Source organism: Ctenocephalides felis, unplaced genomic scaffold (assembly GCF_003426905.1).
Source record: "Ctenocephalides felis isolate EL2017-DRISC unplaced genomic scaffold, ASM342690v1 CF-g0.4_SCAFFOLD_03571, whole genome shotgun sequence".
Taxonomy (NCBI): domain Eukaryota; kingdom Metazoa; phylum Arthropoda; class Insecta; order Siphonaptera; family Pulicidae; genus Ctenocephalides; species Ctenocephalides felis.
In genome coordinates, this window is record NW_020539725.1 from 10006192 (window position 1) to 10075387 (window position 69196).

The window sequence follows — 69196 nt, forward strand, 5'->3', positions numbered from 1 at the left end:
TTCCTTAAACTGTAGTAATATGACTGATAATAAGATCTTTATTTATTTCTATTTCATCAGTCACACAAGTAATTTCAAGCTCAAACACTCTTAGAAGTAGTTATTTTGCTGATTTGGTTTTGACACTGACTCAGCATTTAAAAATAATATTTCTGAAACAGCTTTGCGTCCCTCCCTGGAACGGTATGGCGCCCTTCTGCGGAGCCGCGCCCCACAGGTTGGAAATCGCTGGTCTAGTTATTTTATTTACCCAGGTAAATGTTATTCAGGTTGTTTTTGTTTGCTTAGTGTGTTTTAACTCTATTGTAGGGCTTATATTCATAGTCCACTGAATTAAGATAAGTACTTCAGCCTAACCGTTTAGGTAAAAAATGAACATAAAAATAGCTACAAGAGTCTTGTAGCATGTAACATTTGATTATTAAAACTTAACTCGTATGTATGTATGTATGTATGACAGTTTAAGAAACATGATTGAATTTGTACGAGATACATCTGATTACGTTTTCTAACAATGATTGACATAGATAATAAGAAACACAATTAAAACCATCTATTTCAATGAATATTTTTATTCAAAATATTTACACTTACTATTTACAATATAATCCATGTCACAGATCTGTTAATGCAGATGTTCTTTCCTATAGTAGGTGGAGTGAATTGCGCTCCAATGTACAAAAAATGCAACAATGCACAAGCACAAAGCCGTTCACTTCATACAGGGCAATAAAAAACATTTACCCATAAATATTAGGTATAATTTTCAGTACAAGTTTAAGCGTCAATAAGAAAGCACATAAGAAAGTACCCACGTAACTCGTGAAACCAGTTAAATAAATAAAATAAATAATAATAAATTTAAAGCAAAATAAGTTAAGTTATATAAATCCAAGTTATAAGTAAATAAATTAGTGAAACAAATAAGTCAACAAGAGTTTCATTATAAACCCGATTTTATATTTATGGGAAATGTCCCAGTAGGTTTACTGAAGCTGATTTAGTGCTTTGCAAATATATAATTTTTACCCCCAAAAATTCCACTTTTACCCCGGTTCCCCGACCACTAAACTAGAGGCTCTTTTTACTCAACACTGATTTTACCATTTTTCACTTTGACATTGACTTCATTATCTTCTTATATATAAAAATGGATCGCAAAATGTGTTGGTAAGCGCATAACTCAACAACGCCTGGACCAATTTGGCCAATTCTTTTTTTAAAATGTTCGTTGAAGTCCAAGGATGGTTGTTACGGCGAGAAAAAAAACGAATAATTGCCGGGAAAACCCTGAAAACAGCCCTTTTCTACTTTAATCGAGTTGGCAACGCAATTTGTAAAAAAAAACAATGATCTATGTCATGACATTTTGTGTAGTTTTTGATAATCTAATTTTGAATATATTTATATAAACATAGAAATATCTTTCTATTAATCAAGCTATATTGGCAGCCAAAAACATTGATGTAAATTAATTCAATTTCAAAATTTAAGAACAAATTACAGGCGAATCAGTTGATTCGGCAACTAACCAAGACGATCCACCGGAGTTTTCAAACTCGCTGGATTTTCTAGGATTGTCACCTCACAATCTTCAATTAAAGGTTGGATCGGCAATTATAATGTTGCGAAATATCGACCAACTATATTCAAAGGATAGTATAAAGCAGAAGATGTTCTCGCACCATGCATCCCAATGCGTTTCCAGTGCGTTTATGGTATTATTAGGAGTTTGTAGTATTAATTTAGAAAACCCATGTTTCTCACATGGAAAATTGTATGTTGTTTGTTCCCGTATTGGAAAACCATCAGATTTGTTTGTCTATGCGCCAGGTAATCAAACAAAAAACATCGTTTATCACAATGCACTACAATGAAAATTGAACTGATTATTGAATTATGATTTACATTATTAAAATTACTTACTTTTAAATGCTTATAGTGTTTTATTTAATTAATTTTAATTCGCACCGAATTATTACCAGGGTGACGGTTCTGCTCAGGATAATTTTTTGCAAAGAATAGAAAAAAGGTAGGCACAAAACACCGCCACATTACAATTTTTTTGACAGGACTAAGTCTGTCGGGCCGGCTAGTACATTATAATTATACAGATCTATCAAACTCAATCTATAAACTCAAAAATAAGAGCTGTTGCGAAAAAATGGAACATATATATTTGTAATATAGATGCAAAAAAAAAAATTTAAGGAAAAAACAAAAGTGTCATTTTTGTAATGCAGTGTTATTTTTAATAATTGCTTCTAAATATTAGAAAGTTTGTGCAATTTTTCTTGATGCAAAATTGCCATATACACCAAATTTAAATTTAAAGCTGAACAAACAAAGTATGTCAAGTAACATGCAATCCAAATCAATTATTTATATTTGATTGACACACCTGGGCCTGGACTAAAAAAGCTTATAAAACCACTAAGTCTTGTCTGGGTATGTAGAGTATGGTATCACAGTTTTACATTTTATGTTTCGAATATCTTTCTTCGTGATTACTGATGCCCTTAATGGTAAATGTCCTTCATTTGCTGCATTTCTAATATTGTTCACAATTATGTCATCTGAAACTCCTGCTATAACTTGATCTATAACAAATTGGTAGAGTTATTAATAAAACAAAAATGTATTTAATTTTATAATCCTACAAGTCAATAAAAATTTACCCTTGATATGTTCTTTCAGGCTCTTGTCTAATGAAATAAATTTTATTTGTTGAGTGTGTCCCAAATGTGTCTTCCAAAATTCAACATGAACTGTTCCATTGTGATTAATTGTACAACTAATCCTTGATGGGCAAGCATATCCGGTTTTGTTGCTCGTTTTAGTAAACAAGCGTACAGTGGGTTTCTGATCATATGTATATGACCTGTGGCAATCGAAATAAATTGTCTTGTTATCAGTTTTTGATTTGTATCCTGAATTGGCTTTTACATAATGCGATAACTCCTTCTGCTCCATGTCCGCTTTCCACAATTCAAAATCTACAAAGAAGTCAAAAATGTAGATAATTAGGTAATTAGGTAATTAGGTTATAAATTATGAGAGAGTAGACTTCAAACCTTGAATGTTTTGAAACACAAACTGTTCATAATCAATTGTAGTCTTGTGATAGAATTCAATATGATTATATAAACCTGTGTACCTAGAAAAAACTGAAGAGCAGGGAGCGAGTGGACATCTTATTCTTGTTTTTTTTGATGGTGAGCCTACAAAAATGATTTATATGTAACAACAATGAATAATATGAATGTACATTTATAAAAACACTACATACCTTTAAAATTTTCCTTAGAACTGATTGGGGAACTGGGAATGGGAGGCGTGTGAATTTGAACTTTGGTGGAGGAAGTGCAAGGATGCGGCGATAAACTTACGTGGGAATGTTTGTGAAGACGATCTGACATGGAAGGAGCAGAGGAAGGAGATGAGCAAGCAGAAAGCGGATATCTTAGTTTCTCTTTTGTTGATTGTGTACCTACAAAAATGATTTATATGTAACACAATAATAAATAAAATGAATGTACATATATAAAAGCACTACATACCTATAACATTTTCCTTAGAACTGATTGGGGAACTGGGAATCGGAGGCCTGTAAATTTGAACTTTAGTAGAGGAAGTGCAAGTGGTGTGGGGGCGTTTGTGAAGAGGATCTGATGTGGGTATAGAATTGAACTTTGTGAGAGAACTTGAGGGTGAAAGTAAATTGTTAGGTGATGGCAAACATGAAGTAGTATATGAGCTGGGTAAAGAAGGATACTTTATGTTTATTTTAGTGGAGTCTTCGGTGAGATAATGGTGAGATAACGGAGAAGATTGTGCAGGTGAAGAGGTAGGGATATTATTATGAACTTGGCTCACATGACGAGTTAATAAATATTTAAATTTAAAAGTTTTAAGGCAGAAAGTACACGCATTGGGATAAACAGCAGTTGGCTCCTTGTCATGCTTTTGTCTGATGTGGCGATACAAGGATGCACGAGCAGTGAATGGAATCTGACACTCGGTACAGAAATAGTGGCTGTCCATGATGCTACGTTAAATTTAAGTAATAAATTTAAATATAAAATAAAAGGAATGAAGGTAATAAAACGTATCGTAATAAATGGAAAGAAAATTAGAAGCTAAAAAGAAAAGATATAAAAATGAGCTTATAAATGATATTAATTGTAAACTAAATATAAACTTACATAAGCAAAATCTAAAAATAAGCTTATAAAATAGAATGTAACCTAAAGCAGAAAATATAATAAAACGCTTACTTGAAACGAAACCGACGCGACCCGATACTCGGCACAAAAATGACAGAGAGACGCGCATGCGCTAAATATTCCACGAAATAAGTTACTGCTTAAATTTTGACAGGTTATGCTCCATCCCGGAGACAACTTCAGAGCGTAGGTGCCTTTTAAACGTCAAAATCCATCTGTCATGTTAGTAGAATTTAGTCGCTCCTCTCAAATAAATGTTCTCTCTTTTATCCTTATATTTATACTCTTTTTTTATCTATGCTTTTATTTATCTTATTTTATCTCAAAATAAATATACTCTTTTTTATACTCTTTTTTTATCTATGTATTCTCTTATGTCTGATGTCAGATGTCAATAACATGAGGTTAGTCAATAGTGCTAGACAATATTAAGGTGCGTCCACACCTAACGAACGAACATGTCGAACAAGAAAATACAAAGAAGAACGAACAGGAACACGAACGAACGCGAATAATTCCAAACAAACGCCTCATGTACCGTGAAACATCAGATTTATTATTTAAAGTGGCGGGAAAGAGCAAAATTATTTAAAGTCATCAAATTTAATAACAGCAATATCTTATAATAAACACAACATAAACTAATGCAGGACTGCACATTTTAACATCAAAAAAGAAAAATGTTTGTCTACATTCGTGGTAGCGTCCACACTGCACATACGAGTTCAAACATGAACGAACAATTCCCTTTGATGTACCGACAAGTTGCGGAACATTGCTCACCATGTTTGTTTATGTTCGTTCGTGATCGTTGTGGCGTCCACACTATGCTGTTGCCGTTCGTTCTGGTACGTTCATTTATGTTTGTTTGTGTTCGTTCGTAGATCTCCGAAACCGCTAGACTTGCCTTAATGGAAATTTAATCAGTTGTTCATCTTGTCAATACAAGTAAAATGTTATTTGAATCATTAAATCGGACACCCCGTTCTCTTAAAAACTGAATTACCGTTTGTGGCACTTTTTGTTCCGTATCTTCGAAACGGCTAGATCTGCCTTTGCCAAAAACTAATCAGCACTCAGTCTCCTTATCAATAGGAATAAAATGTTCGAATCGAATAATTGAAATCGATTAAACCGTGTTCCTGAAATCGTAGACAAAAATTTGTATCCGCACACACACACACATACATACATTTTTTCTAAGGTATGCCAAAATGTTCAGAAACCTCTGAAACGTAAAGATATATAAGAAATTTCATTTGCTATTACTAGAACTATAGGATAACTATGGAAAGTTAAGATATTTCGAGTACCTAAAATAACTATATTGCATAGATGAAAGAAGAGTATAAAAAAATTTAAATACTATTAAAAACTTCATTGCCTAAATTGTTACCCAGATAGGCTCATTCAAAATAAAAAAAATTAGAAATATTTATTAAGAGAATATACAATAATTGAAAAAATCTCTTAATCCAGATCTTTGAGAACCTTTTACTGTTTTTCTAACTTTCCGTGGGGCAAGTTATAGTAATTAGGTAAAAATCATAAATGAAATTTTTTGCATATCTTCACGTTTCAGTGGTTTCTGAAAATTTTGGCATTTCTTAGAAAAAATGGATATGTGTATGTGTGTTTGCATGTGTGTATGTGTGTGCATGAATGTTTGCAGGAACACAAATCAACCGATTTGAATGATTCAAAAAATTTTCTATAGCTGAGAATATACTATAGCTGAGAATAAGAATATAGTTCTAGTAAAACTTATGATTGAACATTAATTTTCATTTATTATTAATAAGTTTAAGCAAAATGACTTTAAAAATTTATTTTAATAAAAATCCAAAGTTTTAATCAATCGTCTCAAAATCAGTTTGCAGGTGGTGGCATGGATAAGAATGTACATATATAGAGGGCAGTTGCATAGTTCAATTCGATGAATGATTTGAAAATCTTATTTCTAATATGTATGTAAAACAAACTAATTTTCAGAATGCTTACTCCAAGTATAAATTATGTTAATTGTGCGATTATATTAAAAAATAACTGCAATCGAGCCTTTGATATGTGATTTCTAATCGCACTTATTCAAATATCAATAGGTACGAGATATAACCTAAATGTACCTAGCTCTTGTGTAATATAAATTATTAAAAAATGTGATAATTAGAAGTTAACTATAATGTCGTGTTTTAAAAAACCCTATTATTCACTAACCTATTATTATTACTTATTCTTAAATTTATAAGATTATGGGACCACCTTTCCCAGTAACACCATGTCACGGGTCAATCTTCGTATGAATTGGTAGTTTGGAACTGTTCAAAAGCAATGCATTTGCTATCCATCAGACGTTTCATGCATAAAACCTAACCTAAAAAGGGCAAACGTAGAATGACAATTTTATCATAAGTTCATCTTTCTGATGTCTCAGTAAAAACACATACGTGAAGTTAGGTTTTATGTGTAAAGCATTTGATCGCACAGCAAATACAGAGCTTTTTGAGAGTTTGTTACTAAAAATTCATACAATTATAAACCAGTAATGTTCATATTTCTACTCAGCATAAACATGGACCCATGTGTCAGTATCATAAACCTTTTAGTACATGTGTTATAAAGTCTATGGTTAATAATCTGAAATTGTTTAAATAAAACAATGATATTATTAAATTTTACATTACATATATTTTCATACATATAATGGGGCTATAATATACAATCAGTATATTTCCATATGAAAAGAGTATTATAATATCTTTTTTTTAATTTAAATAAATACTTTCATTATTGTTATAGATTTAGAGAAAGAGAAAGAGAAAGATCGAAGGACTATAATAGTTCATTATACTATTTATAATTCTATATATATCCAAATATATAATATTGTCAAAAACGATAAAGTAATGAAAAAGATATATCATATAATATATTTATATATATTTCAAAATTATATTAGTTTTAATTTATTTATTTTTATTATTTATCTATCCGTTCGTTTTTTATAGTAAATATCATTTCGGTTCTCTCAACCACAAACGGCAAATTTCGAATTAATAAAATATATATAGGTATATTCGAGATAAGTTTACACTTTGTCTTTATTTTGTGAAAGTTCAAACAAATATAAAATCATATTTTTAATAACATACAATTTTATATAAAAAAATAAATTTTTAATCATTTTTGAAAGTCAGTAATTACCACTGACAAATAGAACCTGAGGTTGACTCATCTGGGATTTTGATGAAGCTTTGCATCGTGACAAAATTGATAGTAAAACCGAACAGTTTAAAATATTATAGACCTACGAAAAGTGGTTTAACTATAAAAGTTAATTAACGTTTTAAAAATAGAGCGCGCTCAATAATAAGTTTTAATATTTTTGCAATTTAAACTATAAATGACGGAATTTGAACCCAATCATTTTTAACTTCATTTTAACCGATTGTGATAACTCAAACGTTCGATTCGTATTGATAAGAAGATGCTGGTTAGTTTTTGGCAAAGGCAGGTCTAGCTTCATCGGACACACGAAGCAAAAAGTGCCAAAAATGATTCATTTGAGATAATGGAGCGTTTGATTTAAATAATTAAAAAAAACATTTTACTTGTATTAACAAAATGAACAATTGGTGAAAAGGTAGGTCCAGCATCTCCGGAGATCCAATAAAAAAAGTGAAAAAAAGCCATTTGGCGGTCCAAACTGAACATTAGATATATGCACATCGTATTATCAAACATTTTATAAAGATTATAATAATAAATACAAATTTTGTGTACATTTATATGGGTTCCGTACCAATGTTTACACGTTAGACGACTACGCGCGCTCACGCGCTTTGATATTTCGATTTCTAATCAACTATGCAGTGCGATTGCTTGAAAAAAAAAGGTCAAAATTTTCAAAATAAATCCAAATACAAAAAAAATCAAAATATAAAAGAAAACAAAATTTTCAAAAAAGTCAATTTTCTTCAAAAATTACAAAATTTCTCAAAAATCTCATTTTTTCAAAGTTTTGCAAAGTTTTTTTTAATAATTTAGTTTTTGGTACGAGAAGTTCCAGCAATTTGCCTTAAGGCAATATGCCATGCACCACTAGTTAATTCTCTCATCTATGAATCAGAGCGCAAAAATTAGCCTATTTTTAAGACTAATCAATTTTTATAATTAAACCACTTCTCATAGGCCTATAATATTTTACACTTTTCGGTTTGACTATCAACTCTATCGCTATGCGAAGTTTTATCAAAATCCCAGAAGAGTAAATCTCAGGTTCTTCTTGTTAGTCTTTTGAAGAAGACTGATTTCAGATAAATATATAGTATTGTTAAACAATTTTTTTTATGTTTCACAAAATAAATTGATTACGGATTGCTTATGAATAAATAAAATAAATAAATATAAGATATTGATAGTAATTTAAAGATTTTAAAATGTTATTTCTTAGGCCAAAAATGATTTTTAAATATGACAAAATTATAAATTTACATATATATTATTTGAACAACCATATTGATCTGCATTAATAATTTAAATTTAATATTAATTTATTTATCTTATCATAGATGACATATAAACAGCAATGGAAAATTATATATTTCACATAATTACCTAAATCTACGTAGCAGATTTTATTTAAAAATATCCGTTTAAATATTATGCAGTAATAAGGAGATTCGTAAAAATAATCTATATGATACATCATACACTAACAATATATTAATTTGGCAACGACATTATCTTTATTCATTAATTACCCTTTTTATTAAGTTTTTATTATAATTTCACTCAATCGAGTTTTTGCAATTTGTCGCACCTGAACAGAGAGATAATAAATATTACACAGGTAATAGTTTCAAAAAATATTATTACACATTATTCTATGACTTGTAATCACTTAACATTGAAATAATTTAATATTAATTACCTAAAAGTGTCGAACAAAGATATACAAATCTGTGATACAATCAACAAGATATGTTTTGAAAACATTTAACAATAATATATTCAATATTTACATAGAACAAAACATGCAATCGAACTGTAGGCCATCTGACAAATATGACAGTCTACATTCAAAAAATATCCTTAAAAATTAAGAAATGCTTATCGTTTGTTCTATATAAACACAAATTAAAACTAACAAAATATTTTTTATAATAAATTGGAAATTTACCCTAAATCAACGCACAATATAACAAGATGCAACGCAAACGCTTGGGAAACATTGTCTTTTCATTGAAATATTTTCACATTTTATCTGAATTGTCAAATTACTCACTAACGAAATTACTCAATTTTAAAATTAACTATCTAAAAATATTTAAAAAGTATTTGATTGTTTTCGATATAAGTCAACATTAAAACAGGTATTCCATACATCCAGTTTTTTGTCACATGAAATTCTGAGTATTAGGATATACTATATATTTGCTTATTTTTAGAAATAGGCATCACCACTCTTTTTCAGTTTCGATCAAAAATTTTGGAAAATTTTAAATCAATTTGCTTAAAAGTTTCAGGTCGGATACTTTCTGATTTAATACTGCACAATATTATTGTATATAATAAAGTTGTCACTAATCAAGGCGATGTTTTACAATATTTTCTAAAAAATTATAATTCTATGATACAGATTAGTATTCCAAGTTATACATTACTCTGACAAGTAAGTAAGAGCGGATTTTACTCTTAGATGGTTCCAATTGAATTATCAGGTTTGCTGATCTAGTCCAAATGTAAAATACCTATTATTGATAGATAGTAGGTAATTTCGATGTCCAAAAGAATTTTTTGATTCATTGAATAGTTCTTGGTAGGCATTTGTTGAAACTTGGAAAGTTAAAAGGTGACAAAGCCTTAAAAAAACGACAGTGTCAAAATTGGTTTGGCAAATTTTCCTCTGGTGATTTTTCACTCAAAGATGTAAAAACGCTCTGATCATCTAGTTGAATTTGATTACAAGTAAAGTAAAAGTAAACAAAGAAATTGTCTACTTTTACTCTTACCGCCCAACGAAACGATCAATTCTGATGTCTACATTGAACAACTAGCAAAATTAGTATATTTCTTTATTGGCATCACATATATTTTTTCACTAGGCAAAAATGATTGGAGATGGTTGGGATATTTTGCCATATTCACCATATAGTCCTGACCTTGCACCTTCTACAAAACTTTTTGAATGGTGAACAATTCAATTGGTGTCAAATTGTATTTGATGCAGTTTTTTTGCTAATAAAAAAATAAGAAGTTTTGTGAAAGTTAGATAATAATACCGCTTTGAAGCTAACAAAACGTCATTAATCAAAATTACAAAACAAAATTATTTAGTTCTATAAACAAAACTGCCATTGATTTATAACAACAATCCGCACTTATTTAGTTGTCAACCTAATATTTATAAATAAATATAATTATCATAGAGCTTTGCTATATTGGAAATTGTAAATATGATAGTAGACATACTTAGTATTTTATTTCAAACGTCAAAATAATGATATAAAATAAAAAAAATCTATTTCACCAAGGTTAGTGACAAACTTTCTCATCTTTTTTATGATTGTATACAATGACTAGAATCTAAAATAATATATTCGTGGATATTTTTTATTTTATAGTTTGACAAAGAGTGGTTTTGTTTTAGGTTTCATCAACGTCTAGTGCATTTCAAAAAAATACGTTTATATTATATTATTCACAACAATTTTCATTATTATTAATAATTATTATTATTTGTAACATTGTATAAAGTTTACGATTTGCCACAAAATTCATTTTGATACATTTCGATATCTGGAAAACGAACATGTTATCGAAAACTAACTAACCTTATTTTAATAATTATACACATTTCAAATATATTTTTATCTACGATAGTAAAAAGCACGTAAAAATTCAAATTCAATTAATTATTATGTCTACACATTAAGAATTAAATTTATTTAAAAAAAACGAAAAAATGAATTTACTACTCCATTTTTGTGCATAACCCAACACCTCTCCCTTAAGCGCGCGCTGTTTTTCGAACAATATCGAATATAAAGAAAATCCAATTGCACAACATTATAATAATGCACATATAATTATATATATTACATTTTAAGATTGTCATTTTTATTATAATATAATATTATTTAAAACAGAAGGGCTGCGTATATGAAATCAGTGTTCGTATTTTTAATAGACAATTTCCCTTGAGACAAATGATTAATATCTAGGGTTGCTTATTGTACAAAAATTTAACGATTTAAAATCGAAAAGACTCAAGATTAGCAATTGTTGATTGTTTTTTGGAAAACCGGCCTAAAATATGGTATTAATCTATGATTAGTGGTTTAGTCTGTAAATAATCATATTTTTTAGTAAACCGAATCAAAAATTATATAATAATAATAACGATATTAATTTAATTTCAATATAAAAAAAATCATTTTATTTGTAATATGAACTTAAGCTGTATTCTCTATCAAATTTACCAAATGGTAGAAATAGTTAAATAAACATTTTTATGGAATAACATATTGGCAATATCATTTATTATTAAGGTTAGGGTGGTCCTTAATATGGATATTTTTGAATTTCTTTGCTCCCAGGGGCTCAAATGCTTCAAAATTGATAAAAAACTATTCTCTGAAAGTTTTAGCTCTCAATATTAACTTTAACATAGTCCGCACTCCAACCAAAATTTCTTATCCAAATAACATAGATAAAATTTCATTTGTTCTTTAGAATTTTATAACTTAGCGACAAATGAATCACAATTTTGAGAATAACATTGTATTGTATTTGGTTATTTTGATCAAAATAAAAAAATGACAACAAAAATTTGATATATTTTATAAAATAAGTATTTACTTAGGAAAAAAAACCAAGAAACTTTAGTTGGAGTGCGGAGTATCTTAAAGTTAATATTAGGAGCTATAACTTTCAGATAATTTTTTTTATCAATTTTTTTATCCCTTGGCATAAAGGAAATTCGCAAACATCCATATTAAGGACCACCCTGATCTATATATATATATATATATATATATTTATATATATATATATATATATATATATACATATATATATATATCAATATGTATTAAAAGTCAATCAATTATTTAAACTTAACAGTTATATACCTAAAATTTTAACTAATTCAAAATTGAAAGAATTTGAATAAAATCTATAAGAATTAAATTGACAAGATAAAAATATATGGAAGAAGATTCCAAAAATAACATACAGACAATCAAAATGATTAAGAAAAAAGTTATATAATTTAAATACCAATGATATTGCACTTGTTATCCATAGAAATGCTTTAAAATATATTCAAATTAAAAGAAATGTTTATTACGATCAATATCCCAAAATCTATCAAAGTAATATCTGAATGTTCCTTCTGTTTAGACTACAAGTGTTGGCTACCAGTAAAACATTTTAGATCTAATATTTTACATCTATATAAATAGTTTTGATAAATTGTCTACTTTCAAAATTTCGTTCTAAAAAAACAACAGCTTTTAATTTTAACAAATTAAATAACTAGATTTCTATGCACTTATAATAGAGGTACGTATAGTATAAATTCTGAAATCGTCTTACTAAAAATCTTAACTTATCGCTGATATACAAAATGTAGAATGCAAAATATTGAGCTATGCGGAATATTCAATTAACATTAATAATCTACATTTAGGCCAATAATATTTGCAAAACGCACAAAATTAAAAGATGAAAAAAAATTGAGCTAATTTTAGCATGGTAATAAAATGGCTTAATAGCTTCAATCGATTTAGTTGAAGAAAAACAAATGGTTTTGTTATTGGCAAACAAGGAAATACGTTTAGTTTCACCTCAAGAGTTCATAAAATGACCATTGGCTTTGCTTCTTTTTTCGACTTCAAACTCTACCTTTATTCAGATAGAAAACAATTTCAGTAGTTGCCCATCGTTAATTGATCATAACACTGCGTGACAAAAATGGCACTTTTGTTTTTTTCCTCGAACTTTTTTCAAAATCTACTTAGAATTGTACGCTGATTCCAAATATACCTTTCGTTTTCTGTAACAGCTCCAGTTTTAGAGTTTTAGGGAACTACCTCTATTAGTAATTTCGGCTATGAAAATAAGAGTTCGAGGAATAATCAAGAGTTTTTGGCAACCGATATGGCTTGGACTCTAAGACAATGTATACAGAATCCACATAGTTACATTTGTGGTGAGTATGCTTTTGACAAATACCAAAAATCTATACCAAACTGATTAAAGACAGCGTATTTCAACATCTTCATGCCTCAGAATCACTAAGACGACTGTGTCTTCTGCGTGATAAATATCAATGAAATAAATTCCGGCAATTGAAGCAAATAGCACAACCTCAATGGTTTTTGGGTCCACTTACAATTAGCTACACGATCCCTATCCATGCTAATGATGATCAGTCTAGATTATAGATGTTGATGTTTTAGACTCTAAAACATCAACATCTTTTGCCAACCATGTAATGGATTGCGAGAATAACTTTAAAAGAGAAGACAGGCAGAGTTAAAAAGTATATCAATGGAATAAAATCAGGCAATAGATGCAAATAGTCCCACCTCACAACTTCAATGGTTTTTGGGTCCACTTACAATTAGCCACATGATTCCTATCCATGCTAATGATGATTAATCTAGAAAACCAGAGAGCCTCTCGTTTTGATCGTAACAAATTTTCTTAGAAACAAAAAGATTAGTAACTTTATTGAACTTGTCGAATGCATGCTGTCTAAATTAGAAGATCTAGGCTGGAACATGAACATCAAAATACATTAAAAATCTTGGCAATGCTAGCAAAGAACAGGGCGAGAGAATTCATCAAAACATCAAGACTATGGAGGAGTGATATCAAGAGAGAATTCGAGGTAAAACATTGGTATATCTCAAAAACTAGAGCAGTTGTCAAAGTTCTGTTACTTTTTCAGAATCAGCGTTCTCGAATTTCCTAAAACCCCTAACATATCAGGAAAAAAATTTACTGTCACGCAGTGACAATTATATTTGGTGATTCCATACGCAAAATGTATCACCTTAAGTATAAAAATATTAAGTATTTTTACTCTACCAAATTTTATATTCAATTTACCAAAAATAGAAAGTACGTGAGATAATAAACTTATCAAGTCAAAATATATTAAATGCACTAATTTTCATTTTGGAAATGTTAACTGAATCTCCGCCTTTTTTACATTCCATTTTTGTTATCACATAGAGATAATTCAATATTGTAATATGATTATTTTGTAGTTATTTCATTATCAACTAATTTATTATATTCATATCTATATTTATATAATATATTAATTAAAGATTTTTTTCACAAAATCACAACACAGAGTACGGGCGCCGCTTCCCAAAGGTAGAGCCGCGCCTCCGCGGAGTAAAGTTTAATCTCAAACTTTCGTAAAGTTCGGTGCGAAGTAGTGCAACACTACACTAGTAATAATATCTTTATATATTATTATTTATTTATTTATATATAAGATAACATCGTCTTATCAATTTCTGGACATATTATTGTTAATGGATTCCATTTGATTGACGGGCTGTACCACAACCCGTAAGAAACGTCAAAATATAGACAATGAAATAATTAACAAATTTTTAATAAACCCTGTGAACCTTTTGCGTTCGTTTTTGGTAAATAATCAATAATAAATCCAAGTTTCAATTATCTGCAAAATCAGTTTTGAGAAAGCAACAATTTTGCCTGCGTCGAAGAAACGTATTGCTTTTGATATGAAAATATTGCTATTTGGTAAAATGATGTTCTGATTAAATACTTTAACAATATTTTATCTTTATATGTTAAATGTTCTGCTAACATTTAAATATTATATCAAACATTTATAAGCTCGTTCCGATTCATGGAAGATTTTAAACCTAGATGGACTGTTTAGAGATATTCAAAATTATTCATATAGATTGAATTTTTTATCACAAAATAGAAATTTATGCCTAAATGCAGGATAAATCGTCATCGTTGTAAATCTTAATATAATCTAAAGTGAGTATTTGACATCAATTTACAACCAAATTATAAACGACATGTACTGAATTCGAAAAAAAATCTGTCATTATTTTATTATTTGAAAAAAAAAAATAAAAGTTTGATGACATTTTTATTGGGAGATATATGAAATATTTTAAATGCGAGGTGCTTATTGTAACAGGAGTAAGTAATAACAGGTGTTTTTCAATAGAATCTTGAACGGTATTGAGATATTTTTTACTTTGATTGAACAGGTAAATTGTCCTACATAACATTGTTATAGCAACCGTCCTGCAAGCCGATGCAATTAACAAAAGTGTGCAACTGCGTCATTTTTTAACTATTGAACTATCATAAAATCTTGTTTAGAGCTATTATTACTAACTTCAAAAATTACATATCTCACTTTGTTTCAAATTTATCAATGTTCAATAATGTGTAATAATTTTTGTGATTGCTAAATTGTTTAACAAGTAATCTTGACTTTGTAAAAAAAAACAAAACTTTGGGGCTAGTTGTAACATGCAAGAATGGCAATGCCTGATATGTAGTGAAGCTTTGTTAAAAAGATTAGGAGAAATTTTTAGTTTGTACGATGTGACTATATCTTTTATTTGTATTATTTGTAGTTTACGTTGATTTATGATAAGAATTTTTGGCACATGAGACACTATATAATTCATTTACGTCGATTTATGAGAAGAAATATATTAATTTTTTAAAAAATAAGCAAAGAATAAATTTTCAAAGGTATTTATACCGTTTTTGCCGTTACTTAGCCCCTAACACGGCGTAAATTGTAACACCGCAATTTTTCTAGAAATTGACTAATTGTAAAATAATAAAATTATTTTTACTTGATTAGATAGAGGAGTTGTTAGAGCACCTACCCAACTTTATTTGGTAGAAATAAGATCTCAAGATATATTAATTAAAAAAAAATCTGTTACAACAAGCTCCAAGCCCTCCTACTCTATTTATAGTAGTTTTAATTAAAATTATTCGAAGTATTCTATCTGCAAGTTTTATTAATTGTTCAATTTCAAGTTCTATTTTAATGTGATCAAATTAGTGATCTATACTATTCGATTCAAAAGTCCCGCGTATTTTATAGATTTAAGAAATATTTATTAGTAAGTTTGAATTAAATTTTATTGATGAATTTGGAGTGTTTACCTCTCAATAATATTTAAACCTTAAGTAAGCATTTAACCCAACATTTATTCTATGTTTTTATTTTAGATAAAAGACAAAATTGCATGCTTTTGTAACAAATGTGTTTTTAATAAAATTTCACTAAAATTTAGAGTGTTAAGAGTTTTATGCAATACACCTTTAATAAAAGTATAAAACGCAATAACATAAACGAGTTATTTTTTCATCACTTGATATTTTTTTTAATATCAAGATTCGTAAAGATTTACAACGATGAATATATTTTCATGCACTTAGTGATTATTTTTCCTAAATCTTTAAAAACCATGACTGGATCGAAAAAGTTATTTAACAACCCAAACTCTAAATAAATAACCCAAAACAAAATTTCTGTTAATTTTAAAATATCAATGATAATTCATTATTAATATTTAATACATTAATTGTCTAATCGTAATACTGCAATGTTGATTTTGACGAAACGGTGCTTTAGCAACCGCTTTATATTATATTAGTATTCATAAATATAACTTTACATTTAGGTATATAAATTATGATCATAACGAACATCTGTGATTATTTCATATTTAAATATTTTATACATCATGTGATTTTCGCAATGAGTTTATCGTTTTAGGCCAAAGAAACTTGAAGTTTCTTCCTTAGTCGTTGCGGCGACAAAAAACGCTTAGGTTTGTGCTTTTAAAAAATATTAAGAGAATTTTTGTACGTGCCCTTTTCTTAAACCTTATTCAACTACTACATATTAAAATGATATTTAATTTCTATTAATATATATACTTTATTTATTATTATAGAGTTGTCGAGATCTAAGATTTCGAATATTCATTTTTACTGTTAATAAATTAAATAATAAAATTGAGATTTAATCTCCCGGCAGCGCGTTCTTCTAAAGCAGAATTTTTCACAACCTGGTAATTTATATATTAATATAGTTCACTTTTAAAAAAGATCACATATTCGCCACAGCAAATTTGCGAATATGCGATGGCGCACATTTTCTATAGTCAATGTTCGATTTTTCACTTTTATAAAATGAAATTGCCACTCGCACAATTTCAACTTTGAAAATTTTAAATGCACATTGACATGGAGTAATATTAACTTCTAGGTTAACATGTATTATAAAATTGAGTTTTGAACATGTTCAATATTATCCTTCATAAATATATATGTGTAAATAGAATTGAATCCATCATGGAAAAATTATTTTGAGTTCATATAATTTTGAGACTGCAAGTTCCACAGTAAATGTTAAATATAATTAGGACCACTATTTCATATTTGGTTTTAATAGAGACACGATGGAAAATGAAAAAACTTTTAAACCCAACGTACACAACACATAGTTTCGTAATAAAAGCTAAAAATAAAAATATTAGAACTATTTAAAAATGGATACACAATTGACAAAATAATAATTGTTCTAGATTAAACAACTTCAAAAATAATCAATTATTTGTTGTTTAAGTATACTTTATGCATATAAGGCTATAAATCTTTTTGTATCGGCTATAGATTTGCAATAGCGTTTACATCAATCTGGCACATTTGAATATATTTGACATTTTCAGTTTTTTTAGTGTTATTGCGAACCAGTATTTTCTACTTAAAATCGGTTTTGGAATTTTATAATTTTATCATGAAAGAAAAGCGGTTTTTAAAAACCGATAAAACCAAGTAGAAACATATTGAAAAATTAAAGGAATTAAATATTTTCTCAAAATATTTTCTATCATCAATTTAATTCTATTTATCCCGACCGCGATAATTTATCTTGCTATCTTATAGATATTTTATTTCAGTGCTAAATTTTTTGGCAATTAGGACATAGGTAGAACCGGCGCTGGCGACCTGGGCACCAGGGTCGAATTCTTGTTACCTGAGCGATTCGTATCTGACGCCTCCACCGGCCGGTGTGATTTCATGTGTGCACTGCGGCTTTTTACTTTTATGAAAACTCTGAAATTAAATAAATTTATATTAAAAAATGCACACATATGTGCATGTATAAATCTACATATTTATACAGGGTAGAGCGGGGCCAACAGGTCCGCGGTGGTAGACCTTTACTATCATTATTTTAAAATCAAGTAGACATTTTTAACGATAATAGAGTAGAGGGAAAAAGATGAGTAACCAGCCAACACCTTAATTTTTACGAGGTCGTTATCGAGAAGTAAACCCCCATCGTTGGTATTTGTTTTACTATGATCTCTTTTATTTAGTTTACGATACTTGAATATAATTTCTAGGTATATGTTAACTGTTTCATTATATGTATTGTGATTTTTAAGATAATTTATCAGTTTTTTAAATAACCTCTATAAAAGTTTTCACGTATTTGAGAAAAAGAAACAACTAAACTTTCATCTTCGGTAAGCTGTAAATAATAAAAAAATAGTAAACAAAAAAGTAAATTAAATTAAATAAGTAATTTTATAAGAGATAAATTAAAATTATACTTATTCCAATTTTGCTGATGCATATTTTACAAAGTATCCGATCAAGGTAAATGCAGTGTGATCTTTGTGAAAAATATGTTCATGAAATAAATTTATATTTTGCATTGGTTAAGTACCAAATGTAGATATTATTTCGTAAAATCACTTTAGAATTAAAATTGAGGTATTGGATCTGTTTGCCCCCCGCCTGTTGCTTTAAGCGTCTATGGGGTAAAAAGGGACAAACAAAAAATTAAAAAAAAAACGTAGTGAAAAAACATATTTCTGTATTAGAAATTACATGAGAATTTTGCTAAAAATAGTTGGATAGTTGTTTGTTTTAGACGTGTTGTGTGTTGTGATGTATTTTAATTGGTTATAATATCTTATAATTGAGTATAATAGATGTAAGTCAAATTGGACTTTTGAGCCATGACCTACCATACCCTCAATATTATTAATTTCAGATGTATTGAGGAAATAATTATCTGGATTATCAAAGTAAGACACCACTGTTTATATCGTTAAAGATTTATTAATTTAGCATTGTGGAAAATTAAATAAATTTAATATTCTGGTAAAATGTTCTAGATAAACTACAAGACCGGCGTCTAAACCGTTATACCCGTGATTTCCAATCTGTGAGGCGCGAGGCTATTTAGCTGTTTCTAAAATATTATTTTCCGAAATTAATCAAAAATTTGGAAATAATATAAAAAAATGAACAAATAAATAATTATTTTACATTTATATTTTTACATAAAAACTAGTAGAAGCGTATTGAAAAATTATAGAAATATAATATTTTTTCCTCATAATATTTTCGCAAAGGGCATACAGCTGTTTCTAGAATATTATATTCAAAAATTAAAAATATATAATTATTTTTTATTTATATTTTTACATAATGTTGCAAATTAATTTGTAGTTTGATAATTATTTATAATATAAGTTGAGTATTAAATAAATTGAGAAATGAGCAAAATAATTTTATAAGCACCGGAGGTCGCGGTATGAAAAGGTTGAAAACCACTGCATTACACAGTGGACCACTAATTGATGTGAATTATGATTCGTAGTACGATAATGTTAGAAATTCAATTTATCCACTAATTAATTGATTTTTTGTGAGTCTGATTGACTGGCTATCGTAATGATTTTTTTCAAATAAATTAAGTGAATTCACAAAATCTTTTAAATTTAATAAATGTGTAGTTCTTAATTTCAATATGTAATAATATTCAAATCTCTAATACAGATCTTCAAGATGCACTACTTTATGATACATTATGTTGAACGTGTGCAATATAAGAGGTTATTCAGCGTATTTTTTTAAATTTATAAAGCAAACTACTAAGACTTCATTTTTTTAAATGTATTCTAATCTCCTTGCTGTCAGGATATTTTCGGCAAAATGATTCTAATATATTTTGTTCTTATAATTGTTAAGATAAATTTGAGACTATCAACAATTGTTAATTTTTGTTTATAAGATATTGGCAACGGTCACAAATCCTAGATAAATAATTTGTAAATGAACATTACATAAATGATTATAACGTAACAATAAGTCAACAAATTCCACGAAGATTTCTGGAAAATTTATATTGCATAATTCATTATTCTTAAACCTATCATTTTTATAATAAAAGCAAAATTTTGATATAGGTTTTATAGTAATGATTAAACTAACTATTTTTAATGAATATAATTTGTATAGCAAGTAAAACCATAAATATGAACAATAAAATCAAATCAACTAATTGCACTAATTGTAAGATATAACGCAGGTTAGTTCGACTCAAAATTTACAAGACCTTTGTAAATGCATTAATAACAAATATAGAAAATATTCATTCAGTATTAAAACAAATAAAACGTTTGACATCGTTTCTAAGATGCTTTTCTGTGTCGTGTATTTTTACGGATTGTTCCATATTAAGTTTTAAATACAACAGTTTTGGACATTTTAGTGAACACACATTTGGAAAGGAAAACACGTTCAGACGACACGAAGTCTTGCAACAACAATTTTACCTGCTTTTAACGTTTTTATTGGTCATTGTTTTGATTTTTGTTTTTTGAATGTTTTCGAATATTTTGGACATCCCTTGAGATAAATCAAAATCCACAGAAAAGGCTGGTGAAACAAAATAAGGTAAATAGAAAATTAAATAAATCGTTTAACAGAATATAATATTAACAAAAAAAAATTAAGAATATGAGATATTCAAAATAATTTGATCAAACTCGACTACAAATCAAAAGAAATATTGAAAACTTATTAAAATATTTTATCATAAACATCAAAGACTTCCTATAATTAATTATATGGGTGTCCTAGAACTCAACGTCAAGCCAAAATTGTGTGATAGTAATGATCGTAACTGTCATCAAAAAAAAATTGAAAAAAAACTCCATGTTTCCAAGTTACTAGCTTTTAATTGCTAGAACTAGAGCTTTGGAAAAACTGTGAACATTTATCGGTTATTGTGGTTAATTTTCACTAATTTTGTTTATTTAAGCTTTAAGTAAATAAGTAACCCAGTAAACACTGGGTAGTAATCAGAAATCCACCAGCGTGTCTTCCACGCTGTGACATTCATGTGGAATTTATGTGGATTTCAGAATACTACCGCCGCTCTGTGTTTACTGAAAAGTAAATAATATTTTTAGGAACACAGCCAAAAATATGGACATAATTGCTTCTGGTTTTCAAGATTTGCATGGACGTTTACCATTTCACAACCCTGATTAAATCCGCAAACTTGTACTGAAACTTGCCAAAATACTTCAGTATATTTTTCTTAAAGAAGAGTCCTTCAAAGTAGACCAGTTTTGAAGATTTTGAATTCACAGTTAAAAATAAGTCTTAATTCCTGAAAACCTAGAGCAATTGTGTCAATATTTTTGACTGTGATCCTAAAAATTATATTTACGGTTATGCATCTAAAGCGTAAACAAAATTAGTAAAAATTAATCACAATAATCTAAAATATTCATAGTTTTACCGAGGTTGTACTTAAAAGCTCGTAACTTTCAAACTTCATAGAATGAATTTGTTTTCTAATTTTTTTCACAAAGTTACGATCAATACTATCACCTCGTTTCGTCTTGAAGTTGAGTCCTGGGAGGTCCTGTATATGTACTTTGGTATTATCTTGGTAAAATGTTTTGAATTTTCATTCAAATAATATTTATTAATAAAATTATATCTGCCTTTGATCAGTTACGTCTACTCCAATATTTTAATCGTTATAAAACTAAAAAATAATTAAATAATTATAACACAACTAAAGCACAAAAGAAAACTTTGAAAAAAATATGTAATTATTCATCCTATATATGTTTCTATATATAAAAGAACGAGGAGAATCATTTAATCGTATCTTTGAATACCTAATTTAATCTACTTTTATATATCATAATTACTTATACGTACTTTCCACAGATCCTGCAAGGGTACTCATCCGCGGTCTGATCGTGGGCGGTTAATTGCTGCTGCAGCAATGAAGTTCCTGTCAATGTTGTAGTACACACATTTGCAGTATGACTAACATTATTGCTTGCTGTTTGCTGAGACACTGCCGAATTACCTCCTGCGCCACTACAGTGGATTCTGGTGTGGCCATGAAGGGCTGCTCGGGAACTGAAGCTCTGGGGATAGAATTGATAAAAATAAGAAGTCATGGTCAATATATTTAGTTTTATAAACTTTGTAAAGATGAAGCATTTTAAGAGTTTACAAATTATGTAATATGTAACAATAAAAGTTGAGCTAAGGGGCTGAAAGTAAGTCCAATATTTTTGATATCCAAAGCATACATTTGAAAAGTTTAAGTAATATTGTAGTTGCATCTTGGTACGTCTCCAATTTTACAAAATACAATGAAACACGTTACGCAGATGAAGTAATTAAAAACAGTAGTAGTTCTCATATTAACTACATGAAAACTCCGAAAAAGTGGAATTGTTTTGTATGTTTTATTACTTACTGCAGAGCAATCAGGCATTTCGCAATGGTGAGGTCTGGAGTCAACTACAGCTGGTACTCCGCTGGCAGTGACCGTTGAATGGGCTGTAACCATGGTATCTTCTTGCACAGGAACCCGCTGAGTGGGAAAGAAGGATTTGTAGTCACCAGCTACTTTCTTCCATATGTAGTAAAATGCAACGCATTGACTGACAGTTTTATTTCCAATCTGAAAGAATAATTTATTTGAGAAATAAATTAAATTGTTTTATGACTTACTACAATGATCACAGTTCTAGTAAAACTTCAGATAATATTACTTCTAAAGGTTGTTTATATTTAACAATTTACCAACCTCTCTGGAAATTGCTCCAAAGTCTTTCCGCCACCGCATCACTCCTGCTTGGAAAGCATCAACTTCGTCCCTCGTCCAGGTTGTAGGTTCGCTTGCCGCAGCAATAGACCTTCCTGCTCCACTTCGTATGAGTGCCGCTTTAGCTACCGTTGTACTGCCGCCGCGTCTCATCAATTCAAGTAAAGCTTCTTCCTCACCTAAAGAGCCGCTGCTCCAAGTTGATGAAGGAGCGGAGCAAAAACGTATGTAACGGTCAACTGTAACAAAAAAGTACATATAAAATTTAGGAAAATATTTCAACTGCAAAAAATCTAATTGCATATTAAATTAAATGTATTTATTTATTATGTGAGTATAAATTCATTACCTTGTTCATCAGAATCGTTGGTTATGCCAGGATCCCATAGCAAATGCTCCCTAATTGGATCATCCATTTCTCTAAGAGAGGAACATTCAGGTATTGATGCTTGGTATGCTGTACCTATATTAATCATTGGTTCAGAACTCTCTCCTAATTCAGCACTATTTTGTTGAATGTTTATTCCAAGTTGCCTAAACAGACCGGTGCCAGACCTGTCTGGATCAAGCATAGGTGCAGGCGTAAACTGTAGAGGTCCGCTAAGACCAGCTTTGAGTCTGAAATAATAATAATATTTTGTTTTATTACTCTTAATTACCTCAAATGTTTATGTGAATCAGGTGACCAAATATTTTTAATAGAATTATTTAATGTACAAACCTAGAACAATATAATTTTCGGTAGCAAGGCGCTATCTCTCCTGTTTCAGTATCTGCGTCCCCAGACCACATTTCTAAAGAACGTGGTCGTTTTCGGGAACGGGTTACAGATTCACACATGTAGCTATTTGAATCATCAGTTTTTGACCCACTTTCCACGTAGGAATATCTGAAGTAATTCAACTTTTTTATTGAAAAGTAAAGAAAAATTTATTTGTATATTTATTTATTTGTGAGACCCAGCAAAATGCTTAATTAACACTGAAAAGTAAAATTAACATTTTTGTTTTTACAAAAGCTTGGTACAAATAAATCGATTTTTACTGGTAAAGCAACCCTTAAGATATTTTATCAACTTCGTTTGTCAAGAACTATGCTTTATTATAAAAATTCCCTCGTAACGATGTTAGAAGTCAATACGCTAGAAATGGAAAACATACCCGCGTCTTAGATTTCGATTAATGAATTCAAACTTTTTCCTTCCAGCAAAATCTTTAGGGCTGCTTGACAATAGTGGATCATCTGAATTGGGCATCATCATTTGTTGAGCAGTTTGCAAATATGACATTTGTAACGGGCTTTGTGGGTCATAGACATCCATTTCTCCAGGTAAAACCTAAAAGTAAAATGATCTTAGTATTTTAAGGAAACATAAAATTATTTATTGAATTTATATAAGAATTAAAGTTTCTTCTACATTATAAAGAAATATTTAATTAAGACAAAGAATTTAAGAATTAAGAATTTAATTAACTAGTAGATTAATAGATTGTCTAATTAATGAAATATTATTTTATAACACGTAAATAAAATAAAATAAATATAATAAAACTTTCATGTTTTTGATCACTCACAGTTTCCAGAGCTTCTTCAACTTCTTCGGCGCTGGACATCGTTGCGGTAAAGAATGCAGCAGATAGGGGACTGCTGCTTTGTCTGGCTTCTTCCAAAGAGAAACATCTTTGTTGTTGTTCTATATTTCGTTCTAAAGAACTAAGTGTATGTTGTTCTAATTCCAACGAATGTTGGTCTAACGTGTTTTGCTGCTGTTGCTGATCGAGTGCACTGTGCTGTTGAAGTCTTTAAAAATAATTATTTGATTAGCCATCTGGTAAATTAGGAACTAAATAATATTTGTTTTACTTGATAATTAAATCGATTTGGTACAAGTGTGTTGAATCAAATATTAGTAACTTACTCTTGTTGAAGATCTAATGTATGTTGCTGTTGCTGTTGCAAATCAAGCGAATGTTGTGAAGCCTGAGTCTCGTGGGATGCTGGAGGCGTGGGATAGCCTAAACCAGGCGAATCACAAGGATAACGCAAGGGCGATGGTGGTGAACCAGTGTACATTAGGTATCTGCAATTATTTTAAATAAAATTACAATGTTTTATAAAGAATATGTACCAACACTTAGAAATGCTAATACGCATCAGTGATGAGTCGGATCGATGATCGAGAAGAATTTTCAACTTACTCTTTTTGGTAAGCCGCAAGATCTTTCGGCGAATGTGGAGGATCTTGATAAGCTCCTAATTCTGCGAGCCCTTCTGGAAGTGGTGAATCCAGTACAGCCCTTAGTTCTCTTGTCACAGGCGCAAACAAAGACCCTGTGGTCCCACAACCGGAGCTGGCTGAAAAACCTAAAATGGAATTGATATTGAGCAACAGTAAATTTTTTAAACTATTATTGCACTAAATTTATTTTTTACCTTCAGGGCTTTGGACATCAAGATCAGCAGAAACTGCAGCATAATCTTCTAAACTCGCTATATCTTGTAAGGTCTCTTGCTCTTCGGAATCTGTTTCCTGCTGCAATAACTGAATGGAATTCACCGCCTAAGTTAATAATATTTATTTAAAGTATTAAGATAAAAATATACTAATTTTTTATCTTATCAAAGTTAATAATAAGTAGTGATAAAAAATGTCTATATTATTGACGAAAATTGCGCAGATAACTACTCGATAAATTTGAAAAATAAATGGTACCTAACAAAAGTACTAATATATATGTAATAGAAAAGCACTTTGTCAGATTATTGCATTTAAATTTGATAATGAAAGAAGTTTTTACCATAAAATCTGCATGCATTTTGTTATAAATATTTTTCTTAACTTTGCATAAATGTATAATATTGGTTTTCGTTCACATTTATTCGTTTTTGATAAATCAGCATAAAAATAGTAAATATTTGCTTAAGAATATATTTGTGAAAAAATAGTAATAGTTATTATTAATATCTTTTGCAAAAATTCTAATTACCTGAAGTAGCATCGCAGTATCTTGGACATATACCTCATCACCAGCGGTGTAAAAAGTATTAGTACTTCCAGTGGTTGGATTTTGATAAGCTAACGTAAATACTTCTCCTGCTGTAACACTGGCAGTTGTTGTATTTGTCTGCTGCAGATTAAGTTGGACGGAAGCTGATGCACCAGAATCTGACAGAGATCTTTTTACTTGGAGCTGTGGAATATTCAGACAAAATAATAAGATAATTGTTAAAAAGTTACTATAACCTATTAAATCGATAAACTAACCTTGGTTCCACGTTTGAGGAGTTCTATGAGTGTGGCGTCCTTTCCATTGTTTGTTGTCGTAGTGGTAGGTTCAGTGTATTGCGCTTCTCCTTCTGAACTTCTTCTTGGAGGAGTCGCAGGTACAGCAAAATCACTGCTGCGATTTATTATCTGTTGAACCTGCTGACGGGCAACCTGCTGCACCTTAAAAAAATACTTTAATTAATCACAAGAGATTCAGTTAAAATATTATCTTAGTACAAAATAATTTTGTTAACGCTTGGTTAAATTTATTACAAAAATACAAAATATTTGGATTCAGCATTTAAAAAGTTAGCAAGCCAATGGCAAAGCTTTATTTTATTTTTTTAAGTATTTCAAATGCGCAATTAAAATCTGTTACTCTATGTTAATTAACATCGAAGTACCAGATATTACAATTCAAAATGTTAAATAATAATTAAATGATTGGAGAATTAAAACATCTATTACCTGAGGTGTTGTAGAAGTGGGTGTTGTGACAGTACTGCGTTGTTGTCTGCTTATAATTTTTTCTTCTATCAGAGCACGAACACTTTGACTTGCAGTTTGTAATGGAGGCAACGCTGATTCTTTTTTATCAGGTTTTTTATTATCAGAATCCTAAATCAATACTTAAATTAATAACATACAATGTAAAACTAATAACTGTAAACATATAATTGTGCTAACTAAATTTTTGAATATATTTATGATGTATCAACGAATGGATATCATAAAAACGCTGTTAATTGATTTGAAAGGTTGACAGGTAAAGCACTAGTATATTTTAAATTGAAGTAGTTTTAAGATACTGCCAAGATAGATATTGATGGTATCAACTCTTCTATTGCTGCCAAGATAGATATTGATGGTATCAACCTTTCTATTATCGATATGATTACCTTTTTAAAATAACCTCCATGCAACCTCATATGTCCGTTAAGAGCTGGTATATTTTTAAACTTCCGATGACATAAATTGCATTCAACCGGTTTCGGTTCTAACTGATCAACAGTTCCTGATTTAGCATCAGAAACACTGCTATGAACGCTGTTGCCATTGCTGCCGTTGGATATTTTCACTGTTGCTATGTTGGTACTTGTGACGGCGGTTGTTGATGTCACATTATTTGTTTTTTTCTGTGATTGCTGCAATTGTGTCTGGAACAAAGACACAGAATGTATATTTGTTTATTGAGAAATGATTTATAAAAAATAAAAAATTTAAAATTGTGTTTAAATAATGACATCAATAAGATAGTTGATTATGCTCAACCAATATTTGATTTTAACAAGTTTTGACTTCTATAGATGTGTTACAAATTATTATTTTTCCCTATATCACAAACGTGAGAGTTTTGACAAGATCAGTTGCAGTTGGTATCCAACAAATGTGATCTGCACAGTTTTATTTATCATTTAATATCTGATTAGCAACGAATTATCAATGACGATATGGTCATTGGAGAAGTCTCATTCCCCTTAAGAGTTCAAGGACAATATTTAGGACAATAATCTTTTTAGACAGTATTATAGAAATTGACACATTATAGATTAGACACATATAAACTAATCGAACAAATTTTACTGAGCAGAATTAAATATATACTCGGGGACTTTTTTCATATAAATTTGCAACCGACAGTGAGCGCTAAAATCATAAATCTCTCCTGAAATATTGCGGTACAATTCTTCGCTATTAACTATCAATAATACAGAACACTATTTATATTTTTATTTTATCAAAAACAAAATAATATTAAATATTAATTTATTAATTAATATTATATATTATTATTATTAATATTATGGAAATGCTGCTAATATTCGCACGTCATTAACAAAGTATGGCTGTTTTTATATTCATTTATAGAAATTAGATGGATTGACATAATAAATGAGTAAGTTTACCTAATAAAAATTTCAATTATTATTTGAAACGGTTAATTTCAGAATAAAAACATGTCCGTAGTTTTTACCCCACCTGCATATTCCACGTTCTTGGAGGTTTGTTGTTTCTATTAATATTTTGCTGCTGTAAAGACTGCTGCTTTGTCTGCTGCATAATTTGGCTTATAAGTTCTAATTGCTGCGTTGTCAAACCTAAATAAATAAATAATAAATAATTGATATACAAATTAAATTAACTTATTAAAAACTATTAGTGCTAAATATTATTTTTGTGTAACATAATAAATCATTTGTACTAATTAAATAGCATTAAACTCAATTATAGAAAAAAATAGAGTAGATTAGGTCTATCTAGTTAAAAAGGTAAGGTGATAAAATCAGGGTTAACTCATATTTATTAAAAAATATGAAATATAACATATAAAAAATCAAAACATAAACTATCAAAAATTTCAATCATATAATACTTTCTAAATTATTTCAATTGTTTAAAACTCTCACCTTCATTGCCTGCGCCAGCACTAATTGCTGTCGAGCTTGTGGAATTACTACGTGAATGTGTATGATTTGTGCTGCTGCGGTGGCTTACTGTTGCTGTCCGATGACCAGACTGAGTTGGAGAAGCCACGTACTGGATGCAGGAAGAACCATGAGGTGATGATGCATCACCTGAAAATTAATAAAAAAATTTTTACTTAAAAAACAAAAAACATGATAATAAATAGTAATCTAATCTATGATAGAGAATATATCTATAATACAAAAATAAAACAATAGCAATCAGAATACAAAGCTGATGAGCTATTTAGTTGAATTATGAATACACATATGAAATTATTGTTCTAATTTTTTGTATATCAATAGTTGTCACTTCAATGAGTGACAACCAGGGTTTATACAAAAACCGACATTTCAGAAAACCGGTTTTCGAATTTTAATTGTACTAAAAACCCGGTTTTCGAATTTTATATAAAAAATAAATTTTTGCTCGAATATTCTGTAATTTATTTGCAAGTTTAGTGTAATTTAGAATAGTATTTGACTGAATTTATTTATTGTTCAATTATATAGATAGTAAACAAAATTATTTTAATTAGTAGAAATAGTTTATCTTGATTAAATAACTTTGAAAATAATTATTCGTTATTCATGCATCGTTTTCACATATAAGAATGAAAATATTTTTATTATAGTGAAAGGAAAGTTTTCGAATAAATAAAAATAACATATTTTTAAATAAAAAAAATTCATTAAATAAAAAAAATTTTAAAAATTAGATACATGTTGATACATACTTGTTAATATCAATTTTAGTTTTAAAAACAATTCAGCTAAACTTTTATTTCTGTTTCGAGCAATATTGATTAATTAATTTTAAACATTCTAATTGTTTTTTGTTTAATAATATATGATTTAAAAAATTGATAACGTCTATCGAATTGCTACTTAAAAGTGACCTTTGTTTACTCACAAAATTTCCTAAAATAGAAAATACTCTCATACTTGCAACCAAATTATGCTTAATTGTTTTTAAAGCCTGATATAATAATTATAAGTTTTTTGTTTTTTAATGTGTAGCTTATATGGTTTAAAACTCTTTTTTTTTAGGTTTGAGTAGAGTAAGTTACTCCTTCAAGAAGTCAAACTGATTTAAATTAATATTAACACTGGTATGAAAATCTCAATTAATATATACATTAGTCAAAAGATAACACAAAACCATTCTGGGAACCATTGCAGATTGATAAGATTCCAAATGCTATTGAACCGATATGATTTCAAGAATCAAAACGCTTTCATCTATCTTTTGTATTTGGCTATATTTGTCATTTTCATTTATACATTGAAAACCGACTTTTTTCACTAAAAAACCGGTTTTCGAAATCCATAATTTTTGCAAAAAAAACGGTTTTAAAAACCGGTTTTTGAAAACCGACAAACCCTAGTGACAACCAATTGGTTCACCAAATGATCCAATCAAGTGATTCATCAAGCATGGTTCTCCAAAGATGTAATAAAGTTAGATTAGAGATGCCTTGAATATTGTCGTTTGGGATAATCTTATTCAATATTTTTGAAACTAATCTATAACTAATCTAATCTAAAACTAATTTATAGCTAAACTAAACTAAACTAGACTTGAGCGACTATATAATTAGTATGTTTCAGAAAATGTTGAACAATGCTTAATTTTTTTACGCTGTCTATAAAATTATATTCAGATCGTCATGTGAAGTCTTTTTATTGACAAACCAAGAAGCATCAGTGATCTGCCTTAAAATTCAACTTTTAAAGCAAAAAATAATATAGAAAAATTGTAGTAAAGAAATAGAAAATTTTGAAAATTTAAACACAGGTAACTGCTGGCAGATAAAATAGGTGAAGAAGCTTGCCTACACGTGAGAAAATACGTAACTATTACTATTATTACCTGATGCTGTGGATGGGGATAACGAGCTCGCGGCGGAAGGCGATCCCGCCGCGGTCTCGGCATTGGAAGCACTATTGTTATTATTGCTGCTGGCGGTGTTGCTGCCGCTAACCGCACTCTGATTTCCACTTGAACCATCTGTTGCCGTTGAGGAACCATGATGGTTCTCTCGATGACGCCGTAAGGATCGTGCATCGCAGTAGGATTTGCCGCAGCCTTCAGCCTTACATTCATAGGGTTTCTTGTTCCGGTGCGTTAACATATGACCATTTCTGAAAAATAAAATACATTCGAATTAATATTGATAATTAAAAGTACTACGTATGATAATTCAATACTATGTATAAGTAATTTAATAAATAACTTATATTTGGGTAATATTCAAAGTTAATTGTACTTACAGATGGTCTTGTCTTTTGAATGCTTTAGCGCACATAGTACAAACGTATTTGCGCTCATCACTATGTGTCAGTTTGTGCTTTGCCAGAGCAGAAGCGTTTCCAAAAACTTTGCTGCACATCTATAAGAAGGAATAATATTTTTTAATATGTAGTGATACCTCGTACAGTGGACGTCACACACCCCTTTTTTGAGGTGCAAACGTTCCACAAAACGACATTTATTCACATGACGTACAAAACCGTTGTAACTTTTAATCCGTTTAAAAAATGTTGCAGCAGTTACTTAAAAGCTCAAATTCTTACTAACGCTATGAAAATATACTTGATGGAGAGAGAGTTCACACTTAAAACAATCTATTTACTGTATAATTCACATTCACACACCAAAAGTCTTAAGAAAATTTTGGAAGAAGATAATTAAAAACTGAGGAAGAAAAACCACATCCGAAATTTTTTAGTGCCTTTTTTAGAGTACTTTTTGGTCAAATGGAGAGAACAGCAAGAATTCATAAATATTCTCTTTTAAAAGATGACTGAGGCTAAGATGATCAGCAATTTGTGCAATGACAAGCTTGTTTTTAATTTTCGGCTGGTACCAGAAATCAGACTAAAACAACTATTGATAGTTTCCTTGAAATCAGGAGCTAACGGGTAAAAAAACGATCAATACCACTCTTGTGAATTTCTATTTTATACTAGCAAAAAACAAGTCATTTTTAGGTTCTTATTTGTTTATTCGGAATTTTTACCATTTTACAATACTGAATAATGGCGCTAAAATTTGATGAAACGTGCCAACACACTTAACTTATTTTTAAAGAAAGGCCTCTCAAAGTCGACCTATTTTAACATTTTTAGATATATAGTTTAACAAAAAGTCTTAATTCTTGAAAACTTGAAGCAATTGTGGTATTTTTGGACTGTGATCCTAAAAATGTTATTCACGGTTACGGTTCTAAAGTTTAAATGAACATAATTAGTGAAAATTAACTACAATAATAAAAAAATGGTGATAATTTCACCAAAGCTTTAGGTTGCACCTAAAAGCTCATGTTTCCAAACAACGTGAGATATTTTTTTTAGTTAATATGAATACTATCACCCCGTTTCGATTTGACAACAAATGGGTCGTTCTCTATGTATTTATATTTATATATCAAAAAATATTATATTTAGCTGATAGTAATTGTAAAAATCTAATAGTATATAATTGAAAAGATTTATCTTCATGTAAATCGGCCTGATCTTGAGGGATTGATAATTTCATTCTGAATACTTGCATATTGATAGTAAACACTATTTTACAGCTTATATAACTATGAAGATAAATTCTTAGGGACCGATTCTGCCGCATAACAGATAAATGTTATGGCAAGGCTGTGTTATGCTCTAACTCCCATACATTATGCAACTGAATCATACTGAATAGTGGCAAAATGTCATGTATTTGCTGTGCATTCAGGCGTTTCACACATAAACTCCAACGTCACTCGTATGTTATGAAGCTGGGTCAGAAAGACCCTGTTATGTAACATCGCTTTTTTGACATTCTAGATTATGTTTTTTATCTGACAACCTGAAAAAATCGCCTGACTGCATTGCAACCACGTGGCATATGTCAATATTTAGAACAAATTTGTATGGAAATTTCTTCATAACATAGCCTTGCCATAACAATGGTCTGTTACGCAGCAGTATCGGTCCCATAATAATTATAAAAAGTATGAAAGCAAGAATCCTACACAAATTAGGTACATTTTTGGAGTTAAATAATAAGATAATGTAGATGTGAAATTAATCTAATATTTCAAACCTGGCACTGTTGCGGTCCTTGCCTCGTCGGCGAGGCAGCCTTCGGCCTCGGCCTCTTCGCCGCCTGAATTCGAGCCGTCTCCGTCGTAGTTGTTGTGGTTGCTACCGGTTCCGCCGTGCTACTTGCTGTAATTGAAAATAATCATCCAATTCATCAAAATTTATTTCAATTAGTATTACAGTTGAATAATAATCATTAATTCAATTACACGACGTGTCCTTTCAGTAGCAAGTCCTTTGTGGATACAAGCAAAGATCTAAGGATAGCGATCCGTTTCGAATTTGAATGCTACCTTGGTACTGGAATAGTGTTATTCACTTTGTAATTCTAGAAAATGCTTTGATGGTCTTAATGATAAACCTTGGTAGAACATTTTAATTGGTCTTGTAGTTGGAGGAAATTACTTACTACAACTCTTTTATTTTAATGCACGTTTTACAATGGATAATTTAAAATAATGAATTTAAATAATTGTATTAAGTACTTTTAATTCAGGTGATATGGTTTCTTATAATATATTTTTAATAAAAATTGAACTATATATATGAAATATGGTAGAAAATAGATGTTTAACTTAAGTAAGCAGTTTACCTTACAATAGAGTTTAATTCAGTTACCAGTAAAAATTTTTATAATAATTTATGAAATAAAATGACGATATTGAATGTTTAGAATTAAAAGAGTAAATATCAATGAAAGATACGTGAATTAGTACCAATACATAAATGCAATTTTAGTAACATAACATTAGATGGATTAACGTCAGAAAACAATAAAAAGGTAATTGAGCATTAACCTTGTGATAAAAGGTAACAATTTAAAGTCATATAGAAAAATACACGCCAAATAATTGTATTAGCTATAATCAATCTATATATAATAGATCAATTTATTAGAAATTATAAATTAGAAATATTGAATTCATAGATACTTTTTGGGCATTATAATTTTCTAAATTTTAAAAGTTACTTGAACAAGTTGGCTGTTTATTGTTTATTTATACCACAATCTATGCTGTATCTGAAACCTAACCAGAAAATATTTTGATTATTTATAATGTTAAATTAATAGGTTTTCGTATAAAATTATTGGTTCGCCAGAAATTGCCTACTAAATAAAATAAAAAAATCTGCTGCCAAATACAGGAAAATGGGTTTGGTTCAAGTTTTTATATAATGATTTAGCTATTACTGTACCTTGTTCAGGTTCAGCAGGACTGCCGAGGATGGCCAATTCCTGATCAGGACATGCCTCTAAGATGCCAAAGGAAGCAGTGCCGCCACCTTCTGCATCAACAACACCTGTGTTGGTCACAAGACAAAGTATAAAAAATATAACAAAACTAAACACCAAATGAACTACTTTATCTATTATAAATAGACCTATTTAATATTGAATAAATTTAGCTTATTACTATTCAGTAAATTAAGGGTCAATTCTCAAATAAAATAGAGACGTTGTGTTACGAGACTATAAGCGTTTGAGTTGATAGTCACGTGCTATCTAAAAGCTATGTACTTGCAGTGCAATGAGGCGTTTCACACATAAAACCTAACCTCCAAAAGGGATAATGTCAAATAACAATTGTATCATTAATGCAACTTTCTGATGTACAAATACGTGAAGTCTCACCAAAGTTAAATATTATGACATACAACCTAACCTCCAAAACGGATAAGTTGTATGTGTGAAAGGCTCGATCAAATAGCTCTTTGACTTAACATTTCTATTTTAATCGAGAATTCGCTCCATCAGATCTAATTTTTGACTGAACAAAGACAATGATTTTTAATTTCTGTCTTATTGAGATGATAATATAATCGAAATTTGAATTCTGTGTTCAGTCTCGTCTATAAGATATGGAACTAACTTCAAAATATAAATATTCTTGCAAACATTCAAAATTTAAAAAATTTGAATCAATTTTGTAATTTGGGTCAGCGGTGGCGATATCGGTTCGAACGTGGGCTAGCACCAACTAGTCCCGGGTTCGCTGGTTCGATAATATAACTTATAAAGCCCGCCATCAGGAAACTTTGATGTCAAATTTTCACTTGAGGTTATAGATCTCAAATATGGCCTCAATAGTCACTCGTGAGTATAGTTGTATATCTTATATATAAAAATAGAGCTCTCTTTCAAATGTCCGAATAAAACTCGAAAACGGCTGAATCGATTTGGCCAGTCTTAGTCTTGAAAAATTCGTGCCAATCCAGAGAATGTCCAAAAGGTGAGATATTATTTCAAAATCACGTAGAAACTTTACATTTTTAATTTGAAAATTTTTGTTGAAGCGTAATGTAAATAAAACAATGGACGGTGGCAATTTCGTAAAATGTCAAACGCTTGATGTTCAATTACGTTTAATAGGATGTTTTACGAGAATATTATTTAATTATGATGAATTTGTAGTAAGTAGTTTTGTTTGTAGTTTTATTTATATACAAAAACGATAGTAAACGGGCCACAAGTGTTACTAAAGACTCAAAATATCAACTTTTTTGATATGTTAATATGAAAATGCACTTTTTGGCATATTTTTCTCAAACACGGTGCTCTGAAAGATCTCATTTGTATAATTGTATACTCATTGGTATTTATAAAATATTTTCTAGGTTATATTACTTTTTATTTATGTTATTTAAATTCAGAATCTAAATTTGGTATCGATCAAATGGACATTTTGTCGAATAACATTTTTCCAGTTATAATTTCCTAGAATTTATCGCAGAATAGATAGTAATATATGAAGGTCCGGGATTAAAAAGGTACACCATCGATGTGCCAAAAATCAGTAAAGTTAAGCATTGTAACAACAATATTTAAAAGTAGAGGAAAAAAGATGTATAGCCAGCTACAACCTTGATTTGAGAACGATAATCTTTGAATTGGGGGAGATAAACGGTAATTTTTGAAAATCCATAATAAAAGTATTTTCTTCCGTTGGTAGTTTTAGCATTAGTTAAAAATGTAATTATTTTGTAAAATACCTTTAAAATTATAATAAGGCTTTAAACCTTTTGCCACCTGCCCGTTACAAGTTACCCCGCATATAGGATAAAAAGGTCTAGGTAACAAAATTTGAAAGACGTCAAAAAAGCACATTTCTACAATGATGAAGTAGAAGTCAGTTCACTGAACGTAGTCAGATAATTGTTCGTTTGATATGTGTTATTTGTTGTGATATAATTGTTATGGTTTTCACAATATAGTTTACATTTGCTCAAAGTCAAATTGGACCTTTGTGTCTCACCCTGCTCTACATATATACTTTTTATTAAATTTACTTTAATTCATCGAATGTAACTTGAAACTTTTCAAAAAGCAGGTCAAAGAAGTAATACTTAATTCATTTTTTATCTCTCCTCGCAAAAATTTTGTATAAGCTCAGTAGTATTATTTACAATTATACACAAAATCCATAATCCAAAAAGAATCTAAAAAACTTGAAACGTAATCAATATGTCGAAAGATCAAAAAAGACTTAGATTGTATTATACGATGTTTTCTATAGAAAGTGTATAAAACTTGCAGTTGGATTGTATTGACAAAATATAGACAAACTAATGGGGTTTATTGTTTTGATAATACCTCATTGTAAATAGCATTCAAACAACACATCCTTATGCACTTAAAGTATTAATATTTTTGATTCTCTAGAAATGGTTTAGAATATACCTTATTTAGCAAAACAACGTTTGCCGGGTCAGCTAGTATATGATAAAAATGTCAGCAAATATTTCGAGTATAGTTAATTATTCATAATTGGATTAGACAACTATTGGGTTGTCATTCATTCAAAAATCCATATAATAAAGTCAAAACAATTACTGTATGTCTTAAGTGTGATAGATTGTAATTAAAAATGTTAAAAAAAATTATAATTTAAGTTGATTAAATATTCTAACGGAGACTATTATTTTGCGTACCGGCTGCGTGCAATGTGCCCAGCATGTCCGCCAGTAGGTCAGCATCCGAGTCGTCTTGCAAGCGGGCCAAGACACCTCCGAAACCAAGGGCTGCGGCGTCCGCTGGACCTTCGGCCTCCCTCAGTTGCAATGTTACGGAACCCTCTGCGCCCATGGCCGCTGAACACATTAGGACAGCCGCCCTTGGCGCGGGAAATCCGGCCAGAGGAAGCCGTGTGCCGCCGGCTGTTACCTGAAAGGATGATATGAAATATGAAATTGTTAGCCAGAATTATTACTGTAAAAATGGACAAAAAAATTAATGCTATTTTGCCAATACATCCAATAAATTATATAACAAACCATTTGTTGGTAATACTAAAATAATAATAAGAGAGACTTGCTACGGTTGTGCCAGAGTACGATAGTGACAGCCGTTATAATATATCTGCTATATCATACTAATTTTGAGATAGGATCTAAAGTAAGAAAGCTTAAGTATGATTGTTCGAACAAGTTTCCATTATTGCTTTCAGTCTGCGCCTTACATTAACATGATCTGTATACCGCATTGCTTACAAAGAGTCAAAAGTAAGATTTCATGTTCGAATTCTTTTAATAATAACTGTTAATTGTATCACAAAGATAACTTTGTTTATTATATTGCTGTAAGTTGAACATTAGTAGTTATTTATCAGCAATTAGTTTTTGCATAGATCATTTAGCTGAGTCAAAATGATTGTTAGTTGTAAAAAATTTTGTGGGCACTGTTGTGATATGTATTTCTTGTCTTTTTCGGGTAAAGATTAAACAGACAAAACAATCTAACTTAACTAAGCCAAAAATCGAATGAAAAAGTAAAAGTTCTGTTTTGTTATATATTGTTATATCTTATTCGTAAGCTTTGTTTAAATGTTTTATTGTGTTGGTATTGCAGTATATTACTAAGTGCATATAATTGTTTTTCATGACAATAGAAGTCGCTATAAAACATTTTGGTGTTTATATCTATTGTTTACAACCTATTTTTATGCCTGGTTCACACCCCCAGAGACGGTTGTGACACTCGTTACTTTTGTAAAGAAGTTATTAAGTAGTGGTTAAAAATATGACTTAAAATACACTTCCAATGTTTTTTCACCAACTAAACAATACGATGATATGTTTTAACTGCCTCTACGGTAAGTTATAGTAATCGCAAAAAATAGAAAATGAAAATTTTTATATATCTTTACGTTTCAAAGGTTTTTGAAACTTTTGGCATACCTTAGAAAAAACGGATGTATGTGTGTGCGGATACAAATTTTCGTCGACACCGATCAACCGATTTGAATAATTCAAAAAACATTCGATTCGTATTGATGAGGAAACGTGCTGATTAGTTTTTGGCAAAGGCAGGTCTAGTCGTTCTGAAGATATGGAGCAAAAAGTACCAAAAACGGTAACTCAGTTTTTAAGAGAACTAAACGAAGCGTCCAATTTTAATAATTCAAAAAAGATTTCACTTGTATTGACAAGATGAAGAACCGATTACATTTTTGAGAAGGCAGGTCAAGCGGTTATGAACTCTCAATAAAAATAAGTTAAAAAAGTGTCATTTGGCGGTCAAAAATGTTTAATGGACATATGTACATCAAGTTATCAGATATTTTATAAAGATTTTAATAATGTGTACACATTTTGTACAATATTTTTGGGTTCCGTACCAAGGTTTTTAATTACGGTACGCAAAGTTCCAGCAATTTGCCTTGAGGCACGATGCCATGCATCCCACTAGTTTTGATTCAATTTTATTCTGCAATCTGTATATAATATTACATCAAGCAGAGAATGCTGACAAGTACATGGCAATATAAAGTTAATTACAAATTAGTAAAACCTCTCAATAATAAATAACATAATTTTTAAAAACTATTTTTTAATTTTATGAAAATAAAATAAAGCAATTTGGTCCACGAGTAAATTTTGAATTTTTGTTAAACAAAAGAGTGTAGAACATTGTTGACTAATATTTTTATAATAATCCTTTTTTTGTGGCAGAAAATAAATATTTATCCTCAAACAATTAAGATTCCTATAGGATGATTTGCGACTAATTGTTGGAAACAAATCAAATCAAGCATCTATTCCTTTGTTGTCATTTTGCCATAATTTGGTGCGCGTGGCACATTTGATTTTGACTACGAAAATGTCAAATGTCAGTCCCCGAAGTCATCTGCTCATGAATATAACTACGTTAATTTAACTTGCCCGAAGCAAAAGTTATTCTAGATGATTTCAACAATCGATTGGAAAGGCTTGCTAAATTAGATGTTATCGAGACAAAGTAGGAATTTATTGGACTCATAATACATAAGTTATCAGATCCAGATTTTGGTGAAATTTATTTATGATTTAGGTACAGCTATGCAAAGCATATACCAGTTAAGACATTTATAAAATTTAAATATAAAATTCTATTAATTAAATATTAAAGATTAATAATTGAATTTGTTCACTATAGAGATTATTTATTAAGGCTCAAATAATGGATTTTTAAAATTGACACTTACAGACTCAATCAATTATTATCGCCAGTTCCTTGGTAATCGTATTAATCAGATTGAAACGAATTATTTTTACTATTTGTGTAATATGAAGCCATAAAGCTCATCGTACAATTCGTTGGAAAATAATACTATTGGCAGTGCATTTCCAAGGTTTCAGTAATTTTCTCAGTACAATTCATTTTAAGAATTAAGTTATACATACATATATATATATATATATATATATATATATATATTTATATATGGAACGTTCATTCAGACACTGGCATTCAATTTAATCTCAATACAATAAATCCTCTTCTTAATCAAATTTCATTCATCATAAACTGATATAATCAGAAATATCATTAATATGATTCAATTATATTATTAATGATTAGAAGTAAATAGAGTAGAGTAGGGCCTGAAGGTCCGCGGGTAAAAAGGTCCACTATCATTATCTTGAAAACAAGAAAATTAATGAATTTTTTAATAAGGATATTCTAAAGTAGAATGCAAAACATGTGTGACTAGCCATCTCTTTAATTATATAAAAGAAAATGTATCATTATTCAAACAAAAAGTAGTTTTATTTTGTTTTGAGCTCTTGTATTTAGTTTATGATACCTAAATATAATTTTTAAGTATACTCTATTTAATTATTTTATAAGATGTATAGTTGTTTTTGAGTTGAATTCAACAGTTTTTCTTATATAATATCTATAAAAGCTTATATATATATATGGGGAAAAGAGGACCAATTAAATCTTTACATTAGAAAACGTGTAAACTGGAAAAAATAGTAAATAAAATCTTTACAAGCAATAATTTAAACTTGTGATGTATGGCATCGTTCCTTAAGGCAAATTGCTGGAACTTTCCGTACCTTAATGAAATAGTCGAGGAATATTAAAAGCTTTCAAATAAATTATTATATTTATTTAAAGTATTATAAGTGATGTTTAGAACTTTAGCTACAATAAAAATTAAAATCCGAATTATTTTTCGATATTAAAAATTTTTTTTTTGTCAACACAAGCAAACAGTTTTTTAAATCATTCAAATCGGATGCTTAGTTCTCTCAAAAACTGCATTTTTTGCACATTTAGCTTTGTATCTCCAAAACTTCTTCAAATCACAACTTCTACCCAACATAATGAATCGAATGTTTTTTTGGATCATTCAAATCGGTTAATCCGTTCTCTTAAAAACTGACATTTTTAGCATTTTTTGCTTCATATCTTCAATAGCCGCTAGACCTGCCTTTGCCAAAAACTAATCATCACATCTCCCTATCAATAGAAATCGATTGTTTTTTGAATTTTTCAAATCGGTTCATCCATACGTTTCGTCGATCGTCTCCACAAACACATCCATTTTTTCTGAGGTATGCCAAAATGTTTAGAAACCTCTGAAACGTAAAGATAAGCAAAAATGTTCATTTTCGATTTTAGGCCCATTACTAGAACTTACCCTACGGGAACTTAATTAATAATTATTTGACCTCTGCTGATGAATATTTCTTACGAAATACAAGATCAAGGTTATATTACAATGAAATCTTTATAAAAAATGTTTCAATAAAATTTGTATTACACATTAGTTGAAAATATGTGAATATTATTTAGTCAATCATCCTTTAAACTTAAAAAAGATTTATTAAATAGATAGACGTTGGATTTGTTCGCCTCTTGGTTGTCCGCCCAAGAGGCAAAAAAGCATTTCTCCAAATTTAGAAAAATACAAATCTAAGAATAATAGTAATTAACTGGGAATTTTACTGAACATAGTTCGATAGTTGTTTGTTTGATACATGTTATGTGTTGTCATATGGTGCATTAAGTTTAGACATTAAGATAACTGAAAGCCCAATTGAACATTAGTGTTCCGCCTTACCCTATAGTATAGAACTAAATTTTGTGCATGGCACAGCCAGTATGTAATTAACCATACTTACATATTATTCATATGCAGTAAATTAACATAAAAACAATTACAATAAAAACAAACAAAAATATGATATTTTTGTCTATAAGTGTTTTCTGATACGACAATAATACACAAAACAATAAATCCAATAATGAAACGATCACTATTCAATAAACCTGTCATTTGATAGCATCAACTTCAATTTACGACCTACTTCACAGATACTGTCTATAAAAGTGCGGAGTATCCTCACTAAACTATTTCACCCCATAAAGCATAAAAGGAGTTCAAAAAAACGAACTCGCAGGTCTGAAACCATCATAAGTCACCATATTAGAACATCCCGTATCCCCTGACATCAACACATATCCCAAAACCATTACTCCTGATCGTCTGCACTAATGTCTATGGTCATTCGATACCCTCATAAAACATACACCAGCCGATACAACGACGGAAAAAGGACTATAGAAATGGAGCTTGGGGGGCTGAAAAAAGTGCAACGTAATAATCAAGTAACTGGTGGCGTATTGTTGGAACTTGGAGGTTTAGATTAATTTTAGATTAGATTCAAATAAATTTATTTAAACTGGGTAACAATCTGAACTGGTTTAAAAGTTTAGCTTAGAGTGTATCTTATAAGGACATACAAATAATTTGGAAAATTCTCATTTTTTAGTATGTAAGATGTACACGTGATTGAAAAGACTCATTCGCTACTGTACAAGATAGTAAAAATAAATACATCATATAACAATTTTGAATAATGTTATTAGTAATATGGTAACACTCGTGATACCACACATTTATTAGTGTCAACCATTATACACATTTATATAATGATAAATTATAAATTATTTATAATAGCATTAAATATATGTATAATATTTAAAAACAATAATGTAATTAAGGTCATACTTCAAATATGACATGATCGGTTTGTCATTGTAATTAGTATTTAGAAATAAACCTTCATTAGAGAAATGAAGTAATTGCTGATTAATAACTTCTATAATATTCGTTCACACAGTGGATTATGTTAAACAACGCCTAAACAAATATTGTTTTCGCAACTTCACTCATCATGTAATTGCGTTTGAAAAACTTCATGTAATTAAAATTAACATACATTCATTGACTGCTTGTATTTTTTTCTATTTTTTTGCTAGCGATATAATCTCATTCTTTGAACAGCTGTAATATCTGCCTTGCCTAAAAAATATTATCCATTTTAATAACTTCAAAGAGTTATAGAAACTACGAATACTGTAGAAATAATTTCTAATCAATAAATTTATGTTTAGTACACCGTACAAATGTTTAATTTGTTTTATTATTAAAGAACAGAGTAAAATATTCTTCTACACCCTAATCGTGCCTAAACAAATTTTACTTCAAAAATGTAAATCCTGTGGGTATACGGTTGTGCCACTTTTTCTTTGATCAGCAATAATTCTGTTAATTTACCAGTTAGCTAGGAGAATATTAAATTAAATTATAATTTGAACATTAAAGTACTAAAATAATATCCATAAATACGATATACAAATACGAATACAAATTATACAAGAAAAGGGCAATTGTCACAACCGTCCACTCTCGCAGAACGGTTGTGACAGGCATTAAAATAGGTTAAAAAACCTTTAGATATAAACACCAAAATAGTTTCAAACTTCTAATTTAACAATTTAACTTCCAATTTAACAACTTGTTCAAACAAACATACTTCATCTTTTTCCCTTTGAACCCTATTTGAAAATCAGTATAGCTGCTTTGACGACTGTTACTGATGAACCCTGGCACAACTGTACCCAATATCTACTATTATAAAGCGCACAAATAAACTATAAAGTTACATTTGGTACATTAAACTTATTTCGCGCAAAATAAGTGTCCTGAATTAATAATTAAATATGAAAAAATATATAGACGTTTTTACAATTTTAGGTTGTACATCTTTAAGGTGTGACGAATTATCTAATAAAGAGAGTGCTTTAAAAATAAGCTTTGCCTCCATGATCCACTCTTTGAGCATGTACCTTTTAGGCCTTCTAATTCAACTTCAACTAAATGAGCAACTATTTTTGACTACAAAAAACAATGGTTCAGTATCTTGTGTTAAAAAAGTTTGTTGTGTGACACTGTAAAATATTCTTATATATTAGCGTATTAAAATTTCAAATTTATTGAACATGTCTTGTGAATTTAAAAATTTTAATATCGTAAATAAGGGTCCTATTAATAATTTAATAATTTTTATATTGTTTCAAACCAGACTAGATATACGTAACATATTTGTATATTTTAAACCTTTTTTAAGTGTTATAATTTATTATAGCTGATAATTATGGATAGGTGATAAATGGAATAGTGTTTATGAAATTAAAATACGTACGTAATAAAATTAAAGAATTTAAGTCCATTGAGATGCAAAACGTAGTATTTCTAACAAAAATTAAAATCACTAATGCTTGACATCAGACTGTCCGAAGCGGATATCGAACCAGAAACATTTGAATAAAACCTCTAGAGCTGCATTTCCAGAAATTTAACAATTCTTTCTTTCATTAATGCAAATAAAATATTTTTTGAATAATTGGAATCGAACACTCCGTTATCTTGAAAACTGAATTTTCATTTTTGGCTTTTGTGCCCTGTATCTTCCAAACGGCTGGGTCTGCCTTTGCCAGAAACAATCAAAATGACTCCCCATCAAAACGAATCAATTTTTTTTTAATTAATCAAATCGGCTGACCCGTGTTAACTAAATCGTCGACGAAAATTTGTGCCCACACATACATACACATTCAGAAACCTTTAAAACTTAAATATACCAAATTTTTAACTTCCCGTAGGGTAAGTTACTGTAATCGTCCGAAAATCGAAATCGAAAATTTTTACATTTCTCAACGTTTTGAAGGTCTCTGAACATTTGGCATACCTCAGAAAAAATGTATGTGTGTGTGTGTGTTTTGAATGCCCGCATTTTTTCATCAACGTTTTCGGACGCACCGATCAACCGATTTGAATGGTTCAAAAAACATTTGATTCCTAGCGATAGGGAGATGTGCAGATTAGTTTTTGGCAAAGGCAGGTCCAGCAGTTACGGAGATAAAGAGCAAAGAGTGCAGAAAATAAAAATCGAGTTTTTGAGAGAACGGAGCATCCGATTTGAATGATCCAAAAAGCATTCAATTGGAAAATTCAATGGAAAAAAAATGTTTGTTTAATTTTTTTTTTTAAAAAAAATTTTTTTTCTGTATATCGAATACAATTCAGATTTTTATTTTAATTCTGTTCTAATATACTTTAAACAAATAATTTCAATTTTTCAATTCAGTTTATATAATTCTTATAAATATTAGACAATGTTACAATATTTATAATAATCTATTTTAAAACATTTAATATTCCTCTATCACTTCGTTACGGTACGGGAAGTTCCAGCAATTTGCCTTAAGGCACGATGCCATGCACCCCACTAGTTATTCTCGATTTTTTGCGATTACTATAACTTACCCTAGACTAGATGATGTTAAAAAAAATACTACTGCTTGACATCAGGCTGTTGAGCAAAAGATATTCGTTGACATGCATAACACGTTATTTCAAACAAAAGCAATTAAAATCAATCCTACTTGACAACAAACTGTCTAAAACGAGAATAGAACCTGAAACTTCTGAATGCAAGCCAATTAATTCTTATTATCATTAGGCAACGGACAACCTAAAAAATATAAATATTTGACCGGAATGTTTAACATACAAATAATCATTTTTTGTTCACAAATTTTCTATCAGCTATCCATTCATAAGAATGAGAAAGCAGCAGGTGAGTGTTTCCAAAAAAGCCCTACTGAAATATTTTGGAGTACAAGGGTATTTAGAGTGAAAGTCCTTAATGCGAAACGGAGATACATTCGTCGAGGGATTCCGACGCGTTCGCCTCATTAATAATGCACAAGGAATTGCCTTTTGGGTGTTGAGCGGGCGCCCCCAGTCAGCCTACCTTGGCCCACATTATTCAGTAGTGATCTTTATAGGATAAGACGCCGTGTAACAGGTGCCCGGATTACGAATATATATTATATGTATGTGATGTGAGCAGTTCGCCTCTATATAATATAATACTAGTCTGAGACGTAATGTAATGTAATGGCAACGACGGCAACGGGATATTTAGAGGGTAACGAACGGCACGTGTGCAAACGAGTAGACATATCGTGATTTATACAAATTTAATACTATGCCGTATCATTTATAATTTGTGCCGATATTAATGTGCGTGTTCTTAAAGGAGAACGTGAATATTTCATCCCAAACACTAGCTCGCATGAGAATTACTGATGTTGGAGCGTGATGTAACGAAAAGATTATCTACGAAAAGAAATCATTTAACACCGTAGTTTTATTACCATCTCGTAATGTAAATTTGGGAATCTATAATTCAGAAAACTTTGAAAGTGTGAGTTAGTAGGGAAAATTTGGACAAAATAGTATTTGTGGACAAAATGACAGTGGTCTCATTCGAAAAATTTCAGTAATGTTTTTGCGACTATATAACATGAAAAAAAATCCATAATAACAATTCTGTCAGACGTTGAAAGTTATTGTCGCAGTAATCAGTTCGTGCCTTCAAGAGTTTATTATTAAGAGGGTGTCTTTGTCATGTTTTTTTAAGATTTATTCATTGTTATTTGTAATTATTTATATCAAAATCAAAGACTTATAACAGTATTAGTCATTTTGATCAATTTTATTACAATTATCAGGTGTTTAATGGAATTATGATTATTTATTTATTATTGTTCATTTTCGCATAAAGTATCATAGTACTATTTTGCAAAAGATCTTTTGAGGTCAAAAAAAAGACAATTGAAATGGGTTAAATATTATTGAGATGGTGATGAATGACTATGTATGATATACTCACTTTGTGCTTATGTCCCAAAGAGAACCAAATATATATTTGTGAATTACTTTCTAAAAAAATAGCATCCTGCTATGTCCTTACCCTATCTGTCATTTGCACATACTTTATGTACAAAATGATTTTTGTAACTAGTATTTTTCTTATTAAATTATAGTTATTATATTATATTGTGGAGGTCGTTATGAATATAACAATATATAATATCCATTGGTATAAAAATATAAACAATTTATTGACTTTATTATTTATAAACAATTTATTGACATTTTTGTTTTCCTCGATGTCTAGCTTGCTTGATTCCCCACAATATTATATATAGTTCCTATTTAATTAAAAGATTATGTTCGCTGTAGTCAATAGACCAAAGATGAGGTAAAATAGTTAAGACTTTTTATAATATTATTGAGTAGTATATATATAAAAACAAAATATTATGTCACTTTGTCTGCATTTTCCCGACGAGGAATATATATGCATGTATAAATTTGCCACGCCAAATTTGGCCATTTTCAACATAAAGAATTCAAAAATACTATCATTTACAATTTGTCCCAATGTTAATGTACGTGTTTTTAATTGAGAACGTGAATAATTCATTTCAAATGCCCACAATTTTAAATTTTGGGTTCATAATCATAAAAATAACTCAAAACACTCTTTTAGATATTCCATTGATTCCGAATTTTATTGATTTTTTTTTAGATTTTTTAGAGTTCGCAATGATTTTTTGTCTATCGGTTTTAGAATACTATGATATATTATCTGTTTTGCTATATATAATTCTTAGAATTCTCAAACGATGATGTTTCAGTTTATTCCGATGTTTACTATTAATTTGTTTAATTACTCTTAAATATTCGGCTTAAAATTTTGTGCATTAAGTTTTTTAATTTTGATGGTGTTTATTATCTGTTTTTAAAATAGAAAGCAACAACAATTTATTTGAAACTCACAACAACCAATCTATAGTAAATTTTATTTTAACCCCTTCCCTTGCCATTTAGTTCAACGAAACTTGGGCCCAAGTGTTATGATGATTACGATTGGGCTCTCTATTTGGGTCAGAATTTTTACGAGATACAGACTTTTTAAAGCACGGCCCGTTAATATTATAGATCACTGGGTTTGAAAAAAAAATTGAATTTAAATTACAAACTTTGAAAAAATAAAATTAAAATAAAATGTTAATTCTTGATACAAGTAATACAAATTACTTATATAATATAAGCAGTGGCGTCGGAACCGTGTGGACTTGAACCCACCCATGAATTTTCCATGAATTTTTTTGGGGGGGCTCAGCCCACCCATCAATTTCAAAAAATTATATGGGCTAATATCTCTAAAAAACGATACCACTGGCTGCCTAACAAAAAAAAAAACCGACGCCACTGAATATAAGTATGAATTTGTTAAATAATTTAACTATAATTATTATATAATTATATGCAGATATGCATGTGTACGTGTGTATTTAATAGCAATAGCTCATGAGATATAATATTTCTTTGTGATTACTGCTTTTGAATAAGTAAATGATTTTTTTGTAAATAAAAATTAAGTATAACCAAAATCTAAATTCAGTTAACTTTAGACAGCAAACCTATAAATCCTCTTGAATAATTATTTTAATAATAACATGTATGGAAAAAATAGCGGCATATAACTAAACGAAAAATTTAATTTATTCCAGTAACAAGTTTAAAGGATTTTTTTACCATATTATTTTATTAAGCAAAACACGAAATGTAGTTATCGAAATGACATGCTGTTTGCGCTCTCTTCTATATTTGTACATCGCGTGCATAAGGTTGCATGCATATTTTTCCAAAAAAATATGGAAGCCACGTGTTGCGTCTTCTGTATCGGAGGTGCTATCTTTAGATATGATTTTAGTTTCTCGAGTTTCTAAGCGTACTTGTTACGCTGATTATAAAGCACGAGCTGGAGAATTTTAAAACGACGGATATAAAAGAAGATCACACACAATACATATTTTATTTAAATGTTGTTAAAGGTCATATATAAGGGAGCTAGGGGCTTTTTGTAAGAGTTTTTTTTAAATTAATATATCTTGAGATTCACTGATTCTACGAAATATAGATGGGCAGATCTAACTATTTTTCTACTAATCCCACACACGTGTGTTTACATTAATTAAGGTAACTATTTAAACAATTTAGGTATCATAATAATTGTTATATATTAACAAAGATTGATATTAAACAAAATGAGACATATAAAATTGAAATAAGTCGATAATAATGAAGCAAAGAGAAATTTTATGTACAATTTTATATTACATCCCAAAAATGACGGATCTGCACAATTCCGTATATTGCGTCGGCCTGCGAGATAGTAGTTGTCCTATGACAATATTATGCAGGACAATTTACATGTCTAATCGAGACAAAAAAACATTTTCATATATTTTAGGATCATATTAAAAAACGCCTATTACTACTTACCCCTGCTAAACAGGCTCCTAATTAACTTATATATAACCAAATAAATGAATCAAAAATTTTTTGTTACGGGAAGTTCTATCAGTTTGCCTTAAGGCACGATGCCTTACACCACTAGTTATAATATTAACTATATAACAGTTTTTACATTACACTATTTGAAGCGTAGAATTTAAAACAGTGTTCATTTCAAAAGAGTTTCTTTAGTTAATATTTAATTTGTCAAATATTTTTAGAAAATAGTGTTGATTTCTAACACATAGAAGACTGATCGGATGAAAATTATTATATACATAGAATAGGGCGGGGCACAAGAGTCCAATTTGACTTTCAGTAATTATACTGTCTAAACCAAATGTAGTACTACATCACTACTCATAACACGTGTCAAACAACTATCGAACTGTATTCAGCAAACTTCCTCGTTAATTATCAATTATAGCAATATATTTTTTATGATTTTGCTAAAATTTTATTTTACCAATTTTCCCCTATAGATGGAGTAAAAACTAAAAAGGGACTGCCAGGAAAAAAGATCAAATGTTTTATTTTTAATTTTAAAGGAATTTCACCAAATAATAGAAACATTATTTATACAAAAATCACAATGTATAAAACCTTGATCTAGTATTTCTGAAAAGTTGGAATATCTAATAAATTAATTTGCCTCTTGTAAAATTGCCTTTTTCACTTAATTTATGTTTTTACTACCTATTTACCTATTGCTCAAACCTTTACCAGTGAATAAGTTTAGTTGATCCTTTTTACCCACCCACATGTAAGCTTTTAGAGAAGATATGTAAAAAAACTGTTGAGTCTAAGTTAATAATAACAATATTTCTTACAAAATGATTGCGTATATTTAAAAGTTATATTTAATTTAGGTATCATAAACTAAAAAAAATACTTTTGTAATAAATATTTATACATAGTTGTTTAACTCCAAATAGTTACATCGTATGAATTAAGGTGATGGCTTGTTTCACATCATTGTCCTCTACTTTAAAATAGTAGTGCCGTTAAAAAATTCTATAATTTACTTGGGTGTGATATAAAAATTAACATAGTATAAGATTATGTTATTTATAAGTACTTTTTGAAAGTGACACATATAGATGACGATCATAATATAAATAAAAGTAATTTAAATACCTTTTTTTTAAATGATTATCCAATATCTAAGTTACCTTTTTCAATGTAATAAATTTCACTGTCTCTTTTTATTATACATCATTGTATTCAAAGACATACTATAATAAAAATCTAATCTATTATCGCTGTTACCATACAATTTATACTATACCGTATGCCGTATCTAAATATACCAATAAAGCTGTATATCTGTCACAAGCACGTGTTCAAAATAATTCATTACCCAGATAATACAATACATCTTCAAAATGACAGAAATCGCTTTGATCTTGGACAAGGTTTTTAAAAGTAATTTCCCTAGCGACTGGATGGGAGTCTCCACCGCCGGCGGACGCGATGGGAGGACGGGACTGTCCCGCCGAAAAACGAATTTAATAATAGAAGTTTATATAAATTATATATATATATATACATGTTGTATCGTTCTTCCAGTACTGTCAAATTTGATTTATACGTAATATTTCATCTTAAAAGTACAAGTAATCTGTTTCAATTTAAAGTACAAAACAACAATTTCACCATTTATACAGTCAATCATATAATAAAGCCAAGTTTTGAAAATATTTATTTTCACCAGACATTATATATGTCAATCGTATTATAATTTACGAATTTTTGTTTGTTCGTATGTTTTGTCCTATAAAGTGTAATTCTAATTTGATTATGCTGATTATAATAATGAGATATAATATAGTGTAGGGCGGTGCCACAAAAGTTCAATTTGACTTTGAGCAATTATATTGTGAAAACCAAACCAAGAAAATCATAACAAATAACACATATTAAATAAACAACTATCTGACTATGTTCAGTAAAACTACAAAGCTAATTAGTCATTGTAGAAATGTGTTTTTTGATGTTTATTAAAAATTTGTCTCCTGGTCCTTTTTACTCTTTACATGGATACAGAGATTTATTTATTGTAACTATTTATTTAATTTACCACTTGTGAAATTGTTTTCTTAAACTTAATTTATATTTTATTGTTTACACATTTTACAGAATAATGGTTCAGTCGGTCCTTTCATCGAGGTTATATAAAAACAACTATCTAATCTAACTTAAAATTAACAATACATCTCATAAAACAATTAAATAACTTATATTTAAAAATTTTATTAAGGGCTCGCGAATTAAACAATAGTGCTCACAACCAAAACAAAGATCAACGAAAGAAAATACTTTTATTATGGATTTTCAAACAATGCCGTTTATTTTCCGATAGCAACGTCCTAAAAATTAAGGTGATGGCTGCTCATACATCTTTTTCCCTTTACATTCAAATATTATTGATAAATCATTCTTAAGTAAAACTTGTTTTTGAGATGTAATGGTAGATCTTTTCATCCTATTATTTATTAATAATTAATTCAATTTATCGTGGCTGATGTAATATTTATCACAATATTGACTGTCAGAGAGTATTTTTAAATTTTATAAGAAATGAATAAATCCAAAAATCAATAATCAATTCGATAAGACACTAAAAGCTTTGTTCTGAATATAATCCGGAATAATACTTAATTCTTAAAAATAGAGGTAGGGTAGGGTGGAGCACAAAGGCTTAATTTGACTTTGAGTAATTATATCGTATAAATAAATGATAACACAGAATATGATACCTACCAAACAACCAAGTATCGAACTATATTCAGTAAAAATTCTAGTTGAAAAATTAATAAATACGTTTTTTACTAAATTTCTAAAATTTTTAATGTTCTTTTTATCCCATAGACGGAGAAAAAAGGGCTAACAGATTAATTTTTTTTTATTTTAAAAGGATTTTACGAAATAATAGGTACATTATTCAACATTATTTAATGCATAATTAAATTTTCGAAGACACATTTTTACGAGGATCATACCTACCGTATTCATTTTTTATTTTCGTCAGAAACATTTATAAGTAGACTTGGAACAACTATTAATTCAATTTATCTATTGTGAAACTACTTTTTAAAGATTTAGTTGATCATTTTACTCCAGCGAAATATTAGCTTTTATAGAGATTTTATGAAAATTACTGGAGATTTTTATACAGATTTTATTTTTGAAAATTACTGTTGAGTAAAACCTAAAAATAAAAATATACACTATAAAAATAATTAAATATGTAATACTTAAATATATTCAGAAGTTGTGAAATTTTTGGATGTTTTTTATAAGACTACCAAAATATTTTCTGCGTCTAATTTGAAAACATAAATTTTTAATTAAAACGCGTTCCTAAAATCTTTTTAGCTAATCCATCATTTATAATATTTTAATATTTCATCTGCATTGTGTGTAAATTATCTATTCGTTCAAGTCGAGTTTTTAAACAAACTTTCTTTGCTTTATACGAAATTCAGCAAAGATAAATATTTACAAGGTATAATGTTTGATTTGTGAAGATGTCTGAGGCCTTCGGCATCAATGCATAAATAATGAGAAAATATTGGAAATATTATTTTGAATATTTATTGAAGTTATATTTAACAGAGTGGACGAGTAGATTTGTTTTAAAGAAGATGGCAAAGTTTCGAATTTGTTGCAGGATCATCCGATGCATGAATCTGTAAATTGCGAGAAGAATTTGTTTGTTGAATTAAAAGTAATTGTTAAGATGTTATAATTACTCGTTAAAATATATTTAAATATATTACTATATAATTAACTGTATATAGCCTTTTATCTTTGGCATCTAATAAATAAATAAAGTGATTTTTCAGGTTGTTAGATAGAAAACAACACCTAAAAACGGCATAAATGTCAGAAAAACGATAATGGATAAGAAGGTCTCTCTGACTCAGCTTCATAACATACGAGTGACGTTGCAGTTTTTATGTGTAAAACACCTGAATGCACAGCAAATACATGACATTTTTTTATATTCACTATGATTCAGGAGCATAATGTATGGAAGTTGGAGCATAACATGGCCTTGCCATAACATTTGCTTGTTATGCGGTTTAATCGGTTCCATAGTGTCTCCTGTAACAAAATTTACTTTCGCCCACATCTTACAGACTAAAGATTTCACTCGATTCACTTGAATGTGTATATAATTCTTGTATGGCACAACTAGCCCCAAGGTTTTGTTTAGACTAATCCAAAAGATCCCAGATGTGATCTTTTTATATTAATCAAAATAACTATTAGCAATCAAAAGCTGTTGCACATTCTCAAATATTGATAAATTTGAAAGAAAATAATATATATAGAACTTAAAGTTGGTTGATAAATAATAATGCAAACCGAAATATTATGATTATAAATGATGGATCTGCTCAGTTTTGTTTATTGCGCCGGCCTGCGAAACAGTAGCTATCACAACATCGTACATTGTAACATATAATAAAGACGATTTACATGTCCAATCAAGATAAAAAAATATCTTAACCCTTTCCACTCGGATGCTGCCGCTCCGGCGACAAAATTCATATGGATCTTGGAATTCGTAAGTGCAAAGGGTTAATATTGTTTAAGATCTTATTGAAAAACGTCTGATACTAATTACCCCCGTTACATATATCCAGAAGCTTCTCTATATATACATATTTCTTTGAATTTACTTTAATATGAATTTTATTAATTTCCGCAAATCGCTCAGTATGACATTATTCACGCCCGTGTCCACGGTTGTCTAATAATAAATTTGTAAGTCACCACATAAACATTCGCTTTGAAATAAATAGAACCATTACGACATCGGATTCGACTCGTAGGTCTAGATAGCAACACTAATCGCGCAATATGTTTGGATTATAACGAAACGCATCGCATCGCTTCAAATTATATTAAATTAATAAACACAACATATTTACATTCATAGTATATATATATATATATATATATATATATAAATATATATACTAGATGGCCCAACAGACGTTGTCCTGTACCCACGTCTACAATTAAATTACAATGTTTAAATTTTGTTAATATCCTATCCTATACTTTTAATATACTGTTTGATGTTCTGCTTTTCTAATTCTTTTTTTTATCTAATAATATATTTACAACTGCTCTACATAGACATTAAATAAATCTTTTGGCAATTATATATAAAAAATGACATCGATAAATAAATAGTGAAAAATACACAGTTGCATTTTTCCTTAATAAGACAAGTAATGTAATGTGACACGAGTAATTACAAGCTAATTAAATCACTAAATATTTTTCTTTTGAGTCTTCGTGTTGTGTTTGTGGATAGCAGTGCGTTGGCCAACTCGTTTGGGTGTTCTTCGAGTCTGTCTTTGTGGTTAACAGCGAATTTTATAACTTCTTCGGCTACAGTGCGCATATGTGTGTCATCATGGATCAGCCAGGTCGGAATATATTTTGCGGCGCCTAGAGCTATCTTAAAAACTTTGTTCTGAAACCTTTGAATGATGTTAGCATTACTTTGAGATGTGGTGCCCCAAAGTGCTATGCCATATGTCCAAATCGGCTTAAGTACAACCTTGTATACCAGTAGTTTGTTGTGTACAGAAAGATGGGATCTCCTACCCATTAACCAATACAGTTCACGTAACTTTTCCTCAAGCTGTTGCCTTTTCTTTTTCATGTGAATTTTCCAATTCAGTTTGCGGTCCAGGTGCATGCCCAGATACTTTACGTGTTTGACCTGAGGAACTTCTATTTCATCCGCAGTTACAGGTGGACATGTCTCGTGTTTGAGTGTAAAAGTGATGTGGGATGATTTCTGGCCATTGAATTCTAGCCTCCACAGTTTGTACCATTTTTCTAATTTCTGTTAAGTGATGTTGAAGTTGCTCTGAAGCAGTTGTGGTGCGAGAAATGAGTAATGCATTTATGGTCTTAGCAAAAGCAGTATAAAAAATTCAGAATAAATAATATACTATCTGCGGTAAAAGAACAATATCACTCTCGATTTTACCACACAACATAATTGCTTTAATAATTTTGTCTATAATTTTCATAATCTTGTACGATTTATTAGTTGCTATTTGGCAATTATAATTTCTAAAGTACATTTTTCTTGCTAATAATTTCATAAACATTATTGTTTATGTTCAAATATTAAGTGAATTTTGTAAAATTTAGTTCATGTGAGAACTCTTCAATCTAAGATCAACTTGCTAATTATTTCATATCCAATGCCAAACAAATCAATTTTTGACACATGAAACAAAATTCTAAATCATTTTTTAATAAGTAGAAATATTATACCCTATTTTTGCCTTTCGGAAACCATATGTTTTACCATTTTGAACATTTTTTAAAAAAACCTTTGTAAAAACAATTCATTCAGTGCTTAACTTTAAACAACTAAGTACACAAACCTAGTTCTTTTTAACTTTAAATCACATTTTGTTTTAAGTGTTTGAACTTTAGAATGTTTGGTGTTACACTTTGCGATAATTAATTTACTGTAGTGTTAATTTATTTTCGTCTATATGCACCAATCTATAACTCCGATTTCTTTACATTTATTTTCTCTTATAAAAACAAACTTTCTAGTTGTTCCCCTGAATGACGGTTTCGATGCAGACCAAAACATTTGGATTAATAAAGATAATTTACTAATTACATCAATTTTTTTACTTAGTGATATTGTCCAAATCAATGGTGATATATGTATGTGTGTGTGTAAGTCGTTGAAAAAGATATGGTGATTACCAATTGAATAAATTAAAAGATAACTTTCAAATTTATACGACCCGTTTTCTTAAAATCATTTCAAATATTTTTGACCGAATGGTAAAAAAAATGTAAGAACATGATATTTTTTTGAGATACAGTGGTTACAGCAATATGAAACAACCAGAACTAAGTCAAAACTTATGTTTAATGTTGTATACTAATGATTTCCATTATTAATTTATAAAGTTCAAAATTTTTTCAATTGTTAGAAAAAATTAGATAATATTTATACATACACACGTGCCTTTAAAAATTCACTTTAAATTAAATATTAATTCTGTTCTGCAAATAAAATAATTAATATGAGCATGTAAATGGAAAACATCCAAAAATCTATATAAATACTATTTCAAATCTTTCACTTTGTGTATGAAGTGACGGCTTTAATTAAGTGAGGGAGGGAGACTGGTGTTATTGGCAACTTTTCATTTATAAATATTTATGATTCAATTAAGAAAATATAAAAAAAAAATCTTTGATTAATTGAGCTTAGGTTGTATTAATTAATATAAGCTATTTTTAAATTCTAATAATTGAAAGTGAACAAACTTACTGAGTGGTGATAGAGGCAAAATTGTAAAGAGTTGTAATTCATATTTTCAGATTATGAATAAAACAAATAATTTTGATTATAGATAAACATTGATTACAACATTTTTGATATATTTGTAGTACTGGGAAAAAACTGCAGATTTTGAAGTATTTGGAAAGTAAAAATTTTCAAATTATTTTTGTCAAGTTTTTGATGTTTCCAAAGCCAATATTTGACCGGCTATATCAAATCATTTTATGGCAATCGAAAAACAATCTAGTTGATTGGTTTTGCGAGATGATCAGCTAAACCGTTTTTTTATAATAAGCAGTGAATTCGAAAAAATCTAAAATGTTTTTACCACGTTTTAGGCACAAATCCTTAATCGATGTTGAAAACTCTAAAACTGTTCGAAAGAAATCAGCTGGAAATCGTGCTAATTAGTTGAAATTGATTAATTAATTTTTTTGATTATGATAACATTTTGTTATAGTGAGTTTATAGTCTTAATGAACATCCTAAACAATGATGGGCATACAAAAATTTAATTGATTATAAAAATCATCAAAGTTTCGTGTAAAAGTTTCAAGATTCTATTATCACAATTTCAAAAAGTGGTTAGTCTCAATAGAATAAGCCGAATCTTTTATAGAATGCCACATACATTCAGTTACAATTAAATTTTTTGAAAAAAAAAAACTGATAAAATCTATCACACCCACAGAAACAGCAGAATATTGTGTTTTACGTTACGGAAGAGTCCATATGTCTTTATTAACTTATAGAAATGTTCGATTTTTCTTATTCAATATGATAAATATATTAGAGAAAGCCTTGGTCTTCTGTACTTGATAGAAAATGTCTTCGTGACGTTTTCTATACATCACCAGTATCTGTAAAATAGCTCACAGATGAAACATGCGAATGGACGATGTCCAAAGAGAAGTGTTCAGTCAGTCGAAAGCCAACAAATTTCTAACTAATGACGTTTATATTAATGTCTTATTACACGATATTTTGATACATTTCATTCGTATAAATATTTCCGTATGACAGATTCGAATTACCATTTTATGCGCTTCCAATTAAAGACGCTAAGCTTCAATGCCAAATAATTAAAAATGATTCATTAATAATAACTTCTCATAGCATTATTATAACTTTTTGATCACATGAATTTTAATATATTTCAATTTCAATAGAAATTGATTTATAAGTAGATCATATGTGAAATTAATATTACAGCAAAATAATTTTTGAAAGTATATAGTTTAATTCATATTCTTCTTAAAGATTACAACATCATTAGAATTATAACTTATTACATCTTCTTATTTATTACAACATCACTGGAATTGTAACTTATTCAAGTTATTTCACTACGCCATCTTACATACTTGACCTCAATTTATCTGTAAGTAAATAATAACTTCTATGATGATCATAATAAGCCTGCCTTTAAAATAAATATATTACATAGCAACAAATTCAGCTCAAATATTTGAATACTGTTTTTCTCCTGAAAAATTTGTTTACTACACAATCAATAGAATAATAATTTATTTATAAAACTTTATTAACATTATTGTTATTCAAATTATGTAACTGTGTAAAAACATAAAAAATTTAGTCAGAAGAATCCTAACTTCAAAGCCTTAGCCTGCATTTTAATTTTTTTGAGAGTTGAAATAAATGAATATAATTATAATATCTAGCACTTTACTACTTTTTGTTTATGTTAGATGCTCGATATCATTCTTAATTTGATATTGATAATAAACTGTTTATACTTGCATTTGCAATTTAAAATTTTTGTATTTAATAAAAAATGCATATATATATACATATATATATATATATATATATATATTGTTACTATAATAAAATAAATGTGTAATTAAATCAGCATTGAAATCAATGATTGAAATATCATTCTCAACTATTATAAAATCACTACTTCTGAAAAATAATCAGGTATTTTAAATATCGACAAAAGATAAAATTATGTCATAGGAGAAAACGCAGAAGAACTATTTCGATTTAAAACCTAATTTAAAATTCATACAAAAGTAATGATATATGCTAATAAATCTGATACTTCATTTTCATTGATTAATTATTGAAAGCTGAAGTTTTTGCATCAATATTTTGGCAACAACAAGGAATAGTATATATATAAATATATATATATATATATATATATAAAATAAATATAAATATTTTTAGTATATTGCCCTAAATGGATATGATTTTTACGAAATGTATACGGCGTCTCCACCGGCGCCCGCAGAGAACACATTAGAAAATATTTAAAACAAATTAAAATAAAATCGTCCAATACATATTCTTCACAATGACATTATAATAATTAGGAGTGTTTATAATTTTGTTGCTTTAAGAGTTATTGAAACTTTCATAATTTATCAAATATTTGATTTGATTTTAAGATTTGGCAGTTTTTGTATTTTGTAGCATAAAATTTAAAAATACTATTAGTACCATCACAATAAAAATTCAATGAATAACTGTATATGATCAAATTACTTAGTTTTATTACACGATCTAAAAGTCTCGCTCCGTATGTACTAAAATTGAAATATATTTTTCATTATCCAAATGCACGTATTATATATACTTGATTCGTATTTCATATCGCACTCAAATCCATATACATATTCACAAAGATCCATAAAATTATTAAAATCTTCATATTTTCTGTATATAACACTGTATTTTTGATAAATATCAAATATCTTTTGCATTGCAACGCAATATCATGCCAAAAATCAATGAGAAAACTAGTTATAGGCTCTTAAAATTCTTGATGTATTTATTTTATTTAATAGCAATTACATTTCACTTAATCCATTGTTTTTCTTTCGAGCTCGGCTTTCACAGACTAAACATAAATAAACGTAAAATAAATAACTGTGAACCAGTTTGTCGAATATATTTTCTATTATATCTCTCGAAAACTTCGACACAGGATAACTGCAATTCCATTTTAAAAATAATGGAAAACTTTAAGCTTCTATCGGCAAACGAATTAACTCGGAACGAAATTCTAAGAGCACAGTTTAATATTTAAAAAGCCTTTGGTACTTAAGCAACAATGTATTTACGTAGAGAATTAGAGTGAAACTTTCCTTCGAGCTTAAAATGCCGAGCTAACACAGAAATCTTATTATTGGAAAGATTATTTTTGAAGCCAAATAAATATTTTAGAATGGAATTTATTTGGAAAGCAAAGTGAATAAAGAGATAATTTATCGGATAACAGTAACTTAAAAAATTCATAGGGTTTTCCATTAGATGCCTTAGATTTGAACCAAGTACTTAAATATATAGTGTTAACAAAAGCACTAACTTGTCATACAAAAAAAGCATATGTGAAGTTCGCACATCAAGCATTTTTATATTTTAAAAAGTAAAAATAGTTTTAAAAATTACCAAAAAACAAAAAAACAGATATTACCAATATATGCATGTTCAGATAGTCTTTGTACGAGGAATCTTGACTCAGTCTACATCTTAAAGATATTATTATTATTATTAAATGAATTTAACTATTCAACTACTATAATTTGAATATTTAATTTTACTTCAAGATTTATTTCATTATTATGTCCGATACTGCCGTAAAATAAACCAATTTTAAGCCAAGTCTATGTTTTGTAGTGTTTTTCATATAAAGTGGAACTAAAAACTGTCAAAATGCTATGTGGTTACCGTGCAGTCAGAGAAATTAACCTAGAAAACGCACAAAAATAAAAAAGAATTTTTTATCAGTGCATCTTTTTAATGTGATAAGATAACATATATCTATTACATTTTATGTTTGAAACGCCTGAACGCACAGCAAATACATTGGATTTTGACAATTTTTAGTACCACTTTATATGGAAACGTAACATAGCCTTGCCACAACATTCATTTATTTTATGGTAGAACTAGCTTTACACTTTCATTCAAAACTATTATGATTCTGAATTAATATTATACAACTAATAAATTTGTAAATTAGTTTGAAGATTTCTTGAATTAATCGATTCGAAAAAAATTACAACTTATCATATCAAAATACATTAGAAAAAAAGCTGTGAAAGGACTTTGACAGATCTAAGAGTTCATATACATAGTATATTTCTTTTTGCTTTATAATATAATTCTAAGCAAAACCTCGCACATCAGTGAAACTAAAGTTAGTTAAAGACAACTTAGTAAATAACGTTATAATATATGAAAATTAGTATTATAATAATTAATATATTAATTAAAATGATATGTGAAAATATATGTAAAAAATTCGGTTAACCTGTCTGGTTAATGCTAATATCAATCCGCAAAACCTAAATTAAAAGTTGGTTCATTTTACTCCACCCACATGTGAGCTTTTATAAAAGTTATATAAAATGCTGTTGAATCTAATGCAAAAGTAAAAGTACATATTATAAAACAATTAAATAACGTATATTTAAAAATTAATGTCAACAGTGCTCACAACCATAAAAACTCTTAGCCACATTGCTTGATTTAAGGCAATGGCTTATTAACATATTTTTTTTTGCTTTCAAATAATGCTATTAAAAAATTCCTAACTTTAATATTTTTGAGATATTGGCAGTGAACATTTTAAGCGCGGACCTTTAAGCCCCGCTCTTCTGTATTCAGAATAATTCATGAAATCGATTAATTATTTTCTAAAGCTAAAGCTAAAACTTAATTTTTTAACTGTTAATTACAAAGTAGATAATCAATTGAATTTATTAAATTGCTTTGAATTGTTTGAAACTGATACGGCCTTGTTTGGGAAAGTTGTATGTTACCCAGTTTCACGACGAAAAACATAAAATAAGCAAATAGGTAAAGATAATGAAGGAGCTAATTTGCTGTAAAAACTTTTTTTTTTAAATAATAAAATATGTAAAAGTATTAAAATTTTATCATCAATTATCGGGAATTTAACTATAATGCTTGCTAATTACTCATCTTATATACGCCAATGTTTCTTTTCATAAAAAGTTGTAAGAGCAATTGCAAGTAATTAGTTCGTTAAAAAAACTGGTTCAAAATTACAACGCTTTTAATTTCTCGAGCTATAAAAAGCATCAACAGAAAACCCATTAATCCGCAACCCACACTTCAGTAAAAGTAAGCAAAATAAAACAGCACGAATCCTTACAAATTGTACCCATTCAACAAAAACTCTAAAAAACATATAAAAATCCATACTTTTCTCTCTCCATGGCTTGCACCGGCATATACACTCTATAGAATAATAGTCTCTATGCGCCTCTCATCCCTTTTGCTCTCGCGAAAATCTGCGTTCTATGCGCTCCGTCTCTCTCTCGCTTGGAGACTGCGCGTGCAGAATAATCGATTGTCTACGATGACGTCATCCGGCGGGAGGGCGGCGCGGCGGTCGCCACAGAGCATGGGATTTTATTATATAGAGTATAGTACAACAGGAGCATAGAGATGTGTTTTATGTTCGGAGATATATACGATCATGCACAGCTGTACGGATCGTTTTGTAAGCTTTTGTGTATGTGCGATTACATATACGAGTGTGCTCGATACACTATGAAAGGCTGAATGCATATCTACAATTATATATATATATATATATATATAAATTACACAAGTACGACGTTTCATATTTCACAGAGAAATATTATGTCGCACACATTGCTACCCCGGCTCAATCTTTTACACATTTGTATGCGAATAATTAAAATCAACTCAATTTTCTACTACCCACACGTAAACTTTTGTAAAATTATGTAAAGGGTATAAATGCGATATTTCTATATAAAATTAACCTACATAGAATTTTATTTCTATATAATATTAAAACTTTTATATAATGATATGTCAACCTAATGATAAATACAAAATGACTGCTGCTCTAGTTATACATTGTTATTAATTAAAATGATCTGTTCAAGGCTTCGTGCTTTGAGGCAAATTGCTGGAACTCCGCGTACCATAACTCAATTTTTTTTAAAAGCATTAAAATTTATTGAAATTATGAAAAAAATTGATTTTTGAGAATTTTGAAATTTTTGAAAAAAATTACTTCTTTGAAAAATTTGATTTTTTTATATTTTGAACTTCTTTGATAATTTTGATTTTTTTTCAAATCTTCGTACGAAACCCATAGAAATGCAAACTTGTAATGCAAATGCAATGTACTTATTATTATTACAATTTCTATGAAATATCTAATGATTTGATGTGCATATTATTTATAATAATCATTTTTGGCTGCTAAATGACATCCTATTTTACTTTTTTTATTGTATTTCCAAAAGCGCTAGTCCTGCCTTTCTAAAGTTCACGAATTGCTCACTTTGTCAATACAAGTAAAATGTTTTTTTAAATAATTCAAACCGGACAATGCCAGTCACTATCTTCTCTCAAAAACAGATTTAACATTTTTGGCTTTTTTGCACACTTATTTTAGAAACGGCTGGACCTGTCTTTGCTAAAAACTAATCACTACGTCTCCCCATCAACAGGAATCGAATGTTTAAAATCGGTTAATCTGTGTTCTCCAAATCGTCGACAAAAAATTGTATCCGTACACACATACGAACACTCAAGCACGCATGCACACACATATATCAATTTTTTTTAAGGTATTTCAAATGTTGATAAGACTTTATAAAGTAAAGATATATAAAAAAAATTATTTTCGATTTTTTACGATTACTATAACTTACACCACGCGAAATTAATAAAATGTAATTTTAATTTTTAGAAAGTTATCCGGAAAAAGAAAATCAACATAATATTATATTCATATTTCATATGGTTTAGGTAAAATAATTTTATACATGTCTATTGAATTATTTTTCCAACATGCCATTAAAATATACATTATTCCTATTACGGGGACAACTGTAAATCAACAAATTTGTTAAAGGTCCTCAACTGGACAGAAGTAAATAAAAATGTATAATTCAAAAACTAAAGCTATAAACAATAGCTAGAATTAGTGCTGTGTTGATACATTATTCGCTGATTTAAAGAAAGCACCCCTCCCAAATTAAATTTCAATACTTTTAGAATCTATACTGAGGGTCCGAGTTTCGGATAAAAAAGTTATGTTACCTTTCTCTTCTATCGAATAGTTTTATTTAGAGTTGATGGTCACAGACTGTCTAAAAGCTGTGTCTTTGCTGTTCAATCAAGCATTTTAAACAATACAAAATTCTAAAATCTAACCTCAAAATGGCCTTAACGTCAGAATATTACTTTAGTTTGACTTCATGCGTATGTTGTAAGTGACAACAAAAAGTTGCACTTAGGATAACATTGTTAATTGACATTTGTGCCGTTGAGATTTAGAGGTCGATATATTCTAGATCGCTCAAACGGACTGCAAAGACATAGACATAGACATGGTGTTTAAACTGACTTTAAGGTTTTCATGTAATCGACGATTGTGTTCCAGTTTTTTTAAATGATAACTATAGAGTCTAGTCTGGGGGTATGATTCTCGCTTTGGATGCGAGAGGTCCCGGGTTAAAATCCCGGTTGTGCCTGGCTGAGTATTTGACCTGAATTTTAGTTGTAAAAGTGTAAGTGCAAAGACATAGCTTTTTGACCAACAAAAACTAAACGATAACATAGCATAACGATTTTGTCCCGAGGACTGAACCCTAAATACTAATTAGACAGTTAGTAGGCAATAACTAATTCATCATAATAGCAAAAATATATTGTTCTATTATATTTCAGGTATAGAGTAATACAAAAAAAAATTTACTCACCGAATTAACAGCCGCCATTTTCAGCTGGATTTTGATTGTCTCAATCTGAAATGCAAATGGGGTTCATTAAATATAGCTTTATCAGTTTAGTTCTGTTTATAATATTATTCTAATCAGCGAACTAATAACATTATATTCTACAGCAAATTCGAGAGTATATCGCGGATAATATTGACATAGGATGCATGTTTTAATTGCTACTTAACATACTGCATATTAATGGATTATAGATAAAGTTATGTATAGAGTCCACACATATCTATTAAAATGCACTTTAATTATATGTAAATTATGTTAATACGGATTCAAATAAGCTTTAATCAAAAGTATTTGATAATAAAACAAGAACATAATGATACTTCGCTTATTTCATAAAGCCTATTCGACTTATTCCTGAATAAACATTCTATTTTAGCCTAGAATGAATTATATTATTCAATTTATTATTCTGATAAAAATAATAAATAAAACTGTGAATCATTAACTTAGAAGAAACCTTCTTACAAAAATAATACTGAAACCACTATCACCCTTTTATGTCTTTGCTACCTAAAACAACAACATATGTTTTTGTTAACATATTTAAAACTTTTCTCTCCAATAATAATACATTTATACTATATAAATACCAAATATATTCATTTTTATATCAATAATGGAAAAAAATAGCAACCAATTGAAAAATATGAAATTTGCAATTTGTTTTAATACTTATTGAAGAAATTTTCTCAATTACGATTATAATATATTGAATTCGTTATAAAATAAATCAAAAGTATAATTAATCATATATTTATTTATTTATAATGACAAATTAAATATGATAATTAATTTGCATAAATCATATATCACAGATAACTAGAAAAATATTCATTTAATATTTTGATATGTGATAGATATTTTGTAATTTAATACAATTTTTCTTATATGATAAAATATTTCGGGAACAAATTACGACAATTTTCTAATCTGATCGAGAGTTATCTTACTCTATTGATTCATTATACATTTTTTAAACTTTACTCAAAACACTCAAACAAAATATTGTTTTAAAAAATAGATTTAGTTTATAAAACTATGAGGTTTATATTGACGAAGAAAATATATTTTTGACGATCAATGATCGTATTATTATTAAGCCTCCCAATTTTCAGAACTTAAATGACCAAAAATATTTCTAAACCATAAAAAACTTTACTAAAATTTCTTGCAATTCACAAATTTAGTTTGTTAAAACATAATATCAAAAAAAGATAAAATTATTCCTCCAAATTTAAACCAATATATAAATTTATAAAGAATTACTTTTGTAATCAAGCATTATTAATTATGTAAAATAATATCGTTTTGAACATTTATTTATAAGACTTATTAATGAGATATAAAACTACCTCTTATAACATATTTTCAGTAAAATTCACAGTTAATTGCTAATTATAAAAATGTTTTTTTACTATTTTTCTAAAATTTGTTATCTGTCCCTTTTTATCCCAAAGGCGAAATAAACTGGGATTGACAGGGAACGACCAAATCGAATGTCTTATTTTTAATTTTAAATGGATTTTACAAAAAATAGCTATATTATTCAATCAATGCAAAATATAAATTTTATGGTCACATTTTTACAGAAATAACACTGTATATAACCTTGATCTGGTATTTTGACAGATGTATTCATCAGCAGAGTTGGAATAACTATTTAATTTATCTCTTGTAAATCTCTTGTAAAATTAAATTGAAAAATTACATAAGAGATAAATGAAATAAATAAGATAAAATTCCTTATTCTAAATACTATATTACTTCTGTTTTGTAAAAATATTAATTACAATTAAGTATAAGTATGTATGTATGTAAGCAAGCGGTCTGTGTATATATGTGTGTATAATAGTAATAAGTAAAAATATATAGATAATAAATAAAATATATAGATGTCTTAATGTAAGCCTGTTACATAAATTTGAGATTTAATTTTTGTTATAATTGCTGTGATCTCTCATACCAGAACAATTGTCTGACTGAGATACAGTATGTATGAATTATATCAAATAAATAAATAAATAAATAAATAGAAGATATGTTACATATTATCAAATATTGGGATTTATATCTTGAGGTGGTAGCTGTTTATACGTATTTTTCATTCTATTTTTACTTGTTTTTCAAATATCGGTGTTGGACCTTTTTAACCGCGGAGTTTTAGACATCGCTCTACCTTATTTGAGAAAAATTAATTTCTTATCTTCATTTCAATTCAATTATACTAGTAGTATAAATTACCCTTGTTCAAATATGAACAATAAGCAGTCGATAAAGGTTCAAACATTAGACAACTTGATATCAAGCAGCACTTGAAAATGTAGATGAATAATATGCTTTTAATTAACGTGTCATCATAAATTTAGGCTTTATGTAGTCAAATCATGTAATATTATAAAAAATCCATTATATTGTAGTATATTTTTATAGTAAAACAACAAAAATTGTAATACAAACAATTTTATTATAATTGAGTCAATAAGTTTGTGTACTGAATGGCACCTATATACTGTATACTGAATTATAAATCTCAGATTCTTGTTATTTTTGTATCCGTCTGTTGTTTTCGCATCCCCAAAATTGTATAAAAGCACCTCCCACAGACAATCGATTCAGATAAGCTTTCCTAACAACAACAATTACTCGAACGAAGACACAAGGACAATATGACCTAAAATCGGGCCCGAGTGAATAAAAAATACTCACCCGAAATCATCCCTCTCTCCGTCCCACTCTTTTCATCCCCGACAAATGAGACAGAGTGCTATCGTCTTTATCTTACGGAATGTCGGCCATCATGATTCTGATCGGCCGTCCTTATCTCACGCGCCGACGATTTCTATTTGTCATCCTCGTCTAAGGGGTTCAGAAGGAAAACTCGGCAAGTTCGAAAATTCGCAAAAGTTTTGCCGCTGCGAGAAAGTTTTCGTGAATTTGCTCTAAAGCATAATACGAGACTTCATATGCGGGTGCTACATACTGATAAGAAGTGGGACGCCCCACTAAAGCACGAAGGTTATGTATGAATGGAAAACTTTCCTTGTTTGCAGCTTTATGCTCACATACGCACGGCCAGGGAAGGAGAAGCTTTTCAGATGAAACTATCTATTTCGATAGGAAAGAAGGCAAATCACAGGAAGAAACATTATTTTAAAAGTATGTTAATGAAACTAGTTGCAAATGGCATTTTTCTTTAAGGCTAATTGCATAAACTTACCAATATGTATACCTAATTAACTTAATCCATAAGGAATGAGACTAAGCTTTTGAGGTATAATGTGCAACTGTTTATTTCAAAAATAAAATTGTTCATTCATTGAAAAATTAGTACGATTTCCAATTGATGTCTTTCAACCATATTTATAATTTATAATATATGTATCTGTTTGAATAAAATGAAGTTGTTTAACTAATTTCATTTCATCTATTTGGTGTTTTAAAAATGTATTTCATTTAAGTGTAGACGTGAACTGTAATCAGTAGCTACCTACGAAACACGAAATCTACATATGCACGACAAACATAGCCAAAAATTATTATTAAAAATGGCTTAACCGCAGGCAGCAGTTCCAAGCTTTGGTGAAGTTTTAGAATTCAACTGGATATCGTAGGCCTATACTATTTTTATATTATTTTTACGTTACACAAATTTTTATCAAAATCGTCAAAAAACTCCCAAGTAATATCTTTCGAACAGTGTTTGAATTTTTATAATCGGTTAAAGTCTGTGGGCAAAACGTTGACAAAAAAATTCACAATTTTATTAATTACAAAGAAACGGCTTGGCCAGTCGTCGCGCAAACCATCGGCCTTATCGAGTTACATCGAAGGGCTTTTAAATTTTCGAATTCGGTCCAGCCGTTTTTGAGAAAAGATCGACGAAAGGTAAAAAATTAGTCAAAAACACAAAATTAGGTTTTATTCGATTCAGAATGACTTAAAACGTCGAGAAAATTTAAAATTAGCAAATCTAATTTTTTAGGGAAGTTAATAAAGTTGGTGTCGAGACATTTTATACATTAATAATCCAAATATTGTCCCTAGTATCTAATAATAAGTAAATGATTCTATGAAAATTAGATTGTAATTATTATAAGAATATATTATAATGCTTTACACTATGGATAATATTTTGCATAACTTGCAAAAACAGTTAAATTAATGATTAAAAATGAGTTAAATAGATATAATAATATAAAATAAAATTTGTGTTGAAGACTGTGAGAAGTATTTGTATATTAATAATAGTAATCAAAAAAAATCTAGCATATTCATGACTACTTAAGAAATAAAAACATACATTTTTCACTGGATGTTATTTAAGATGTATATTATCAATTCCTAATTATCTCTTAAAAAGGTAATAACAATAAAATAGTTTTATTTTTTAGATATCTTTAATCCATTTATTATTTTTCTATCATAAACATATAATTATAATATGTCTTTCAGTCTATGATAGAAACTAGTTTATGAAAAAGTGGAATTCTGTCTTGAGGCAATTATGGCATCGTGCCTTAAGGCAAATTGCTGGAACTTCCCGTACCGTAACGAAATGTTCGAGGAATACTGAATGTTTTCAAATAGATTATTATAAATATTGTAACATTGTCTAATATTTATAAGAATTATATAAACTGAATTGCAGAGTTGAAATTATTTATAAAGTATATTAGAACTAATAGTCAGAATTAAAAATAAAATCTGAAATATTTTCGATATACAAAAAACTAAAAAAAAAACTAAAAAAAAAAAAAAGTTGGAACAAATTTTTTTTTTCCAAAATCAATTATTTTGTTAAGACAAGCAGAAAGTTCTTTGAATTATTTAAATCGGACGCTTAGTTCTCTCAAAAACTGCCATTTTTTACATATTTAGCTCCGTATCTTCAAAATGGCTGGGCCTGCTTTTGCCAAAAACTAATAAACACTTCTCCCAATCATTACTAAATGAATGTTTTTTTATATCATTCAAATCGGATACTCCGTTCTCTCAAAAATTCGATTTCTATTTTCTGCACTCTTCGCTCCGTATCTCCGAAACGGCTGGACCTGCCTTTGCCAAAAACTAATCAGCTCTTTTCCTATCAATAGGAATCGAATGTTTTTTTGAACCATTCAAATCGGTTCATCCGTGCGCCCTAAACGTGACTGGAAATTTGTATCCATACATACATACACACACACACATACACACACACACACACATCCATTTTTTCTGAGGTATGCCAAAACGTTCAGACC

The 69196-nt window shown here is 29.0% G+C and overlaps 1 protein-coding gene across 1 annotated transcript; it reads right to left on the minus strand.

The window, feature by feature from the left end:
- Nucleotides 1-18253: 18253 nt before the first annotated feature.
- On the minus strand, nucleotides 18254-37520 carry LOC113385599. The gene is made up of 23 exons (XM_026623449.1): nucleotides 37497-37520; nucleotides 36970-37201; nucleotides 34237-34341; nucleotides 33041-33165; nucleotides 31228-31346; nucleotides 30827-31098; nucleotides 28897-29064; nucleotides 28469-28587; nucleotides 27388-27645; nucleotides 26957-27106; nucleotides 26486-26668; nucleotides 26208-26411; nucleotides 25654-25780; nucleotides 25419-25584; nucleotides 25139-25300; nucleotides 24795-25020; nucleotides 24381-24556; nucleotides 23942-24109; nucleotides 23570-23838; nucleotides 23203-23459; nucleotides 22870-23076; nucleotides 22317-22531; nucleotides 18254-18392 (listed from the first exon to the last, which is right to left on the minus strand). The coding sequence occupies exons 1-23, from the start codon at nucleotides 37518-37520 to the stop codon at nucleotides 18254-18256; spliced, it is 4071 nt and encodes a 1356-aa protein (XP_026479234.1).
- Between the last annotated feature and the right edge of the window lie 31676 nt (nucleotides 37521-69196).

Bases quoted from the DNA above. Each gene is read 5' to 3' on its own strand.
- LOC113385599 (XM_026623449.1), bottom strand. From the start codon at position 37,520: ATGCGGTATACAGATCATGTTAAT. The intron at 28,588-28,896 runs GTGAGAGTTTTA...TTATTTATTTAG, and splicing joins TGCTGGCGCAGGCAATGAAG to GTTTGACAACGCAGCAATTA. The intron at 24,557-24,794 runs GTGAGTGATCAA...TTTTACTTTTAG, and splicing joins TTGAAGAAGCTCTGGAAACT to GTTTTACCTGGAGAAATGGA.